At 40.0% G+C, this 72,089-nt stretch overlaps 1 protein-coding gene and 3 long non-coding RNA genes across 5 annotated transcripts; 1 reads left to right on the top strand and 3 right to left on the bottom strand.

The window, feature by feature from the left end:
• Window positions 1-14,971: 14,971 nt before the first annotated feature.
• LOC143737812 (uncharacterized) lies at window positions 14,972-16,718 on the bottom strand. Its single transcript, XR_013203737.1, has 3 exons — window positions 15,848-16,718; window positions 15,672-15,774; window positions 14,972-15,560 (listed from the first exon to the last, which is right to left on the bottom strand). It is a non-coding gene; the product is annotated as an uncharacterized LOC143737812 (long non-coding RNA).
• A 3,257-nt stretch (window positions 16,719-19,975) lies between these two features.
• Window positions 19,976-35,700, top strand: LOC143737806 (uncharacterized). Its single transcript, XM_077229678.1, has 3 exons — window positions 19,976-20,086; window positions 20,252-20,411; window positions 35,496-35,700. Exons 1-3 carry the CDS (start codon window positions 20,027-20,029, stop codon window positions 35,642-35,644), a joined length of 369 nt encoding a protein of 122 aa, XP_077085793.1. The 5' UTR covers window positions 19,976-20,026; the 3' UTR covers window positions 35,645-35,700.
• Window positions 23,510-46,407, bottom strand: LOC143737810 (uncharacterized). Of its 2 annotated transcripts, XR_013203735.1 has the most exons (4): window positions 46,226-46,407; window positions 25,694-25,814; window positions 24,333-24,475; window positions 23,510-23,980 (listed from the first exon to the last, which is right to left on the bottom strand). It is a non-coding gene; the product is annotated as an uncharacterized LOC143737810 (long non-coding RNA). The 2 variants fall into 2 exon arrangements; XR_013203734.1 differs by lacking the exon at window positions 46,226-46,407 and having other exon boundaries at window positions 25,694-25,882.
• LOC143737809 (uncharacterized) lies at window positions 41,179-42,812 on the bottom strand. Its single transcript, XR_013203733.1, has 3 exons — window positions 42,722-42,812; window positions 42,048-42,212; window positions 41,179-41,254 (listed from the first exon to the last, which is right to left on the bottom strand). It is a non-coding gene; the product is annotated as an uncharacterized LOC143737809 (long non-coding RNA).
• Window positions 46,408-72,089: the final 25,682 nt, after the last annotated feature.

The raw sequence follows: 72,089 nt of genomic DNA on the forward strand, positions 1-72,089 counted from the left end.
GGGGTGCAACTTTTACCCCATTGTGTGGTATGTTCTTACAGAGCCTGTCAGCCTCTTCAAATGTGGTAAATTACACGTTTCTGCGACATCCTCGTTCCGAGCTACGACTCGTCAAAGTTTGAAGCAATGTTAAGTCTATGGGATTTTTCGGCCGGTTTTTCGCCCCTGGGGCGGACATCGTACCCCCGATCCCTTATAAAAGTCATAGCACACCATTCCCGAACAGGCCGCACGTTTTGACGCCTCATTCGTGGGTCTGTGACAAAAACTGCGGGAGGAGTAGCGCGTCAAAAAGTGGCCAGAAGAATAAGGATAAGAACTAGAACGTACATTTCCAGAAGAAAATGTAAAGTGGTGCTTGCAGTGGCAAAACTCGCCACTCGGTTGCTAGGGTGTGGTACATTATTGCATACGAGCCAACAACCATGTCTGTACGATATTATGGAGCTGAGATATGGCTTATTCATGTGTTTGTATGGTTACTAAGGTACTCTATATGGTTGCTATGGTCTGCTTATACAGTTTATGAGATGATATTTAAAGACTAGTTGACAGTCTGAGTCAAAAAAGCCAAACTCCATGTTTCTACTATTTTCTGGAGCTGAAATATGGCTTGTAAATGTTGTTTTATGGTTGCTAGGGTGCCCCAAGTGGTTGCTAGGGCACGGCTATGAAGTTATTATGTCACTACTTATTGGCCTCTTGATATGCCGACTCAAAAGAGCCCAATCCCAAGTCTCTATGACCTCCTGGTCAAAAGATATGATCTCACAAATTTTGTGCCAATGTTAAGTCTATGGGACTTTTTTCGGCCGATTTATCGCCCGCCGGATGATCATCGTACACCCGATCGCTTAGAAAAGACATAGCACACCTCTCCTCAATGAACCGGTCGATTTGACACCTCATTCATGGGTCTACGACAAAAGCTGCGGGAGGAGTAGCGTGCCAAAGTTTTGTCTAGGTGAATAGTAATCACAATACTAGAATGTACATTTCCAGAAGAAAATGTGAAGTGGTGCTTGCAGTGGCAAAACTCATCACTCGGTTGCTAGAGTGTGGTACATTATTGCATACGAACCAACAAACATGTCTGTACGATGTTTTGGTGCTGAGATATGGCTTATTCATGTGTTTAGGTGGTTGCTAGGTGGTTGCTATGGTATTTTGGGTGGTTGCTATGACGTTGCTAGGTGGTTGCTAGGGTATTCTGGGTGGTTGCTATGGTGTTCCTAGGGTATTTTGGGTGGTTGCTATGATGTTGCTAGGCGGTTGCTAGGGCATTGCTAGGCGGTTGCTAGGGTGTTCTGGGAGGTGAAGGGGGTGGATTGGAATCCACTGGTGCTTCAATGTATATGTAATGATTGATTATAATTAAGGTATTAATCAATATTTTTCCTTCTAAATATCAAATGAGTTGAATGACTTCTCTGGAGATTTCACTTTATTTATATAAGTTACCAGTGTGATTACTGAAATGTTCTTTTCATGTATTCTTTAATGTCTGTATTTGATATCTGAATGCAGTGCTTGCTTATTTAACCCAGCTTCCAGAAATGAAATAGGGACTTGTTTTGTGTTTGAGAAAGGTCTTCAATGTGTTAAAACATATAGGGGTCATTGAAGCCAATAGTTTAAGGGGCCATTTCTTTGTTAAAGCCTTTCTTTCCAGTTAGACTAAAGTTTAGCTATCCTTGAGAGAAAGAACGCATTATCTTGATGTTTTGAGAGGACTCTCCTGTTTATAGTGAGAGCCTGGCCAAATCCAACCTTGGAAAAGCTGTGTGTCGGTGTGTGTGTTAGTCTTCTTGGTAACAGGTTAAGGAACCACTGGCATTATTGGACATTGACTGAGTTGTTGTTCTGGACATGCTGGTGCCCAGCAACCCAAATCTGCGACCTGGAAGGTCATGACGTGCCTAACTTCAGCTGCATAATCGATGGAGATATGCTTCAGTCTATCTGTATATGTGTGGAAAATTACTGTGTTTATCTATTTCATAGCCAATGAGAGTCATTCAGCCTGTAAGCAATGACGTAGCTTAGACCTTGGAAATCGTATAACTGCTGTGATCTTTGTAACTGTAAGCGGGGCGGCCTACGAACTCCTGTGCGGGTATTGAAGCTGACTTCTGCTGATGAAACTGCAAACTATCTTCAGTAAATATTTTCTTTAATTTTTTATAATACTGACTCTGGGTCTTCATTCTTCATATCTGGTTCTGGGTCTTTAACTGTATACCCCTTACAGCGGTTACTAGGGTATTCTGGGTGGTTGCTAGGGCATTGCAAGGCGGTTGCTAGGGTGTTCTAACTGGTTGCTAGGAGGTTGCTAGGGTGTTCTGGGTGGTTGCTAGGGTGTCCTGGGGGGTTGCTAGGCAGTTGCGATGGTGTTCTGGGTGGTTGCTATGGTGTTGCTAGGTGGTTGCTATGGTGTTCTGGGTGGTTGCTATGGTGTTGCTAGGTGGTTGCTAGGGTACTCTGGATGGTTACTGGGGAGCTGCTAGGTGGTTGTTAGGGTATTCTGGGTGGTTGATAGGTAGTTGCTAGGGTGTTCTGGATGGTTGTTATGGTGTTACTAGGTGGTTGGTAGTTGTCACAGATGTTTACTATTGGAGTTCTTAGCATTTTCTTGGCATGATTTAGCACTTACCTAATCGCCATTAGCATGTAGCTATTCACAGCTAGCATGTGTAGCATATTGGAAGTTCTGTTTGCTAGCATTAGTCAAAAGAGACAACCCCCATCTCTATACGATGTTCTGATGCAGAGATATAGGTCTTGCCAAATGGTTGCTAGGGTACTCTGTTTGGTTGCTAGGGAGTGGGTCGGCAGCTGCCAGTCATGAGAGTCCAAAGGCTGCTTGTCAGTATGAATGATATAAACCAACTCCAATGCCTCTGTGACATTTAGAATGGAAGATATCCCTTCATGGATTTTGGTTGCTAAGGTGCTCAACAATGGTTGCCAGCGAGGGGCTAGGAAGTGTTGAAATGATTCATGATTGGCTGTTTGCTGCCCAGAGTCAAACTTGTGTTAACCCCATCTCTATATGATGTTCTGATACAGAGATATAGGTCTTGCAAAATGGTTGCTAGGGTACTCTGTTTGGTTCCTAGGGAGTGGCTTGGCAGCTGCCAGTCATGAAACTCAAAAGGCTGATTGTCAGTGTGAATGATATAAACCAACTCCCATGCCTCTGTGACATTCAGAATGGAAGATATCCCTCTATGGATTTTGGTTGCTAAGGTGCTCAACAGTGGTTGCTAGGGAGGGGCTACGTAGTGTTGAGGTGATTCATTATTGGCTGTTTGCTGCCCCGAGTCAAACGAGACCACCCTTTTGTTTCTATGACACTTCTATCCGGAGATATTCTTTTGATCTCTTTCAATCAAAGTCTATGCAACTTGTTGCTAAGGTGCTCTAAATGGTTGCTAGGGCGTGGCTTAATAGCTTCACAATGATCCCGAGAGACTGATTGGTCATCTGAGTAAAATGAGCCCGTCCCCTTGTCTCTATGACACTGTGATCCAGAGCTATGTTCAATACAAAATCCCTATGCAATGTGTAGCACGGCCCATTTCATGGGCCGTCCTACACCATAGTAAGTCGATGGGGCAACTTTGGGCAGCTCCTGCCCCCCAGGGGTGCAACTTTTACCCCATTGTGAGGTATGCTCTTACAGAGCCTGTCAGCCTCTTTAAATGTGGCAAATCACATGTTTCTGTGAAATCTGATTTCTGAGCTATGACTCGGCAAAGTTTGTTGCAATGTTAAGTCTATGGGATTTTTTGGGGCACTTTTTTGCCCCTGGGGTAATTACCGTACCCCCGATCTCTTAGAAAAGATGTAGCACATCTCTCCTCAATAGGCCGCACGATTTGATGCCTCACTCAGTGGTCTGTGATGTCAGCATGTATTTATTATAATATAGTAACAGATAGTTACTATAGAGTTATTATAGAGTTCTTAAAATCTTTATTAACAAGTGCCTTTGGTATGGCACGCGGCCTCGTGCCTATGGCCTACGGTTGCTAGGGTGCTGTAATTGGTTGCTAGGGTGTGGCTATGAAGATTTTAGGCCATTACTTATTGGCTGCTTGATAATATAAATCCTCTGAGGGAGAGAGAGGGGGAGAGAAACGCAGGGGTGTCAGGCCCTTTGTGTCTGTGTGTGAAAAAGTCGGTTAGGATTTAAATGTCTGAACATTCTGCAATGTTAAGTCAATGGGATTTTTTTGGCTGCTTTTTCGTCCGCTCTGTGAACATCGTACACCCGATCGCTTAGAAAAGTCATAGCACACCTCTCCTCAATGAGCCGGTCGATTTAACGCCTCACTCAGGGGTCTCTGATACATTAACACATTCATTTCAGGGGCCGTTCACACCATAGTATGTCAATGGGGCAACTTTGGGCAGCTCCTGCCCCCCAGGGGTGCAACTTTTACCCCATTGTGAGGTATGTTCTTACAGAGCCTGCCAGCCTCTTCAATTGTAGTGACCCACACATTTCTGCGAAATTTTGCTCAGAGATACGAGTGGTCAAAGTTTGTCTCAATGTTAAGTCTATGGGATTTTTCGGCCGCTTTTTTGCCCGTGGGGCAAACACCGTACACCCGATCGCTTATAAAAGTCATAGCACACCTCTCCTCAATAGGCCGCACGATTTGACGCCTCATTCGTGGGTCTGTGACAAAAGCTGCGGGACTAGTTACGCGCCAAACTTTTGTGTGGAATAATAATAAGAATAACTAGAATGTACATTTCCAGAAGAAAATGTGAAGTGGTGCTTGCAGTGGCAAAACTCGCCGCTCGGTTGCTAGGTTGTGGTACATGATTGCATGCGAGCCAACAACCATGTCTGTACGATGTTCTAGTGCTGAGATATGGCTTATTCATGTGTTTGTATGGTTACTAGGGTACCCAATATGGTTGCTATGGTGTGCTTATACAGTTTATGAGATGATATTTAAAGAGTAGTTGACAGTCTGAGTCAAAAAAGGCAAACTCCATTTTTCTTCTATTTTCTGGAGCTGAGATATGGCTTGAATATGTTGTTTTATGGTTGCTAGGCTGCTCTAAGTGGTTGCTAGGGCGGGAATATGAAGTTATTATGTCACTACTTATTGTCTGCTTGATAGGCCGAGTCAAAAGAACCCAACCCCAAGTCTGTATGACCTTCTGGTCAAAAGATATGATCTCACAAATTTTGTGCCAATGTTAAGTCTATGGGACTTTTTTCGGCAAATTTTTCGCCCGCCAAACGAACATTGTACAACCGATCGCTTAGAAAAGTCATAGCACACCTCTCCTCAATGAACCGGTCGATTTGACATCTCATTCAAGGGTCTACGAGAAAACGTGCGGGAGGAGTAGCGTGCCGAAGTTTTGTCTAGGTGAATAGTAATCACAACACTAGAATGTACATTTCCAGAAGAAAATGTGAAGTGGTGCTTGCAGTGGCAAAACTCGCCACTCGGTTGCTAGGGCGTTGCTAGGCGGTTGCCAGGGTATTCTGGGTGGTTGCTATGGTGTTGCTAGGCGGTTGCTAGGGTGTTCTGGGTGGTTGCTAGGGTGTTGCTAGGCAGTTGCTAGGGTGTTGCTAGGGTAGTTGCTATGGTGTTGCTAGGAGGTTGCTAGGGTATTCTGGGTGGTTGCTAGGGTGTTGCTAGGTGGTTGCTATGGTGTTCTGGGTGGTTGCAATGGTGTTGCTAGGCGGTTGCTAGGGTATTATGGGTGGTTGCTAGGCGGTTGCTAGAGTGTTCTGGGTGGTTGCTAGGGTGTTGCTAGGCGGTTGCTAGGGTATTCTGGGTGGTTGCTATGGTGTTGCTAGGCGGTTGCTAGGGTGATGCTAGGTGGTTGCTAGGGTGTTCTTGGTGGTTGCTAGGCGGTTGCTAGGGTATTCTGGGTGGTTGTTAGGGCGTTGCTGGGGGTTTATTGGTGGTTGCTATGGTGTTGCTAGGATATTCTGAGTGGTTGCTAAGGTATTCTGGGTGGTTGCTAGGGTGTTGCTAGGGTGTTATGGGTGGTTGCTATGGTGTTGCTAGGCGGTTGCTAGGGTGTTCTGGTTGGTTGTTAGGCGGTTGCTAGGGTATTCAGGGTGGTTGCTATGGTGTTGCTATGCGGTTGCTAGGGTATTCTGGGTGGTTGCTAAGGTGTTTTGGGTGGTTGCTAGGGTGTTCTGGGTGGTTGCTAGGGGGTTGCTAGGGTGTTCTAGTTGGTTTCTAGGGTGTTGCTAGGCGGTTGCTAGGGTGTTCTGGGTGGTTGCTAGGGTGTTGCTAGGCGGTTGCTAGGGTGTTCTGGGTGGTTGCTATGGTGTTGCTATGCGGTTGCTAGGGTATTCTGGGTGGTTGCTAAGGTGTTTTGGGTGGTTGCTAGGCGGTTGCTAGGGTGTTCTGGGTGGTTGCTAGGGTGTTGCTAGGCGGTTGCTAGGGTGTTCTGAGTGGTTGCTAGGGTGTTGCTAGGTGGTTGCTAGGGTATTCTGGGTGGTTGCTAGGGTGTTGCTAGGCGGTTGCTAGGGTGTTCTGGGTGGTTGCTAGGGTGTTGCTAGGCGGTTGCCTAGCAACACCCTAGGTGTTGCTAGGCTCATTTCATGACATTTCATGGGCCGTCCTACACCATAGTAAGTCAATGGGGAAACTTTGGGCAGCTCCTGCCCCCCAGGGGTGCAACTTTTACCCCATTGTGTGGTATGTTCTTACAGAGTCTGTCAGCCTCTTCAAATGTGGTAAATTACACGTTTCTGCGACATCCTCGTTCCGAGCTACGACTCATCAAAGTTTGACGCAATGTTAAGTCTATGGGATTTTTCGGCCGGTTTTTCGCCCCTGGGGCGAACATCGTACCCCCGATCCCTTATAAAAGTCATAGCACACCATTCCCGAACAGGCCGCACGTTTTGACGCCTCATTCGTGGGTCTGTGACAAAAACTGCGGGAGGAGTAGCGCGTCAAAAAGTGGCCAGAAGAATAAGAATAAGAAGAATAAGAATAACTAGAATGTACATTTCCAGAAGAAAATGTGAAGTGGTGCTTGCAGTGGCAAAACTCGCCACTCGGTTGCTAGGGTGTGGTACATGATTGCATACTAGGCAACAAACATGTCTGTACTATGTTCTGGTGCTGAGATATGGCTTATTCATGTTGTTCAGGTGGTTGCTAGGGCATTGCTAAGGTGTTTTGAGTGGTTGCTAGGGTGTTTTGGGTGGTTGCTAGGGTATTCTGGGTGGTTGCTAGGGTGTTCTGGTTGGTTGCTAGGGTATTTTGGGTGGTTGCTAGGGCATTGCTAGGGTGTTCTGGGTGGTTGCTGTGGTGTTGCTAGGCGGTTGCTAGGGTATTCTGGGTGGTTGCTAGGGCGTTGCTAGGCTGTTGCTAGGGTATTCTGGGTGGTTGCTAGGGCGTTGCTAGGCGGTTGCTAGGGTGTTCTGGGTGGTTGCCTGGGTGTTGCTAGGCGGTTGCTAGGGTATTCTGGATGGTTGCCAGGGTGTTGCTAGGCGGTTGCTAGGGTGTTTTGGGTGGTTGCTAGGGTGTTGCTAGGTGGTTGCTAGGGTGTTCTGAGTGGTTGCTAGGGTGTTGCTAGGCGGTTGCTAGGGTATCCTGGGTGGTTGCTAGGCGGTTGCTAGGGTGTTCTGGGTGGTTGCTAGGGCGTTGCTAAGCAGTTGCTAGGGTGTTCTGGGTGGTTGCTAGGGTGTTGCTAGGGTAATTTGGGTGGTTGCTATGGTGTTACTAGGTGGTTGGTAGTTGTCAAAGATGGTTACTGTTGAGTTTGTAGCATTTTATTGGCATGATTTAGCACTTAGCTAATCAATATTAGCATGTAGCTATTCACTGCTAGCATGTTTAGCATGTAGCAAGTCCTGTTTGCTAGCATGAGTAAAAAGAGCCAACCCCCATCTCTATACGATGTTTTGATGCAGAGATATAGGTCTTGCAAAACGGTTGCTAGGGTACTATGTTTGGTTGCTAGGGAGTGGCTTGGCAGCTGCCAATCATGAAGCTCCAAAGTCAATGTGAATGTATAAACCAACCCCCATCTCTATACGATGTTTTGATGCAGAGATATAGGTCTTGCAAAATGGTTGCTAGGGTACTCTGTTTGGTTGCTAGGGAGTGGCTTGGCAGCTGCCAATCATGAAACTCCAAAGGCTGCTTGTCAGTATGAATGATATAAACCAACTCCCATGCCTCTGTGACATTCAGAATGGAAGATATCCCTCTTTGGATTTTGGTTGCTAAGGTGCTCGACAATGGTTGCTAGGGCGTGGCTAGGAAGTGTTGAGGTGATTCATGATTGGCTGTTTGCTGCCCCGAGTCAAACGAGACCACCCTCATGTTTCTATGACAATTCAGTCCAGAGATATCCCTTCGATCTCTTTCAATGGAAGTCTATGGGAGTTGTTGCTAAGGTGCTCTAAATGGTTGCTAGGGCGTGGCTTGATAGCTTCACAATGATCCTGAGAGACTGATTGGTTGTCTGAGTAAAATGAGCCCGCCCCTTTGTCTCTACGACACTGTGATCCAGAGTTATGTTCAATATAAAAGCGGTTTCTATGGTGTAGGACGGCCCATTTCATGGGCCGTCCTACACCATAGTAAGTCAATGGGGAAACTTTGGGCAGCTCCTGCCCCCCAGGGGTGCAACTTTTACCCCATTGTGTGGTATGTTCTTACAGAGTCTGTCAGCCTCTTCAAATGTGGTAAATTACACGTTTCTGCGACATCCTCGTTCCGAGCTACGACTCGTCAAAGTTTGACGCAATGTTAAGTCTATGGGATTTTTCGGCCGGTTTTTCGCCCCTGGGGCGAACATCGTACCCCCGATCCCTTATAAAAGTCATAGCACACCATTCCCGAACAGGCCGCACGTTTTGACGCCTCATTCGTGGGTCTGTGACAAAAACTGCGGGAGGAGTAGCGCGTCAAAAAGTGGCCAGAAGAATAAGAATAAGAAGAATAAGAATAATAAGTATGTGAGATAACAATAGTGTTGCTTTGCCATAGGCAAGCACCACTAATAAGTATGTGAGATAACAATAGTGTTGCTTTGCCATAGGCAAGCACCACTAATAAGTATGTGAGATAACAATAGTGTTGCTTTGCCATAGGCAAGCACCACTAATAAGAATAAGAATAAGAATAATAAGTATGCACAATAACACTAGTGTTGCTTTGCCATAGGCAAGCACCACTAATAAGAATAATAAGTATGCACGCAAGCACCACTAATAAGTATGGACAATAACAATAGTGTTGCTTTGCAAAGCACCACTAATAAGAATAAGAATAAGAATAATAAGTATGCACAATAACACTAGTGTTGCTTTGCCATAGGCAAGCACCACTAATAACAATAGTGTTGCCTTGCTTTCAGCAAGCACCACTAAAAAGAATAATAAGTATGGACAATAACAATAGTGTTGCCTTGCTTTCAGCAAGCACCACTAATAATAATATCAGCCCCCATATAAAACCCGATGAATTATCACTTGACGGGCCACCTTTTACCAACTTTAATGTTCACGTAAACGGGTTTTGCTACCGTCTACACTTCAGCTCCGTCAATAACCGTTAATGTCGTTATACCTGTGTGACGTCATTTGGGCATTTGCGCGAATGGAGAATATCTAGTCAAATTGAGAAAAACTCTTTGGTTTTAGAATCACGCCCGTCAAGGTGTTAGTAAAAATGAATACTTTTACAATTATTGTTAACAATATTTTCACTCTGAAGGAAAGCCCTCACTGGTTTGAGCTAAAGCGCGTGACTTCAAGTTCAAGTTCAAGTGCGTGAGCTCCGTCTAGAGACAGAGCGCATTTAGGCCACGCCCACACCAGGGAATTTTTTTTTTAACAGTGTCCATTGGCTTTGCATTTTTCCATGTCATTTCGGACTTATAACGAAAACATTTTCAGATGTTATTGTATACATATTTACACAACACAACCATTAATAACATTAAAGTAATTATTCTTTGTTCTTTTTTATAGTGTTAACTGACATCTGACTGTGGTAAGTGATCAATCTAATAAGTTAGTCATCCTAAATCTCTGATTTGGCATGATGCTCAAAAATTATCTAATGAAAAACATGTGTAATTTGAACAGTAATGTCTGAATACTGTTTTTTGTGTCTTTTTCTGTCTTGGAGCAAGCAGCTAAAATACACCGCAACGGCTCTTTTGAGAAGCACTGACCATCTTTGGCTTTTTTGTGAGTATATTAGACACTTTCTTAGTATTTGCATTTAGATCAAACATCATGCAGCAGGTTAGAGTCATAAGTAATGCCTTATACAAATTAAACAAATATATATTTTAGAAAACAATTTAGCATCATCTCTAGTTAAAAATGTTCACAATGATCATTAATGAATAAACAATCCATGTCAATTCATACGGTATGCAGTGTCTGACTACTAATGTTTTGGTCTTTTTCTCCACTTTGTTTTTGTGTCATCAGCAGCACCCCAACGGCTATTTTGAGAGCATCTTTGGCTTTTTTGTGAGTATATTTTTTTGACTGAGTGTCAGACACTTTTTTAAAATTTTTAATTATTAGTTTTGCCAACAGCATCTAAATAAAGAAAACATTTTTTTTTTCTTTTTACAGACTATTTCTTGCTTTTGTTTTTTGGCTCATATTGGCGAAAAAGTAAGTGTTATACAATTTTACTATCTATACTAAGTAATACAAAACAGACTTAGTGGCATATTACAAAATACTAACTTCAGAATCATATCTTGTTGGTTTAGTAATCATGGCAATTTCACAGGAGCTCATTTAGGACCAGTCCAGCACTATTGTAGAAGTGAATTAACTTATCTTAATCTTGGGAAAGCTGAAGCATACAGAAGAAAACCCCAAAAAGTGGCTTTACTTTATGACCCACTGGTGTCCAAAAACCAACATTACAATTGCAATACAATAGTCAACATAAGATGAAAAGTTTCTGTAATATGCCCACTAGGTTTAAAATTTCCAAACTAAGGGCTGGCCTTTTTTATTCACATGTAGGATATAAATTTTAAAAAATCATTCAATCAATATTTAGGTTTAAAGTCATTTAACAATAAGGCAAATACAATTGTCCCTTCATTTTATATGGATAGCGATATATGTGTAAACATCTGGAAACTTGACCAATGTCTTCAATATTTTATAATCATCACACAGCTTTATTTGTAAACTTGTTTTATTGAACTGTATTGTCAGTACACAAAAGCAAATTTTTAATTTGTCATTCAAAATAATGGAGACCGGTAAAAAAAAAGTTTTACAAGAGATTTCTTACTTTTGCTAATGGACAAAATGAGTACTATAGCCTTCATTTCTCAGTTAAACCGGTTAATAGTTTATAATATATTATCATAATATTGCTGTTAGCTCTGAAATGAATTAAACTAAGCAAGTTTCTTCCAATTTACTGTCTATATTTGTAAAAAGTTGAGACGTTTGAGAGCATTTTTTGCGTCCTAATCATTTGGATATATATCAGGTACAGTAGGCTTCATGCATATTTTTCTCAAGCAAAGACATACAAAGGAAAAATGTCAGCAAATTTAAGTTTGACATTAATTGCACTAAACTACACAATATTAACAATTATTTTGATCTGTTGACAACTAACCTTGGTGTCCTACACCCTTTTGAACTCAAACTAAAGACATAATTAGACTTAAAATAGAATGCCTACAGTTCACGAAACCTTTGGACTAGATGCATGATTGTAGTCTGCTTGTATGCATGATTGTAGTCTCGTCTGGAAGAAGACAGATAAGAGTTTGTTATCATCAAGATATTACACTCTCCGGCCAGAAATGGATAGTCGTGACGTCATAACCTACTACTGACTACTAATGTTTTTGTTTTTTTTGTCTTTTTCTCTACTTTTGTTTTTGTGTCATCAGCGGCCCAACGGCTCTTTGGATTTTTTGTGAGTATATTTTTTTGACTTGGGTGTCAGACATTTTCTTAAACTTTTTAATTCTTAGTTTAGCCTTTGCCAAAAGGATCTAAATAGAAGTTATGCATCTACAATTGCACCTACAATTATGGCATCTTTCGGTTGCTGTCTACATTTTATCTTTTTACTATCTCTGCAATTTCATATCATTGAAAATAATGAATTCATGCAGCAAGTAATATACATTACATTAAAGGAATAGTTATTTTATAATTGAAATTGATTGGTGATATTACTATTTAGTTTGTCTTAAGGATGTATATAACTTTTTTATTATATTAATAATATTAATATTAATATTTTTCTTTTTACAGACTGTTTTTTGCTTGTTTTATTTTTTGGTTCATATTGGTGAAAGAGTAAGTATTATACAATTTCATTATCTATACCAAGTAATACAAAACAGACTTAATGGCATATTACAGAAAAATCTTAAATTCAGAATCTTGTTGGTTTAGTAATCATGGCATTTTCATGGCATTTTCACAGGAGCTCATTAAGGACCAAAACTATTGCACAATAACATTTCAAAAGTGCATTAACTTATCTCAATCTTAGGAAAACAGAAGCATCCAACCTTGACAGAAAAAAAAAAAGTGGCTTTACTTTATGTAAAAAAACATAAACTTTACTTTCCACTGGTGCCCAAAAACCAACATCACAATTGCAATACAATAGTCAACATAAGATGGAAAGTTTCTCTAATATGCCTACTAGGTTGCAAATTTCCAAACTAAGGCTGGCCTTTTATATCCACATGCAGGATATTTTTTTTTCATTCAATCAATGTTTAGGTTTAAAGTCATTTAACAATATGTTTAACATAAATTAGCAACAAATAATATATATATATATATATATATATATATATATATATATATATATATATATATATATATATATATATATATTTTTTTTTTTTTTTTTTTTTTTTTTTTTTGATGTACTGATTTTTAAGCTTCAAATATTTGCAATAGGCTTGCCACAATATAATACCGGTTATGAGGAACAAAATCGGCAGAGATGGGAGCAAGTCACACATGTTAAAGTCAAAACAAAGTCCATCAAGTCTCAAGTCCCAGTGAACAAAAAAGTCAGTTCCTGATAAGGATCAAGTCAAGTCACAGTACCAAGTTTGCGGGCACTTCCGAGCTTGTCTGTTGTATTCTTCATACAGCACTAAATAAGTGTCTTTATACAAATAAAATGTATATTGTGGCAACTACACTTGTCCCTTCATGTTATGTCTAAACGTCTGGAAACTTGACCAATGTCTTCAATATTGGGATATAACAAAGTAAAAATATTTAATTATAATCGTCACACAGCTTTATTCCTAAAACTTGTTTTATTAAACTGTATTGTAAGTACATTAAAAATTAACTCAGGCTTTTGTTTGTCATTAAAAATAATGGAGACCGATAAAAAAATGTTTTACAGGTGATTTCTTTTACTTTTGCTCCATCTAATGGAAAAAATGAGTACTATAGACTTCATATCTTTAAAACGGCTAATAGTTTGTAACTATAATTATTATAATATTGCTGAAATGAATAAAACCAAGCAAGTTTCTTCAAATTTACTTGTTCTCCATTTGTAAAAAGTTGAGACGATTGACATTTTTAATCTAATCATTTGGATAAATCAGGTTCACAGTACATGCATGTTTTTTTTCTCAAAACAAGACATACAAAGGAAAAAGGGTTTGATATTAATTGCACTAAACTACACAATATTAACAATTATTTTGATCTGTTGACAACTAACCTGTCGTGTCCTACACCCTTTTGAACTCAAACTTAAGACATTTCCTAAATTAGAATGCCTACAGTTCACGAAACCTTTGGATTGTAGTCTCGTCTAGAAAAGACAGATACGAGTTTGTTATCATCAAGATAATACATTTAGCCTACACAAAAAATGTGGTAAAAAAATAGGTGCCTTCCAATTGCACAAAAAAAGAAAATATTATTATATTTTTTATATTATATTAGTAATGTCTTTCAATATAGCATTGCAGTATAACTTAGAATAATCTAACTTTTTATGTAACTAACTTTAACAAATTAGGGTCAGTCCTCAAGAGAAAAAAAATATTACAATTATAAGCACAAAACATTATCATATTTGCAAATTTCACTAAATTAAATGTCAGTAATTTTTAAATACCAATGAGTTGTTGTCATGGTGAAATCTCGAAACATTTGATATCTTTGAAAATCCCCGAATGTGCTCTTTAAAGGGATAGTTCACTTTCACTGACAATTCTGTCAGCAGTTACTCACCCTCAAGTTGTTTCAAACCTGTATGAATTTCTTTCTTCTGCTGAACACTAAAGAAGATGTCAGTAACCAAACAGTTAACTGGTCCAATTGACTTCCATAGTATATATTTTTTCTTACTATGGAAGTCAATGGGACCAGTTAATTGATTGGTTACTGGAATTCTTCAAAATATCTTCTTTAGTGTTCAGCAGAAGAAAGAAATTGATACAGGTTTGAAACAACTTGAGGGTGAGTATATGATGACAGAATTTTCATTTTAAAGTGAACTATCCCTTTAAAGGACATCCAGAATGTGACATGTTGTCAAAGAAATTCACTAAAATAGTATGTCCACTACACAGGACACAATTCTATTCCTGGGTCCCATGAGGATATGTACATTTACATAAAATGTTGTTTACATAAACGTTTTATGTAAATGATTTTGCTTCAATTCTTATAGAAACATGGCACAATTAGGAGGTGTGAGTTCTGTTACCAAATGGAGGCGTGTCCAGAAAATCCTTCACAAGCTCCATTCTCCACAAATAAATGACACTGACACTCCAGTGGCAAGTCCCGAGGAATCTTTTATGCCAAATGAACCAACATGTGATGAAGACATGATCTGTGAGAACACAGACAACAACATTGACCTTGACAATGACAGTATCATTGATGAAGATGACCAATTCACTGACTGTAATAGCAACTTCAGTGAGAACGAAGATTTTTTCAGTGACACACCTGACACTGGCAACTTTGATGACTTGCCAGATGAACTGTGTCAATGGGTTGTAGAGTCTGGAGTGACACAAAATGCAGCTGACAGCCTACTTAAAATTTTACATAAACACATACCCTCTCTCCCAAAATGTGTAAGAACTCTAATTAAAACATCACATTCACATAAGGTGAAAACAATCGATGGTGGGGAATATGTCCATTTTGGAATATCGGAACATTTGCTCCAAAAGAGAGATGGATTGCTGTCGCAAACTGACACAATCAAATTGCAGGTGAATGTAGATGGACTGCCATTATTTAAAAGCTCTCAGAAGCAACTTTGGCCAATTTTAGGAAAATTTCCTTTTGAAAAGGATCCATTTGTTATAGGTGTCTTTTGTGGAAACTGCAAACCACACAATCCAAACCAATATCTTCAAGACTTTGCTGAGGAGGTTTCCACACTAGAACAAGGTTTCACTGTTGATGAGAGGATGTTTCATCTGTCCCTGGACTGCTTCATTTGCGATGCTCCAGCACGATCATTCTTAAAGCAAACAAAGGGACATGGAGGCTATAGTGGTTGCGATCGCTGCACGCAGGAGGGATCCTATGTGGGACCAAAAATGACGTTTCCCGAAACACATGCCACCCGGAGAACAGATGATTCATTTGCTGAACTTTGTGATGAAAATCATCACAGAGGTCACTCCATACTCACCACATTACGTTTGGGAATGGTCACACAATTTGTGCTGGACTATATGCATGTTGTTTGTCTAGGTGTGACCAGGAAGATGCTTAACTTTTGGACCAAAGGCAACCTAAAATACAGACAAAGCTCCCATAAGATAAAAGCCATCTCAGAAAAACTTGTAGGGATGTCAAAGCACATACCTTCTGAGTTTGCGCGAAAGCCAAGGTCACTCTCGGAATTGGATCGTTGGAAAGCTACAGAGTTTAGGCAGTTTCTCCTGTACACTGGTCCAGTAGTACTGAAAGATGTTCTCCCAACCCCCCTTTACAACAACTTCCTTTCACTGTCCATCAGCATCTATTTAATGCTTTCTCCAACCCTGTGTGCCCATTACTGCAATTATGCAGATAACCTGATTAGGTACTTCCTTGAACAGTTCGGGACCTTGTATGGGGTTGAGGAGATGGTCTACAATGTCCACTCTCTGTGTCATCTGGCAGATGATGTGAGGAGGTTTGGTCCCTTAGACTGTGTGTCTGCATTTTGCTTTGAAAACTTCCTGGGCCAGCTTAAAAGAAAGGTAAAAAAACCACAACACATTCTCCAGCAAATGACACGTGTTGTTGAGAGACAGTCCACACAGAACAAGTCCTCGTACCAACCAGATAAACCCAAACTCGGTGGAAATCACTCAAATAGCCCAACAGTGCAAGACTGCAATACAAAAGGGTCACACTTAAAAATGCTACAATAAAATGTAGGACAGGAGACAAATGCGTGATGATTGGTGGACAACTTGGCTTGGTTGAGAACATTTTGCATGACACCACCACAGAAGAAACTTTCATTCTGCTGAGAAGGTTTCTGGATCTGGCGCCACTGTACACAGAGCCAATTATCTCTACAGATATTGGCATCTACACAGCATGTGAGCTTGCTGCAGAGGTTAAACTGTACAAGCTTTCTGATATTGAGGCCAAATATGTTTTGCTTCCATTTGGTTTGAAATGGGCAGCAACCCCATTGCTACATTTATATTGAAGCTTCAATTCAATCAGTTCTCAAGTGATTCTGTCAACAAAAAACAAAAAACAAAACAAACAAAAAAACAAAAAAAAAGATTCAACTGAAATAGAAAGATTATAATGTACATGGTTCTACAAAATAATGTACATAAATCTCAATTACTTGCTATATGTACTGCATCAACACAAGATGCCAAACTACACTGGTTTAAAAAACCAAGTAGGTATTTATCAGAAGTAATTATATTAGTACATATTTTTCATTTTGACAATATTAACCATTCTAAATAATTCTTTCTAATCTTTTCTTTAATGCATAAGATGAACTCACCATTTTCCTATGTCGTGGATTTCTTGGAACGGGGAGAGGTGGAAGTAGTAAGCAGTAGGTGGATGGCTGGTGAGGATGCTTGCTATTGGCCACCTTATAAATTTCCCAATTATGTAAAAAGAGCTCAGCTGCAACATGAAAAACCAGGAGCAGACTGGGAAGCATACAAAGTCCGCTCACTATACAAAACAAGTAAGTCATTTAGAAAATCTTGCTATACATTTGAGGTTCATTCACTATTCACTATTCAATAATGGAAACGTATTTGTCATATTCTATGCAGTAGTCAATTCACAGCAGTGACAGAAATTAACATTTTCTATTAAGGGGTAATATTTGCAACCTTAAATTGATTTCCAGGGGCATTTTCACCTATATATGGACATGTGTAGATTGCATCACCTTTTATGTCAAATTCTAACATTCAAATTAAATTCTATTAGAATAATTACACAATACCACTGTTACCAGTCAAATTAAATCATTAAATCAAAATTCATCTTTGCAGTGCAGAGGTGACACAGAAGCGGCATCAGAACTGGCATTAATATATTTACACTGAATTTACAATTGCAAATAAAGCTATGAGATTGTTAAATATTAACTGATTTCTAATTTTAAAGTTCTTATTAAAGGGTACTTTAAAAGTGAAACTAAAACTGCCAGTAGGTGGCTGCAAATCACTGTCTTAATAAGTGAGTTGAGGGAGTCATTCATCAACCGATTTGTTAAAAAAGCTGATTCATTCGGGAAAGAAACAAGTGATTGTTCATTGAATCATTAAAATGATTCGTTCAAAACGCGGATTCCATTCAAAAACCATCGCTGTCTGTTGCATTGAGACTCTGCTATGGCTTCATTTTGAAATACTTGTCGGCGAAATAAAGGGAAAACAAACAATATTGACAATATTTATATAACTCACAATGTTAATTTATTGTTAATTTAACTGTTATATAAAATATCACATTTGCAATTGTGCACGGGAAAATTTAACTCTTGCTGAGGTGAATGCGCCAGAGATGCGATGTCAGATCGCAGTGCCTCGCACATCGTTAAAACAATGATTACAATATCAGAATAGAAAATACACATCGCACACCACTAAAAGAATAAAGAAGGAACTTACAATTGAACTGACATTTACCGACTTGATTCTCCTTCTCTCCTCCTGTGTCTCCTGGACACGTGTAATGCTGCCGCGAATGTGACGCTAAATGTCACGTGGACAAGCAAATCCACAAAAAAGAAAAACATTAAAGTACGCTAATTAGATAGTTCTAATTTGGAAAACATTTAGATATGTCTGAGTTAAATTGCTATCGAAAAATTAAGACATTTTATAAGTAAAAATAAAATAAAAATAAAAAAAGTAGTCTTTTAGAATATCTAAATATATATCTAAATAAAAAAAACGAATAAGATAGAGAAATCATGTCAAAAACAACAATAGGAATCAAAAAGCCTTTCTATGTATTTATATAGGAAGCTATGGGAGCCTACAGGCACTTACAGGACATTACACACAATTATATATTTTTAAAGCCACTAGATGGCGCTCTTCTCACTTGAATTTTTTTGTTTGAAGGCCTAGACTCTATTTTTATGCGAAATGTTGCATTTACTGAAAAAAATAAATAAATAAATAAAAAAAATATATATATTAATTCTAATGGAAAAAATAGCTCATACAAATTAATATAATTAATGCAAAGTATCGTAAAAAAACCTCTAACAATTCTAAATAATAATCAGAAAATATTATAGAACAAAAATATATTTGATTGGTTATCCTGGGAAAAAATAAAGTTAAATGTTAAGGCTTCGTTCGTTTTTGACCGGGAGGAAGCTAAGTATAACCCATTTACGAAGAAGCCCAGAGGGTTATCGAATAAATTCCTCGATGTGCAATAAAAAAAAGTATGTCACATAACTGGAGTAAAGCCGATTGTAGGCTACAGTACATGTTTTGAATGTTCCGAAATGCCTGACCAAAGTCTGTCATCAAAGTTACAGTGCGAGCGTTTCACTTGCATTTGCATAGTAGGCCGAGGCCTAATCATCAATGACAGAATTTTTTTTTTTTTGGGTGAAGCATCCCTTTACTGTTTCAGGGCAGAAAAAATACCTGAATGTACATTTCGCATTCAAATGAATTAAATAATTTTGCTTATAAATGTCTTAAGAATTTTTAATTTGTAGAAATGTGATGACAAATGTTCAGCTTATGATAGCTCACAGAGTACTGGTTTATTGTTCTGTAGCAGATTATGAGAAAGCCAGACAGAAGGCCAAAAAGGCTGAGACATCCTCCTGTCTCAGTTCAGAAAATGACACCATTGGAAAAGTTAATCGCAAAAGGAAGTACGTTTCTTCGTTTTCGCATTGATTATAAATCGTACACAGGAGAAAGAAGTGGGAATGTAGAGTGTGAAATTTCAGATTACAAAAAATCTAGGACTAAAGGTTCACTATGTGACTTTTATCTACACCAGACCAAACTCACGGTACCCTGATCAGGGCCACTCTTCTGAAGAAGAAGTACATAAAAGAAGAAAGGGCTCTGTACCAGTTCCACCACTCCGACCATCCCCACCATCCCCTCCATCCCCACCATTCCCATCATCTCTGCTGTCGACACAAATTTCACCAGCCCCGCCTATTCCCCCTGCACCACCTGGCCCACCAGTACCAGTTCTGTCAAGAAGGCAGACAATTACACGTAAGCACTGCATGATTTCAGGTTTTTACGTCTCATGAAAAGAGGATATTGTTGTATTAGTTGCAGAACAATTGTAAATTAACAGTAAATTAATGATTACAATGAGTTTTTACTTTTACTTTTTTCAAGATTTCATATTTTCTCTGTCTCTATCTCTCCAGCAACAGAACGTCAAATAATAAGTCAACTAGAACACATGAAAGGGGAGGTTGCTGTTATCAAACAATTGCTTTTAAAGCTCACAAAAGAGAGCTCTGTAGATGCAGACCTGCCAGAGGGTGTCCATTTGCCTTTGCAAAATATGATAGACCTTCAAAATTTAGAACTCCAACTGAAGGATGAGGCGTGCTACAGTGCAATGGTACACTTTGTTGTATTAAATATTTGGTTCTTGATAAGTTGCTTTTGATAAAAGAGCCTGCTAAATGAATAAATGCATTTAAATAAATAAAGTTTTGTACTTTTTCACTACAGTTTCATTATAGCTGTCCTGTGAATACACTGATGTGTTACTGCTTTAATTTAGGCAAAGTATCTGGAAACAGTTGGGGGTACAAGCCCAACCTCCAACACCAGGCGTATCCTGGTCTGCATGCTGACCACTCCACTTGCCCAGCAACTGTGCTGGAAGGGCTCTGGCCAGAAGATGGCCTTTGGGGAGATGTTGGTCTGCAAAGCAGTTATAGGTACAGTATATAATGTTTATATGTGATAAGCCCTTATAACAGGAATTAAAAATATTTAAAAAATGGGAAGGAAAAATCAGTAGTCAGGTGTAAATGTACAGTAAATGAACAATGACTGATCTATCTCCATGTTTCCTGTTCCCAGTAATCCTCGTTTGTTTGTCAGCCCAATGCATTTTAGCATAATCCTGGAGATTTTTCAGTTCTAGGGCCTTTGTTACAACTACAAAATGTACTGTATGTTGTTTAAACATAAATATTAAAATATTAACAAATTAATTTACTCATTCACTGTGTAATCTAAATGCTGATCCATTAGTCTAATTTTCTATACCAATAAACCGTAACACTTTATAATAACGTTCAGTTGTAAGTCATTAGTTGCAAGTGGTTAGTTAATGATACTAATCATTTAAAAAAACATTCATAAATGATTAGCAAGTGATGTACATTTTATATATGTTTTGTAAATTTCGTTACAAGTTATTTACAAGTGATTAGTAAATGATTAACTAATTATTTACAAAACATGACTTTGCGTTTCTTAAATGTTTAATAAATTATGTTACATTTTTTTGTATGTTTTGCTCACACCCAGCAAACATGCTTCTTTGGGGCCCGAATGGGGCCCTTGCGGGCAGCCCACTATGGGCCCAGATACCGGCGTGAAATGCGGGGCACTTGTGGGCCCCACACTTTGGGACCCAGGTGGGGCGCCAGTGGGACAGCCCAAAAGTGTGGGCTTACTGTGGGTGCACTAGGACAAGTGTGGGCATACTGCGGACAATACAAAGATGTGTTGTAATATACCTGTGGCCTTAACAAACAAGATTAGTTTGGTTCTACTTTGCATTTGCCACAATACATGCAAAATAATTGCACTTGTTGAAAGTCGAAGTAGTACATTACAAGTCATATGTTTTAAATAATTTAATTTATTCACAGTCATGTAAAAAATATATACAATACATTACCATTCAAAACGTTGGGGTCAGTACGATTTTTTAAATAGCCCTACTTTTGAACAAAGTAATCTAGTCGTCAGCATGTAAATCGTGAAAAAAATTCAGGAATGTTTGAACAGAACTGTCAAAAGAGCGGCATTTATTTGAAAAAGATTTTGAGTAAAAACAAAAAAGTCAAATCAAAAAATTCATTTAAAACCACATCAATCAATCCCCTCAGATAGCGGAGTAACTTGCTCCTTCCACCATCCCAGTCTCTTGCATTAGGATCAGCATCAACCCCTTTGGATGCTGCTTTAGCAGTGTCATCATCTAAAGTGAGAAAAAAAAAACAACAACAACGATTGAAATGTTAACATAAAAAAATTTATTAAAAAAAAACGGGGGTTGTTCCAAGTGCAATTTATTCACTTGTGTTTTCCCAAGGGTTAGGCCATTTCCACTTCAGAAAACAAATAATCTTCTGTACTTTGACTGGAGGATAATTTGAGTTCCGGGAAAATAGTTACAGGTTTTTTTTATTAATATTAAAAACAAATGTGACCCGTCACAGAAACCAGGGACACAAGTCGGCAGCACAACTTTCGAGCAAAATGAGAAAGAAGAGTTTTTTTTCAAAATTGGTGATTTTCAATTTTTTGGAGAATCTGTTAATTGAAATCACGAAGAAGCCTCTCCATGTTTGAGATAGCAGTATTGGTATATTTAAAAGCTTACATTTTGAGGTTGAAATCGGCTTGTTTTCGGAGATTCTAGCATGCAGTAGGGGCGTGGCGTGTCATTGTCTGTGTGTATTTCCATACTGAATAACCCGGCGCTTTTGCCCCCGCCCTCCAAGTCAACCACATGGCTACTTATTATGCTGTGCTCTGGCCGGCTCTCTCTGATATCAAAATTCAATGAAGATGGATGCCGCAAAGATTGTCGCAGACGAGATGAACCGTCTGGCAGTTACACCGAAAATGTTTTCGCCGCACTTCGTGGGCTCGGGAAACTGAACCGGAGGTATGGGCGCAGCGCGCGCGCCCTCAGTGCTTCAATACGGCGGCTCGGCTCGCTGACAGCGGTGGCTGGCTGTTTCATATGTGACGGAGAATCGAAATAGAGGATGCAGTTTAAGACCTTTGCTGCGATGAAGGCCTGCCGTGCGTGTTTCTGAAATGTAAGTTAAGCTTCATTTGCTCTTTAGTCGTTATTTAAGATGCTGAACCTGCTGATGATATAATGTGCTTGCGGACATTTCATTTGTGTGTGTATACGCACATAAGAAAGTGGTGTAAAGAGATTTGCAACAGTAATTTGAGGAGGTGAAATGTGATTATTTGGAAAATTGCAGAAATGACTGCTTAAAGAAAAATGCCAGCAGGCATTTGCCTCCTACATAAACTTTAAGATTGTTGACATTTTGGGCACACGAGCGTTGCGCACTATTTGCGCTATATGTAGGCCTATGGCTTATTGGTCTTTGTTTGTTGTTGCTGGTTTTGCGTTATATGTATATGGCATATTGGTCTTTGTGTGTTGTTGCTGGTTTTGCGTTATACTGTATGTATATGGCATATTGGCCTTTGTGTGTTGTTGCTGGTTTTGCGTTATATGCAGGCTATATGGCATATTGGTCTTTGTGTGTTGTTGCTGGTTTTGCGTTATATGTATATGGCATATTGGTCTTTATGTGTTGTTGCTGGTTTCGCGTTATATGCAGGCTATATGGCATTATTGGTCTTTGTGTGTTGTTGCTGGTACGTTGCAAATAGAGGGGCAGCACAATTGTTTTTCGCCTAGTGCGGCAGAAGTGCACTCATTCGAAGTGTAAAAAAAGCTGTAAAGCACATGGAGGAGCTTTACAGGGGGTATGGCTTATCTAAATGAGATGTAAATGAGCCCTATTGTCACCCCCAGCAGCAGAGACAGGTGAGAACTGCACAATCTTTAGAGCTCGTTTTCTCCTCTTTGAGCTTTTTTAAGTGCCTACTTTAAAATGGCCACAACTTCTCCAAATATTATCAGATTTCCACATGTTACACATCGTTGGAAAGCTTGGATATTACACTCTCAGAATCTATGAATAACTCAAAATGCCCCAGAACCGACTTGTGTCCCTAGTTTCCGTGACTGGTCACAAATGTAGGTGGTGTTGTTGAGAGAGAAACATACAGAGAGTGAACCAATTGAGGGCATGATGAAATGAGAGCATGAGAACAATTTACAAAAATTATCAACACAATATATAATTCTGTCAACTTGTACTCACACTCATGTCATTCCAAACCTGCATTATTTCTTCTGTGGAAGATTCTTCTGATATTTCGAAAAATGACTCAATAAAAAGTCAATGGGATTTTCATTGTATGGACAAAACAGATTAAACATTATTCAAAATTCTTCTTTTGCATTCCACAGAAAAAAGTAAATAATACATGTTTGGAACAACATGAAGAACAATCCCTTTAATGTCTTTATCAATAAATCATTGATGGCTTTAACTTGCAGCATGAATATGTCATTTTTATAAAAGAAAATACAGAGAATGTGTCTGACAGTCAAAAATGTACTTACACAGAAAAAGAGTGACCTGTGCGGCTCTCTGTTGGGTTTATTTAGCTGTTTGACACACAACACAATTAAGGAAAAAAGAGAGAAGACAACTGAATATTAGTAATATTACATATTACATAAATCTATACAAATAAAAATTATATATTTATTATTGACTAATTAATATGTCAGGAGTTCTCAACTCTGGTCCTCGAAGTGCACTGTCTTGCAGTTTATGTCCAGACCTGATCAATTTCACTTGCTCTTTTAACCAAAAGAGCTCGATTAGGCTAGCTTGTTCAGGTGTGTTGGACTTGGACCAGGGTTTGGTGCTAAAGTCTGCAGGACAGTGGTCCTCAAGTGCCAGAGCTGAGATCCTCTGCAGTATGTCCTGAACATGACTGGATGGATCACTTACAGCACTGGTGTCCAGTCCTGGTCATGGAGGAGTTTAGCTGTCTGTACTTTCTGCTGATCCTGAAGACCTCGATTAACTGGTTCAAATCTGCTTAACTGGGGTTGGAGCTCAATTCTGCAATCAGGATTAGATGGCAATGAATACTGAAAAGAGAGTACAAACAACATTTTAATGTTATAAAACCAGTTTAAACTTTTATTCATGAATATGTACAATAACATCTAAGAATTTATGCTACATATGACACCACTGTACTGAAAAATACAGTGTTTGTTCAGTGGGTGAGGCACATCTAATTTAAAAAATTTGATACCCAAAATATTAACAGATAACATAAGCAAAATGTTTATGAAAATACAGTTATATATATGGTGTAAAGAAAGTTTTTGTAAATGTCTATGACAAATCTACAATGCAAAAACGGAGAATGTGTCAGACAGTGATTTCAACAGAATACTTACACAGAGCAGTATCAATTATCTGATTACACACAAGGAAAAAGGAGAAAAATAAACAAATATTAATATTTCAGTGAAATATTTACAGTATCTGTATGGATAAACGTTGATGAAATGTATACATTTAAAAGAAATTATTACATTCATATTTAATGTTATTAAATGAATGAATATTATTTCATGGCCTAAATGTTTTATTTCCATTATATTTTTTTCATAATTAAGTTAATTAAACATTACAGATGGTTGATTTCATTTCAGTTATCAATTAAAGTTAGAATTGTAAAATCTGTTATTTTTAGCTCACGTTAACATTATAGTTATGACGTTATGTAAAGGGCCTAACGTTGTATGATTTGCTGCCTGTCAGCGCGCAGTGTTTACAGGTGTCTATCAATTATGAACGGTAATAGTCATATTTAACGAGATGTAGTTAGAGTGTGTAGCTTATGTATTGTATTTACACTACATAAATACTCGTTTAACGTTACATCGCTATTTAAAACTTTAAAATAAAGACATCACTGATTCAGCCGGGCCATTGTGTTTACATTAGCTCGGCCCTAGTTCATCGCGTAAACGGTAACGTTAAAACAATAATGAACCAAATTATAATAGCACCAAAAGGTATGTAAAACACTTACATTACACTTACACAAACTTGAAATCATTTAGTTTTAAAGTATATATTACCTCGGAGATTACCAAAAAACGGACTGTCTGAGCAGCTAGAAGACCGTTAAAACCGTTTCATTTAAACAGCAGCAGAGTAACGTTAGCTATAATCAGATAACAATAACATGAGTGTAATTTAATGCCAATTACTTAATTCATTACCATTTTGACCCGTTTCACTAATTTTAATAGAAAACTCAAATTACTATGGAAATTTAAAAAGCTTACCTGTTTGGTGCAAAGCTGGGCGGCCAGTCGGATCCAGAAAGACAGCTTTCCTTAGCGATGGAAAGTTCCAGCAGTCTCATTGGTTAGAATTAATCACGTGATGACGCCATCTACTGTGTTACTTATAATTTTTCTTTTTTCTTTTGCAGTTTCAGAAATTTAATATTATAATATATATGTGTGTCTGTGTATATATATATATATATATATATATATATATATATATATAAAATCAGTGATGTATTTGTATAAAAATATATAATTTTATAATAATAAATACATCACTGATGAATACCAAAACAAATCAGTCAACTATTTGCATTGTTTTATTGTGACAAATAAGTTAATTTTATTTAATAAATATGGTAACACTTTCTATGCAGATCATGCTTATAATTACAAAAAACTGCTCAAAACCCACCTGTTTCAGCTCGCCTACAATCTATAATAGCACTCTCATCATTGTTTGTTTGTTTCATTTGTAAAGCGTCTTTGAGTTCCTTGGAAAGCGCTATATAAGACTGATGTATTTTTATTATTATGAATTATAGCTCCCTTTATACTTTTTAAGGAGCAATATTACTATTCTATAAGTATATTTATAAAGACTCATTGAGAGCTGCATTATAAGATATAGTTAAATTTATATTAATTTTTATAATTCCTTATAAGTCACTCATTTGCTCTTTCAATGCGCATGCTCATAATCCATTATACACTGATTCATAAGTATTAATTAGTCAGTTTTATGGTTCTATGAATGTATTTATAAAGATGGAACCTGCATCTATAATGTTATTATGTTATTTATGAATGTATTAATATTTAAGTGCTGTGATTTATTGAGGTCTAATAGTCTAATGGTGTTTAAACTATACTGTAATGTACTGGTCTGTCTGACTTTATCAGTCTGTCTGGGAACAACTACTACAAGCAAACAGGTAAAGATACTACTTGTATTGCTATGTTGACTGTTGTTGAAGATTTTATTATTTAGAAAACAAGTAATTTTGCTATATATTTGGACACAATTATTTCTTCTGTCTGTGACTTTGGATTTCCTCTGTGTATGTGAAAGACCTTGAATGGAATGTTGTTTGCTGCAGAAAATTCTATTCTGAGAAGTCACATGGTAAAAGACCTTTACCCAAAACTATCTATAGGGTGTGTTACCTTCTTTGGAAGAAGAAGTATGTATATAACTCTGAACCAAAATGTACTCGGGCGCGCAATGGAAGGCCAGAGGGCCAGAGAGCGTTAGAGCGCCGTTCTATGGAACGGGACGGCGTTCGAAAATAAAGTCTAATTATTTCTGGCATCAAAGATCTCTGCGAAGTTATTTTTCAGAAAGATTGAAAACCACAACATTTGGCACCCCAGATGGGACTTGGGTTTTGAAGCTGAAGGAACCACGAAAGGCGACTCTGGTGACCGACACAGACAACAGTGGCCACTGTACTTTGAGGTGAGCAATTTTTGCTTTTGAAAAAGTGTGTGTTGTCACCAGTGAGCCAGAGTGGTAAGACCCTTTAAAATGCTTCTCCAAGTTTAAAGAACTAAAAAATTGAAAAGAGGATCTTTGATTCTAGAAATAAGTGTCTATTGTTGTTGATGATGTCAAGTACTGTGTTATAGCGCGGCGGAGCTCCCGTTAGTGTTTGCCAGTGTTTATATAGTCTGATGCAGATTGTGTGAATATTGGTAGGATGCTGATGTGCCGCTAAAGGTTTTGTCGTATGTACGTAAGAATTTATGTTTACTGTTAAAGGATAACAGTTATTGTTTTTTCTTGTCAAGAGGGCCTTGAGGATGACAAGTGTACTGGTTAAGGTTAATCAGTTGTTTTTTTATATTTACTGTTAAGGATAATGGTAAATGTTAATGATTAAGGTTAATCATTTTCTGCTCATTAAGGATAATGAGTATACTTGTAAGGTTATCAGTATTATCTGTGTTTCTTATTAAGGTTAATAAGATAGCATGCGCACAGATAAGTTTAGCTTCTGGTTACCGCATTGTTATAGGTATAACGATGGCCTGCTCAGGGAAGCTAAAGTGAATCGCAGAGGACTGTGATAATTTTCTGCTCGTTAAGGCATAACGATACTCATAAGGTTATGAGGTATTTTATCTGTGTTTCTTATTAAGGATAATAGGATAGCATGCGCACAGATAAGTTTAGCTTATGGTTACCGCATTGTTATAGGAATGACAATGGACTGCTCGGGTAAGCTAAATTGAATCGCAGAGGTCTGTGATAGTTTAAAGTTATTCAGTGAAGTATTGTTTGTAAAAACAGTGAGAAACACTGTGAGTAGAATATAGCTCTGTGTGTGTATGTAGGATCCTGTCCTGTGTGTCTGCTTGACTATGACTGTGGTTAAAAATAGGTGACAAGGAATGTGTGAATGTGCTTCAGAGACAAGTAATGTATAAATGAGTATTAAAAGTAAAGGAAATAGTAAAAGAAAACAATTGTTTCAAGATATTAGTCTTGCAGATTATTGTAGTATAAATAAGTTAAAGTATAAAATATATATTAATAAATGGACTGATATATATTAATGGATAAATAAATAAAAATGCACGTGCTTAATATATTCTATCTTATATCTGAAGACGTCTAAAATTTGTATCTCATTATCCCTGAAGACAAAGTGAGAGAAAAATGATTCCATTGTAGATAATTAAGTTTGTGCTAAGAAAAAATAACTTGTGCAGTGTGCTAAAAGTGAACAAGATTGAGTGACCAAGTTTCAACAGTCATAAATAATTTACAGCAATCTTAGAATTGTAGTAAATGGGAATTGTTGGGAATGGGTGAGGAAAAGTTTATTCACCATGTTAGATTATTTTGAGCACAGCATGCAAATACAGAAGAACGATTGAAGGCTGATTTTATGATAGGGAAAATTATTTAATTGTATTATACTCAGAAAATCAAAAGTTAGATTATTGCTCATATTGCAATGAAGAAATAGCTTGCTTTTTCCTGAAACGAAAAACTTGCTTTACTAAAAACAGAATGGGAGAACTGCTGTTGTCAACCAGTGATTATTATATAGTAAAAAAGAACTAGGAAAAAGATGGTTAAAAGTGGAATTTAGATAAAGAGCTAATAGCTCAGGAACAAATATTCATAAAGACTAATTTGATCTATGCAGCTCTCTGAGTGTTCAAGTTTCAGATGGCTTCAGTGTCGAATGGAAGAGGTGAAAGGTCAAAGACACGACTGCAGAGAGAAGAAGATGAGAGGGTGAGGGGCTTTCAGCTCCCCTTCTGAAGATGACAACTCTCTGGAAAACTGGCATGGAGAAAGACTGATTTAATGCTGGAAAAGGTGAAACTTTCACTATTTCACTGGAGACTTTTTCCTGAGGACAAGAGGAAAATCCTGAGATGCAAAGCTGTGGCAAAATCTATCAAAGCCCAAACTGAGAAGGGGCAGAGAAACAACAGAGCCTATATTCCTGTTTACACCAAGCCTTGAGTGACAGCTAGGCTGACGACACATGCAGAGCGACAGCCAAGAAGCTTTAACAGACTGATAATCTAAAAACAGAAGAACTGACCGAAACCCTTCCCTTACGGGCAACACAGGTGTGGCAACTTCAATGATCACTCTAGAGACTGCTTCAAATTTAGTTAATTATTAGATTAACTTTATTCATTCTGATTATTCACTGGTCTCATAAGCAATTCTTTATATTCTCTGCTAAACTAACCCTCTTTGCTTTTCCAGTAGGTTCAAGTCCAGCCATATAAAAAAGAAAGAGAATACACTGAAAGAGAGAAGTGGGTGCTCAACTCACCAAATAGTTCAAACTGAGGCTGGATTTGGTATAGTGAGGGCTATTATATTAAACAATTATAGGGCTAAAAGCATGAAAAATTATTCTGTAGCAAGGAAAAAGATAGACGCAAAATGTCAAAGAATTATTATTATTGTTTGCAAAACAATGATACTGGTCACTCCATTTTGTTTTGCTAAGTTTTTAGAGATATAGATTGGAGAAAAAATTACTCCAAAAGTCCAAGCTTATGAAATCGCAAAAAATGCTGTCAGAACTGGGATAATGAGATGGAAATGTTGTTGGCCATGGATCCAAGATTATGCAGAGATCTCCAATTTATTTCATAAAGCAGCTCATGAGCAAAAAACAAAAAACAATAGGAAAAATCAGAAAAACAAATGACAAAATGTATTTGAAAAATTACAATGGCAGGCTTATTATTCTAAAATACTTAGTCTATTAGAATTTGTAAAAAGAAAAAAAAGGATTATAACAATGGTGTTAAACTAAACCTTATGATCATTGACACTTATTAGTAGTGTTTGACATAGCTGTGTTGACCTGATCAACCCTTGGCTAAAATTATAGGATGCCACATTTAGAGCACAACCTGCAAGAATGTATGCTGGCCAGTGTGTGTGTGAGAGACACTGAGTGTGAATGAGTGAGAGATGATGTTTGAAGAAACACTAAGGCAAATCAATTATTTTGCCAATACAGGTGTATTTAAAATTTAACATGTGGGCCCACAGGGCAAATTCTGCCCAGTAAAATAATGACCATGGATGCATTTGGTTAAATTTCCTGGTAGGAACTGAAGTAACAATATGAAAAAACAAAGAATGAAAAGAGAAAAATAAAAAGAGAAAAAACATTGCCACATTTGCGCAGCGCATAACATATCTGCCTTTCTTTTCAGCATATCATGATGGAGCTGATCTTTGTTAAAAGTATGAAATATTGTCTTGTAACTTTTGTCAAAGTGGGTTGAGTATTGTCCAAGATACCTAATAAATAGTGGGTTGATAGTCGAACTCAAGACAAAGACATAACTGAGTTGAATTGCCTAATTATAAGAGTACATTGGAAATTTATTGTGAGAAAAATGCAAAAAGTTGCAAATAATGATGAAAAGTCAAATTTATGAAAAACAAATAGGAATATATGGATTAAAGTCCTGCTGTTAATGAAAGCAGAAAGGACACCACTCAGCCCACATGACCTTTCTACAGGTAACATCATGAAGGACAATGGGACAGATGAGCAGATGATTGAAATCACATGTTGTTTTCACTAACAAAAATAATTAAGCTTTAATTTACAGATAGCAGCAGCTCGATTCCAGGAAGGATTCTGGAACAAGTCTAACAAAAAGAACCAGTAACTATGCTTTGTAATTTCAGAAGAAGTGATCAACAGTGTGACATTGAGTCCATGCCTCTCAACTTAAAATAAACCAACTAACTTCAGCAACCCCCCCCCAACTGAACTGAGGGATCAAGGACATGCTGACAATGAGAGAAAGAGTCCATTGCAATGAACGACTCACTGGAGACACCCTGGTGAAAGATGTAATGATTGATGACAAGGTTAACAGAATGATCAAATCATGAATGGAAGAAAAGACAAACTTGACCAGAAACACAGTAATGAGAGGAACTGTGCAAAGAAAAGAGAATCAACAGAGATGAGTACAAGCTCAAACAATAGTCAACATCAACCAACTTTCCTATGATTGAATGTTCAGCCCTTGAATAGATTCAGTAGCAACTTAATAATAACCCCACCATAACAAAAATGATTGAAAGTAAAAATATATTAAAGCAACATAGAAAACAATGATAATGAAAAAAAAGAAAAGAAACTAATATAATGTTAACAATTAATTTAAGAAATTGATATAGCATAATGGGAATTAAGACAATTCATGAAGGAAAAAATTAGAACTAAAAATAACTTTAAAATAAATTTTAAGGGGTACTCAGATGTAACTTGTCAATACAAGGGTATACTTAATTAATTTAAGGCTACAGTTGAAATTAAAGCAAGTATTAACAAATATTAATTTTAATTGATAAGAATACATTTTGATTCAATATGCAATTGATTAGCTAAAATTATATCAAGTAGTGCTTAGTAGTAGAAAGTTTATAGACATACAAGAAGTTATTGAAATTCAGTAACAAACAAGCCCTTATGAACAATCTAAATGGCACCAGAGGGGGGTCAAAAAATAGATATTTGGCATTCACATGAAGGACAAATTGTTGAACCAATGAATACTTTTGAATATTCTCAGTCCAGATGCGCAATGGTTTTAAACCAGTGCTCAAAGGGGGGAGTAAGATAAGGAAATTAAAAATTAAAATGAAGATAAAATTAAAGGCATTTTAAATTAAAAGGCATTTTTGCAAAGTTTTGTGAAATTTGTGGCAAAAACAAAGTTAAGAAAAGAACAGCGACAAAAATAGGCCATATATCAGTATACCATGTGGACATGATATAGATGGGTAAAAGCAATGAAATCAACAGAGGAGGGACAGGAACAGAAATTAAATCTCTAACAGAAGTAATCCTTACATTGGAAGTCTATCAGAAATAAGGTCAGATTATATGTCAACTAAACAGAAGTATTAAAGATTAAAAATAAGTTGCATACGAACACAAGGAAGTTTTAATAATAAATAAGATATAATGCTAATGGTTTAAAAGGTTGATAGAAAAACTTTTAGATTGTTAGATATACTGAAAAAGAAATGTACATATAAGGAATATGTAAGATAGTGCAAAAAGTTATTTGCTAGAGTTATTTTTCTAATTGTCTAATGAGTTTATTGAATGACTATTATGAGATAAATGTAACATTGCTCTGAAGCTTTCTTAGTTAGAGTGATTACATGAGACATAATTAGTTTATTCATGATAGTTTATTTAGAAATTAGTAGAAACGAAGAAAATGTATTCAGTTTAGTCTTGAACTGAGGAGCTACAATGAGAATGAGAAGCAACATGCGAGATTAAAAAGGTCAAAATGGAATTTATTGTTTAAATTTGGTAATATAATAGACAGTAAGTGAAATGTATTGCAATTTATTAGATAGGTGTAAAGTGTTCTGTTAACTAAAATTGACTGACTAAAAGATGGATTCTTCGAATTTAAGAAATGATATTCTCTCATAAGAAGTGATAAAAGTTATGTTTACCCAGCCATATTTTGAATTAATAGTCATATGGATCGAGTAGAACAAAAATGCATAATAAATCAATTAGACTACTATAATAAGCAGATATTTATTATAATGCTTTGTCTGCATTAGGAGAAAAAACAATTATGTGAAAAAAGTAGAATGACTTATGTTTGGTGATCAGTGTTGCACTTTTACTAAATAATATTGTGCAGGGAGGAAAATTTAGCGATTGAGTCAAGAAAAACTTAAGAACAAAAGTTAAGGAAAACTTAATGAAAAGTTTGGAAAATTATGATTTTCTCAATTAGAGATGTTTTTGGAAATGCAGTATTAAAAGTGGGTTATTATTCTGTTGTGTACTTTGTATATTAAGATCATTAGTTGGAAAACCACGGTTAAACGAATGGAAATGCGGAAAAAAGATAATGAAAACTAATTTGAGAGGGCAACCAAATTGATATTTACAAACCCTGGATGTTGATTCCAGTAAATGAGGAATTGAGGATGAAGAAGATGATTGATGAGCCAGACCCTAGAGGATATCTACACCGCAAGAAAACTTTCAATAGTATAAGAGACTTTTATGTTTGATATACTCTACATAACTGTGACAATAACATGCAATGCAAGAACAAAGGTATACACACACTTATAACAATGTTTCAGTTTGTCTGACTAGGAGACCTCGATTCTTTTACTTTTTCCATTAAACAAAAAAGAAAGAACAACTAAAAGAAATAAAATGTATGGAAGAAGATGTTTGGCTCGAGTGCTCCTCCGGAGTGTGGTGGCTTAATCCAGTAATTGGAAAGGAGAATGAGTGACTCAAATTGAGTCACCAGGTAGCATAACTGAGGGAGCTGGATTTTGAAATTACACTCTGGAAAAAGCTAGTGAAAGTGAGGCTTAGATAAGCCTCAGAGGAGGGAATGTTGAAGATTTTATTATTTAGAAAACAAGTAATTTTGCTATATATTTGGACACAATTATTTCATCTGTCTGTGACTTTGGATTTCCTCTGTGTATGTGAAAGACCTTGAATGGAATGTTGTTTGCTGCAGAAAATTCTATTCTGAGAAGTCACATGGTAAAAGACCTTTACCCAAAACTATCTATAGGGTGTGTTACCTTCTTTGGAAGAAGAAGTATGTATATAACTCTGAACCAAAATGTACTCGGGCGCGCACTGGAAGGCCAGAGGGCCAGAGAGCGTTAGAGCGCCGTTCTATGGAACGGGACGGCGTTCGAAAATAAAGTCTAATTATTTCTGGCATCAAAGATCTCTGCGAAGTTATTTTTCAGAAAGATTGAAAACCACAACATTGTCTGTGTGCAAGTATGGGATGACTGTTGAATGAAATAGCATTTATGACATTTAACGGAATCGTTAAAATAGGTTGATTAACCCTGAGCTTCTAATCTTAAAACAATGATGTAACTGTACTGTTATGGAGTTTGCCCACAGTAAAACCTCATGGTGGCCCCACAGTGAAAAACTAAAAATAAGTAAATTTGGGGCCCAAATGGGCAAAACTGCTATGGGCCCCGCATGGGCTGACCCACTGGGGGCCTGTGTGGGTTTTATTTGGGCAAACCCACAGTGGGTTGCCCACAGTAAATCCTAATGGGGGCCCAAATGGGCAAAACTGCTATGGGCCCCGCATGGGCTAACCCACTGGGGGCCCGTGTGGGTTTTATTTGGGCAAACCCACAGTGGGTTGCCCACAGTAAATCCTAATGGGGGCCCAAATGGGCAAAACTGCTATGGGCCCCGCATGGGCTAACCCACTGGGGGCCCGTGTGGGTTTTATTTGGGCAAACCCACAGTGGGTTGCCCACAGTAAATCCTAATGGGGGCCCAAATGGGCAAAACTGCTATGGGCCCCGCATGGGCTAACCCACTGGGGGCCCGTGTGGGTTTTATTTGGGTAAGCCCACTGTGGGCTTGCCCACAGAAAGCCCACATGGGGCCCCAAAGGGTTTGCCCTTGCCCACACTGTCCCACAGAAAACCCACATTTACCCACAGTGGGTCCGCACTGGGCATAAGGTTAAAGACTCCATGTGTTTCAGAGAAGACAGCTGTCTATAGTCAGCACTTACACTGCAGTACACACTACAGTGTTCAACACCTGTTATAGATAATGTCTAAACGCATGAATAAATCATTTACAACACTACAGCATTACGTAATCTACGAATGATGTGTAACACATTTACAAGTGATGAATAGTTTACACTTTAGATTAGGGAATGCAGAAAGTGTTGTAAATGATTTATTCGTGCATTTAGACATCATTGTGTTGAACACTGTTACTTACCTGTTGCAAATTATCTGTACGTGTATACAAGGCATTTACAACACTTTCTGCACCCTCTAATTGCTACGTACATACAAAAAATAAAAAATAAAATTTTTATTAAACATTTATGAAACGCATAATTGTTTAATAAATAATTAGGTAATCATTTACTAATCACTTGTACATGACTTGTAACAGAATTTACAAAACATACATAAATGTTAGTATATCACTTGCTAATCATTTATGAATGTTTTGTAAACGATTAGTTCATCATTAACCAACAACTTATAAATTACTTACAACTGAACGTTATTATAAACCGCAGCTCTCTCATTGACCTATTCAGTCATTCTCTCAGTTGAGCATTTATAAACAGCAACTGGAACAATCAGAAGACGTTTCCTCAATCAAAGTGCAGGTTGAAACATTTCTTAGGTTGAAATGGCTTAACAGTACTTGAACAACCCTTATTTTGTTTTTAACATTTGTATTTAAATTGATCCTTTCTCACTTAGATGGTGTGACAAAAAGCAGCCAAGCCACTGCATGTGAGGTGGAAGCCACCATAAAAACGTGGCTCCGTAATGCCAGGGACAGAGATGGGGGAAGGCAAGGAAGGGCCAGAACTGCAGCTACTGGTGCCCCTGAGGGGATTGGTTTTTAATTTACTTTGACTTGTTTTAAGTGTTCTGTGTTTCTGTTTTTGTGGTTATTGCTGTTTTAAACTGTATTATTATTAATTATAATTATTATTGTCAGTAAATAAATAATTATTTTTTAAAAACATGACCCTCGATTTATTGCTGCTAACAAGTGCAATTGTTCTGCATATAGTAATGTGGGTGTACCTACACTCTGTGTGCTCAAACTTTGCACCTGCACCCACAGTGTGCCCACATCCAGCCCACATGAGGGCCCGCTCTAACTTGTGTGGGCCAGCCCAAAGTCAGCCCACACTTTGAGCTGTCCCACTAGGGCCCCACCTGGACCCCATAGTGTGGGGCCCACACCTGCCTCGCATTTCACGCCGGTATCTGGGCCCACAGTGGGCTGCCCACAATGGCCCCACATGGGCCCCTATAAGGGTTTGCTGTGGGCCCACAACTGGCCCCAATGGGGGCCCACTCTATTTACTGTGGGCCTGCCCACAGTCAGCCCACACTTTGTGCTGTCCCACTGGGGCCCCACATGGGTCCCAAAGTGTGGGGCCCACACGTGCCCCGCATTTATCGCCGGTATCTGGGCCCACAGTGGGCTGCCCACAATGGCCCCTATAAGGGTTTTCTGTGGGCCCACAACTGGCCCCAAAGGGGGCCCACTCTATTTACTGTGGGCCTGCCCACAGTCAGCCCTCACTTTGGGCTGTCCCACTGGGGCCCCACCTGGGTCCCAAAGTGTGGGGCCCACACGTGCCCCGCATTTCACGCCGGTATCTGGGCCCACAGTGGGCTGCCCGCAAGGGCCCCATTCGGGCCCCAAAGGAACATGTTTGCTGGGACTCCTCTTTGGCCAATCAGCACCTACGTTTGTATGATTGATGTTTTAGGGCAGGTTATCCCAATTCAAATGGCCGTGATCACGAGTGGTTGCTTACTGACGCTCAATCCAGCCAGCCGCGGTTGAACTGCGAGTATAACGCGTTGCACTCTCGCTGCAAGGAAATGCATTGATTTCTTTTTATGAATGTAATATCATGCATTTTTTCATTTGTATGATTGTTGTTTTAGAGAATTGTATCCCAATTAAAGCAGTCAAATGGCCGTGATCACGACTGGTTGCTTACTGACGTTACTGTTGCCTGCCTCTCATTCTAAGGAAATTAATCTAATTTATATGGATACCGCTAGTTGTGACGATTTTAATCGTTGTGTAAAAAGTTGTGTAATAATGTAGATGCAGAGTGAATTAATCACAATGACATGAATCTTTGTCATTGCTTTGAGCATTTTCTGCGACAAAAGGACAATACAGCAATACGTTTTAATAATTCAATAAGGAAAGCCAACTTAAACTGTAAAATCACAGAGTTATACTCGCAGTTCAACCGTGGTTGGCTGGATTGAGCGTCCAGCAAGCGTCAGTAAGCAACCAGTCATGATAGCAGAGCATTAATTTAGTTCGCTATTAAATAAGAGATCTAGCGCTAAAATGTGTTGTTTTTTAACTCAAGCTGAGCGCTTGTTGCTGCTGCTATCTGTCACAGTCCTCGTCTGCACCTGTCTGTCCTTGTCTGCACTACACTTCCCAGAATCCTCCTTGTCTCCACACCTGAACTCACTCCCTCACTTACCAGCCTGTTCCTCGTTATCATCATCTGTGTCACCTGTCTTCACATCATTATGGTTCATTTGTCTCTGTATTTAGTTTCTTCTGTTCAGTCTGTCTTTGGCGGTTCTCGTCTATGTTAACTGGTGTTTGCATCCGCTCTGTCTGCCTGTACCTGTTTGTTGTTTTGATTTATAGTAAAGTTTATTGTTTATTTGAATTCCTCGTCTCCTCGTGCTTCCTGCCATACACCACCCGTGACAGAAGAACCGACCAAGTAAAGAGTCAGCATGGGAATTCTTCTCACCCCGGTTAACCCAGCTCACTCTCCCCTTTAATTTTTTTGGGGGGGGCCATAGGCCCTCGCCGTGGCCACCCGTGACAGAAGAACCGACCCAAGACAAAAGATGGACGAAGCTGGATCAATTTTGTGTTCTATTACCCAGAATGGCCGTGGGATAGAATCTTACGTAGAGGAGTTCATTAAATACAGCCATCAAACCTCGCTCTCTGATCAGCAGTTGGGGGATCTATTTTGGAGTGGACTCGATTCACACTTCTACTCGTGGATCCCGCCCAGAAATCCCGGTGAGACCATTGAGTGGTACCTGGATCTTGTGCTGTGGTTGAGTGGCTCAACCCTCACCGTAGGCGAGGTTGATGACATCGCCACTCAACCACCGTCTCCAGCCATCTCCATCACGCCCACCATCAAACCAGCCACCGGATCGGTATATGGACGTCCAGGACTGGTTTCCTGCATCGCCGATCCCCCACTTATATCAGCACGTGCTGCCAGGAAGGCCATAGTCCCAGAGACCGTCCAGCCAGAGACCGTCCAGCCAGAGACCGTCCAGCCAGAGACCGCCCAGCCAGAGACCGTCCAGCCAGAGACCGTCCAGCCAGAGACCGTCCAGCCAGCTCTGGATGACGCAGTGCTACTTGTGGGATCCATGGCTGTTGTGTGTGTGTGGGCAGCACACACATTCATTTCAGCCCATGAACCCAGCCCTGAGCTTCCTTCGCCGCTGGTCCCGTCCAGCCCTGAGCTTCCTTCGCCGCTGGTCCCGTCCAGCCCTGAGCTTCCTTCGCCGCTGGTCCCGTCCAGCCCTGAGCTTCCTTCGCCGCTGGTCCCGTCCAGCCCTGAGCTTCCTTCGCCGCTGGTCCCGTCCAGCCCTGAGCTTCCTTCGCCGCTGGTCCCGTCCAGCCCTGAGCTTCCTTCGCCGCTGGTCCCGTCCAGCCCTGAGCTTCCTTCGCCGCTGGTCCCGTCCAGCCCTGAGCTTCCTTCGCCGCTGGTCCCGTCCAGCCCTGAGCTTCCTTCGCCGCTGGTCCCGTCCAGCCCTGAGCTTCCTTCGCCGCTGGTCCCGTCCAGCCCTGAGCTTCCTTCGCCGCTGGTCCAGTCCAGCCCTGAGCTTCCTTTGCCGCTGGTCCAGTCCAGCCCTGAGCTTCCTTCGCCGCTGGTCCAGTCCAGCCCTGAGCTTCCTTTGCCGCTGGTCCAGTCCAGCCCTGAGCTTCCTTTGCCGCTGGTCCAGTCCAGCCCTGAGCTTCCTTTGCCGCTGGTCCAGTCCAGCCCTGAGCTTCCTTCGCCGCTGGTCCCGTCCAGCCCGGAGACCCCTTTGCCGCTGGTCCCGTCCAGCCCGGAGACCCCTTTGCCGCTGGTCCCGTCCAGCCCGGAGACCCCTTCGCCACTGGTCCCGTCCAGCCCAGAGACCCCTTCACCGCTGGTCCCGTCCAGCCCGGAGACCCCTTCACCGCTGGTTCCGTCCAGCCCAGAGACTGGTAACGACTCTGTCACTCTCCCCATTAATATTTTTGGGGGGGGCCATAGGCCCTCGCCGTGGCCGCCCGAAGGGTCCTCACCGCCGTGGCCGCCCGAAGGGTCCTCACCGCCATGGCCGCCCGAAGGGTCCTCACCGCCATGGCCGCCCGAAGGGTGCTCACCGCCATGGCCGCCCGAAGGGTCCGCACCGCCATGGCCGCCCGAAGGGTCCCCACCGCCCTGGATGCCCGAGGGTCCGACAGCTCCACCCTGGACGCCCGAGGTTTCGTCTGCTCAGCCACGCCCACGTCCTGCTCCGCCCTGGCCACGCCCAAGTCCTGCTCCGCCATGGCCACGCCCAAGTCCTGCTCCGCCATGGCCACGCCCACGTCCTGCTCCGCCATGGCCACGCCCACGTCCTGCTCCGCCATGGCCAAGCCCACGTCCTGCTCCGCCATGGCCGCCTGGTCCATCCTGGAGTCCATCCTCCTGCACCCGGTCCGCCTTCCCGTTACAGACTCCAGGATGCCCACCCTCCCACCCCTGTTTTAAGGCGTGAGGTCACGCCTACCGGGAGGGGGGAGTAATGTCACAGTCCTCGTCTGCACCTGTCTGTCCTTGTCTGCACTACACTTCCCAGAATCCTCCTTGTCTTCACACCTGAACTCACTCCCTCACTTACCAGCCTGTTCCTCGTTATCATCATCTGTGTCACCTGTCTTCACATCATTATGGTTCATTTGTCTCTGTATTTAGTTTCTTCTGTTCAGTCTGTCTTTGGCGGTTCTCGTCTATGTTAACTGGTGTTTGCATCCGCTCTGTCTGCCTGTACCTGTTTGTTGTTTTGATTTATAGTAAAGTTTATTGTTTATTTGAGTTCCTCGTCTCCTCGTGCTTCCTGCCATACACCACCCGTGACACTATCAGTGTCATGGATACAGTGTTCTCTTGTGGCTCGCAGTCTTCACTCGGACGCGCGCTTCAATCTATCGTCGTTGCAGAGACTCTCTATTCATTCTGGCGAAATCACAAAATAAAATGCACACAAACATGTCCCTGCTTGATATAGATTGTAACCACTGATGAACATATTCAGTTTTGATGAGTGAAAAAAAAAACTATGCGAGTGCAGATTAAAACCCGTAACCTCTGACACGCTTGGGAAAAGATCCACCACTAGACCATTTAATAACTATCTAAATTTGCGGATCGATGCATTTATTTACGTGTTGAGGAGAGAGGCTGCACCATAGACTCTATATATGTCTATGGGCTGCACAGTTTGACAAGTTTGTACCAGCATTTCCGAAAATGCACTTCCGAATACGTCTCTGTCCCCAGCACATTTCAAACCAAACTGACGTCCGTGGATTGAGCGTCCAGCAAGCGTCAGTAAGCAACCAGTCGTGATCACGGCCATTTGACTGCTTTAATTGGGATACAATTCTCTAAAATGACAATACAAAAGAATAAATGCATAAGATTACATTCATAAAAAGAAATCAATGCATCTCCTTGCAGCAAGAGTGCAACGCGTTATACTCGCAGTTCAACCGCGGCTGTCTGGATTGAGCGTCAGTAAGCAACCACTCGTGATCACGGCCATTTGAATTGGGATAACCGGCCCCAAAACATCAATCATACAAACGTAGGTGCTGATTGGCCCAAGAGGAGTCCTGTGCGCCAATGAACGCTATCTATCGATCTGCGCTCGATTGCTCTTCCTTCATCCTCCAACTACCCGGATGTGTCTCAGTAACTTGAAATTGAATTTGAGAACTGAATCTGAATTGTGAGAAGTGAATGTGAAGATATATAGAGAGTTTAATTTTTGGTCAGGATAAAATTTTATTGGACTTCGGTTCCAAATGAATAAATTCAATTTCAAATGATACAATTCAGATTCAGTTTTTCAATGCAATGATTCAAATTAAACGATACAATTTCAAATGATGTTGTTCAAATTCAGTTTTTCAATTCAATTATTCAAGTTTAGCAATTCAAATTCAAATATAAATGATTAAAATTCAGTTTCTGGTGGCACATATTTCAGCCCATAGACTTCTATCAAAACATAAAAAATTGTACCAACAACATTAGTGTATGTTTGAAGTTTTAGTTTAGTTCCTTTACTGTCCACAAGTGGAAATTTGTCTTTGGCTTAGTTTTACTTACTAGTCATATGGCTGATGGTGCCTTAGAGATGATGATAAGCTCAACTCTGCTACGGAGGGCATCAGCATGGAAGATCTAGGAACAAAACAAACCATTTGTCACAGAGCCAACAATATTATACAATGACAGGTTTATTAAAAGGAAAGATTAATCGTAGGTCTCATTTATCTGAGAGTAGGCATCTAATTTTTTTGTAAAAAAAGCGTTATTTATGAATAATTTTGGAAATATTCAAATAAAATATGAACATCTTCATGTACACATATGTACATGTGTGCTTGCAAACATTGAGCCCTTGGATCTGTGCATGTGACGATTCATGCTTACCCACGCTACCCAAACAAACACACACATTAAAACAAACAAACTATTTTGAGTATTACAAATTCTTTTTCACAGAGAGAAACTTGATCCTACCCTGAACTGCATCTAATATCCATTCATCCATCTGACACTCACTCACTCACTCGCACGCTCGCACGCACGCACGCACGCACACACACACACACACGCAAACTGGCTTTAGTCTGCAAAAGTCTGGCTTTAGCCCTGTTTCAAAAGAATTGTTCATGTTCTTTGTGTCATCACAGTTTTCAGACTAAATATGACATTGTGTTTTGGGACTTTGATGTTCTCACACAGAAAAAGATGAAAATTTACACAAATATAGATGTTATAGCACAGATACATGTAAATGATTCACAGTGTCTTGCTTGTCATTTATTTTGTAGCAGCACAATGGCGAAGAAGCTCTCTGTGATGTTCTCATGATGTTCTTCATCAGATCATTGATCGAGATTCTAGTGAGGATGATTCTCAGAAGAAAAACTACCTTGCCTCGTGGGGATGAAGACCAGGCCAAACTTACATCTTTCGACCAGAATGTAACCGTAGCATCAGCTGGCCCTCATCGTCAGAAGATGCTGCTCATCAGTGGTTTCAAGGTCTGCTCAGTGGTGGCTTCTCTAAAACATCTTCTAATGCAAGATTCATCCTGCATCGCCTCCTCCTCACTGGTGTCTCGATCAATGATCTGATGAAGAACATCATGCACAGAGCTTATTCCCCATTGTGCTGCTACAAAATGAATGCCAAGCAAGACACTGTGAAGCATTTATATGTGTCTGTGCTATAACATTTATATTTGTAAATTTTAGTCCCAAAACACAATGTCATAATATTTTGTCTGAAAACTGTGATGAAACAAAGAACATGAGAGAAAGATTATTTTGAAACAGGCTTATTTATACCCTTTGTGAACAAAGTCACTAAGTTTCAGTCCAGTGCAATGACATTAACTAGTATTTTAGTGAAAAATTAAATCTTCTCTAGGTCAAAATTACCCAAACACAAAATGAGGGTTAATATTGCTCATACAGTGTCAGTTACGTTTGGATGTCAAAACCTTAAAATAAATTAAACAAGTACAAATTGTAAATATGAGAAATTTAAAAAATGAGAACAGATGCATGATGATATAGGTGAAAAATATTGTGAAAAAATGGATTTTATGAGGTTATTTAATGAGCTCCCTCACTTCACCTGTGTTTCCCACTTCTCCAGCAGCAGCTTTCTTCAGAAATGTTGAAGTCGTGGAACTTTCCCTTTGTAGAGGGATTCTTTTTTCTTGCTGCTGAAAAATCACAGAACAATTTTTATCAATATTTATTAACCATTGAGCTAGTTTCAGCCGTGTAAATGACGTCATCGATTAACAATACTTTTATGTTAAATACATACGTTTAAGTTAAATAAATTAGCTCACTCCCAAGCAACATCTTTACAAAACTATCAAAACCTCTCATCTATACATAAGATGTGATTAAAAGCTCAAACATTCATAAACAAAAGCTCAAGCTATAAAGGTAGCCTACCTCTTCTGAAAACGGTTGAGATGCTAACGGACTTTCTCGAAGACACTAAACCATTTCTATAAAGTAAATATTCAACAGAAGCGTGTCAATTACAAGTAAGAGAAGTGTCAAGAACAGTTGTGTGCATTGTTTTTGTGATTTTAGAGACTAAACTCACCTGAAAGCAGTGAAATCAACAGCGGGAGACGGAGTTTTGCTGCTTGTCTATTGCACTGGTGACGCGTCCTGCGCCGTTTCCATGGCAACTCATCTCCGCTCCAGTGTTTGAAGGCGACTCGAATGTTCACGCGCACGCCCATTAAAACGCGTCAAAGTCACGCAGCATTTACAAACATAAACATCTAGAATTTTTACTTGAATAAAAATCTCATTATTAAATCATGAATTTAAAACTGATTTTGAAGTTATATGACCCGTTCATAGGTGCAAATTACCAAAATTGTGGCACTTTTATAATTTCAGATTTTTTATTATTGTTTTTACGAACACTCAAGCCCCATATTTCATTTGAACACGTGCTAAAAATGCTTATAGGCAGTATTTTTTATACCACCAACACTTTGCTTTAGATATAGCATAGAAACTATGTCAGTTTCACTATTTTTTTATTCAGTGCTTTCAGGTTCCTTTTAACTGTAAAAAAAATAATTAAAATAAATTTATATTTATAAATTAAATATGTCCTGTAAGCGCTCAGCAACACTGGACCGACTATCGGCTTGCCACTGGTGTGCCGACGGAGGACCAACCGCGGAAAACTGCCGGTGGTGTACCACCCAAAAAACGCTGGCAGGCCGACGGCATTTTCAAATTGGTCGTTTTGCCAATGGTGTGCCGCCGGAGGTCCGACCGTATCAAGCCGCTGACTTTGTGCCGCCCAAAAAACGCTGGTGGACCGCCAGGTCATTGTTAGCTGGGTAGAGCAATCACAGCCAAGATCTCACAGAGAGTTACACCACAGCAGGTTTCACAATGAACCGACACAGGGCAGCAAACACAAGGGGATTAAGGCCCTGTTTACACGAGAACGATTCTGGGTGAAAACGTAAAAATATTTTATTGGATGTGCCTTTCGTTTACACGGTGACGGCGTTTTGGAGGCTTAAAAACGCAAAAAAGTGAAACCACCCTCCAGAGTGGAAATCTTAAAAACGATCCACCGTCGCGTTCCCATCTAAAATGTAAAAACGCAAATCTGCTCACTGTGGCTCTCGTCGCGTACGTGTTTACGTCACAGCCATGCGCCATTACAGGAAAATAACCCCAATATGTCAAATTATTTCCATACGTCGGACCTTCAAGTTGCCATAGCAGCTCTGATAAACGTACGAGAGTCTTTTCAGCAGTTGTACAAAATATTCTCAGATATTGGTGTTGTTGTGTCGCAGAGCTTCACATTGCCACCTAGCCGCCTGGAGTGCATACTACCACGAATTTCACACACTTTTGCGTCATCATATGCACGCGGATTTCCCCCGATAACGCAGAATTAAAAGTGATAACGCAACGCCACTTTTGCGTTTTCTCTTAAGATCGTTTCCGTGTAAACATAGCCTAAATAGGGGAACACTAATGACGAGGACAGGTGAAGGTGACTAGACAATAAAGACGAGACGAGTATAACAAGGGGGTCACGTAACAAGACAACACAAGCACATGGCCCACAAAAGGCCATGTGCTTGCACACAAAACATGGGTCTGTCATGATCCTGCCACAAGACCAGGGAAAATCAAAGACATGATGGCGGAATCATGATACCCAAACTCAGCGCGTGCAGCGACCGAGCCGCTCCAAACTATGAAACATTATTGTTACATTATACATCTACGTTTGAGCTAGGGTTGGGCGGTATTATCGGTAATATCGTATACCGCGGGGTCTTAAAATAGCAACGGTATCAGTTTCAATACCGTCATTACCGGCACTTATATATAGATGTCTTACATTTATCTGACGCTTTTATCCAAAGCGACTTACAATTGCTATATTTCAGAGGTCGCACGCCTCTGGAGCAACTAGGGGTTAAGTGTCTTGCTCAGGGAAACATTGGTGTCTCACAGTGGATTCAAACCCGGGTTTCTCACACCAAAGGCATGTGTCTTATCCACTACGCCATCACCACCCCGGTATATTATATATATAATATAAAATTTATAAATATAATTTATTCAATGCCTAAAAATGCTTATGTAGTTGTCATCAAGTGACAGTGTGGAGGAGAAAGACAGAGAGAGAAGGGAGAGGCGGTAAATACTGACGAGGCAATTTGTAAATGTTGCAATAAAAAAGGTGTCCGCAAGAGATGGAAACACCTCTAACCTAATGTCGCATCTCCGAAACAACCACCCACTCACTGCTGCGAGGATGCATTTTGCCCCGAGTTCATTAAATAAGTGCATTAGTTTATATTTGTTAAAATATTATAATGTTGGGGTTTTTTTACGTTGATAATGAAAACTGAACAGCACGAGTAAGATGGGATGCATCGGGAGTCAGACATTGACCACTTAATTAAGTTTCATTTTGTAATAGGCCTTTCCTTAAAAAAATTATTAAAATTAAGATACAATCTATACAAAACGAAATTCACTTTATCAACCAATTGCCTGGATTTAATAAATAAGAATCAAATATAGCAGACAACATAATCATGACATGATCGTGCGCTGGCGCGCCGCGGTCACTTTCATTGAAATCTCATCATAAATTAACCGAAACTCAGTGTATGCCTCACAGACATGACAGATAGGCCTATATCTAAATAAAGCTTGAAATTTCATTAAACGAAACAATTCAAAACAAAAAGAAATAATCCACTCGCTGATTATTTAATCCATGATGTACATTTCTCTCTATGCGCGTTCATACGGAAATGGCGATCATCAAATTCATTAAACGAAACTATTCAAAACGAAAAGAAATAGGCTAGCCTACTCTCTGATTATGTAATCCATGATGTGCATTTCTCTCTATCGTTCACTATGGAGATGGCGATTCGTCAATTTCTTTAAACGAAACAATTCAAAAGGAAAAGAAATATAGGCAGCATACTCTCTGATTAATCCATGATGTGCATTTCTCTCTATAGGCGCGTTCACTACGGAGATATCAATCGTCAATTTCTTTAAACGAAACAATTCAAAACGAAAAGAAAAAGGCTAGCCTATCCACCTTATTCCTGACGAGCTTACTGCGTTTTGAATTATGGGTGGCACTTCCGGTTTGGGGAACTCCCATTCAAAAAGACTGAAACGAATCATTTCAAATCATAAGGTTGCCCTACAAATAAAGCTGATCCGTCAGTTTGACTCAATGAGCTATCAGTTTTCTTTCATGTTTTATCTAAGAATAACATCAGAATAACGTAACACTTGCTATTTTAACGTGACATGTTATAACAAGAATATCTATAGTAGGAGCTCTGCATTCTTTTCCTCATGATTATTTTCTTTTTTACTTTTGAATTTCGCTGTAATAGTATGATAAAGGTCAACATATACTGCACATTTGTGGTCTGTTCTCCCGATTTAATTTACGATGTAGCCTATACCAATTCACTGGAATACTCCCCAAATCCTGCACGTCTCTTTCCAGGTTTGGTTTCACAGGTAAATTTACAATTTATTATCTGTCAAAATGACTGAAATCACTTTAAAATAGTATCACGCAATGCTGAAGTAAAACATTTTTTTATTATTAAGGCAACGTATGTTACATAATACAGATTACCGCCGATGTTGCTGTGGAAAGATACTTTTTCATTGATTATTCATGGTCTGTTGAAAGTACCTTGTTTACGCTTTTACACTTTTAAATGTTCCAACCTTTTAATGTTCAATGGTTGAAGGGTAAGTAGAATAATATAATGTCATTGTACACGGTTTAAAAATATATTATTGCGTCCAGAGCTAGTCTTTCACTGATTGTTTACAGCTTAACGGAAGTTACACCCATAATTCGCGCAAAGCGTCATGGGGCGCAGGAATACTGTGGATACCTTCTGATTATGTAATCCATGATTTGCATTTCTCTCAATATATGCGCGTTCACTAGGAGATGGCGATCGTCAACTTAATCTTTGCAGCACTGACAGAAAAGTTGTATTAATAAAAATCAATGGACAGCGTGTCACCGGATTTACAAATGCACTTCTTGCTTGTTGCTTGTTAATTTAATTTAAATTAATTAATAAAATGAATGCTTTAATTGTCATAATTAAAATAATTAAATATTATTAAGTGTCACATTTTTGCTCATTTATAAATAGTATTTATATCTACCAACCCCTCAGCACCTGGGTTAAAAAATTATTTGGCGCCACCATATTATAACGGCCCGCGTATTAAAAATAGTCGAGTCTAAATAAGATCCGGCTCATAATTACATTTAATGCCGTCAGCCGGGATCAGACAAAACGTGCACGGGTTGGCCTTGATTTTTTTTTTTTTTTTGCCATTGCGTATTCAGTTTATGAATGGTGTAGGCACAAGCCAACAGTTTGGTGACGCTGTCTGAGCCTTATGACATAATTTTTACTTAGTCACGGTAATACCGTATACCCCGGTAAAATAGGCAGGAGGTTTGACGGTAACAAAATTTGGAGACCGCCCAAGCCTAATTTGAGCAGATATCCACAAACACAGTATTTAACAGTAAACACAGGTCTAAACATTAAAATATTCACCATATTAGAATAAACACTCATAATAGCATACTTGTATCTCATTTCATAACATTTTAGGCTGGCACCAGTTTAGTAGCTACAATGTAAAGTTTATGCAACAATAAAACACTTACTATTATGTCTCTTACCTTAAAAATTGTTCTCATATTCAAAACATGTCCTTCTGAGGTAAATCCAAGGTAAAACCACAGCACAAACAGTCTCCCAAACTGATGAAAAGCAGAGGAATACTGCAGTCGCTGATTCTTTGTTTCGAGCTGATGAGGGCGTTAAAAGCTCTGCGTTCCTTCACGTGGATCATTTGAATGAGAACAGCTCGTGCGCGTGGGGGTGTGGTCACATTAAAGTTAATGAGCTCGGGCTGGAGAAACTGTACATGTCGTTACTTTCATACGGATTTCTTAAACTGAGAATATTTGTTTTTGATATGATTTACTTCATTTAAAAAATGAGACTTCAAGCTTTGTAAAGACATTACTCACGTGTGGGTGGCAGGTATTGGCTGAGTTACAGATCATTTTCTGTCGCGTTTCAGAATGAACTTCAAATTGAGAGAGAAGACAGAACGCGCATCGTTTTTTTTCTTTATTTTACGAAAAACACAACTTTTTGTTTTTATTATTAGTGTACACAAATAAAAGAAGACATTTAATCAAATAAAGAAAAATAAACATGATGCTAGTTTTGCCTTCTCTCTGTCAGTGAAGTCCATTCTGAAACACGTCTGAAAATTAACTGTAATTCCGCGAATACTTGTCCTACAGGCCCGAGTGTTTTCCATAAAAAAGCTTGAACTCTCTTCTTTTAAATGAATTAATTTATATAAAAAAACAAATATTCTCAGTTTATGTAATCTGTATGAAAAGAGAGAGATGTCAGTCTTTTTCTTTCCAGCTCATTATACCTGATTACGTGTTAATGTGCCACGCCCACGGAGAGCGCGCGGTATTCAAACGCAAATGATCTAAGGCAAGCCATTCTAACCTGCCAACGGCCACCAGCTGGATTATAAAACACATTGTGTTTAGTCAGTATCTTACTACAGCTGTGTACACAGCGCATCCCTACGCTGTAAGGAATAATACTATCTAATAACCCTGGAAAATGTACCAGAAGTGCTGGCAGTTTCATGTCGAGGAGCAACGGATCTAGCTGATGTAGTAAGTCATTTATTCTTAAGTGCTTTGTTCTAATCGCGATATTGAATATGTCTTAAGTGCTTTGTTCTAATCGTGATATTGAATATGTCTGTAAACCGCAAGAATACTGTTTAAATATGAATTGTGTGTCTGTGTGTAGGCTAAATGATGAATGAACGACACAGGCGCGCGCGTTGTTTACTTCAGTTATACAGCGCGTGTCTGTGCCGTTCATTCACTCTCGCAACTACATTAGTAAACATGTACATGAACACATCCAAACTAGATCATCTTAGTATCCTACTAATATGAGTAAAAATAGACTGAAATATGTTGAAATAAAATGTCTGTATAAGCAACAAACTGCAAATTAACATGCTAATATAATATCATAAACACGATATGTTACAGACTAAATATGAATGTTTAGACAAGATTTCGTGATTGGTTTTAGATAGATTATAAAGTTTTGACTGTAAAAAAAGTCTACGGTCACATTAAATAAGCTTTTGTTCGCCAATTTCTGCTCATTTGTTAAATATACTTGAGTATGGGATGTTTTGTCAAAAATAAAGTAGGTATATTGAATTATCAACTAAGATGTTTTTATAGTGTTTGTTCCAATATTCAAAACAATGAATCCTTACATTTTACACTTGAAATATTGTAAAAATTGTAATTGTTGCTGTAATTGTAACCTATTTGTAATTGGTTACAATTTCTAATTGTAATATATATATATATATATATATATATATATATATATATATATATATACAGTATATATATATATATATATATATATATATATATATATATATACAGTATATAGATATATATATATATATATATATTGTAACCGCAAGCAGATGGCCAGTTCTGCCATTTCTATTAAATTACTGGTTTCTAATCTACAAACATAGCTCCACTGTTCTCTGATCGGGACACCAGCAAATGGGTGGCTGCCATTTGATTAAATTACTAGTGAATACACAAAGCAGTGTCCGGTTTTACTGACATGTGACCAAAAGGCGCCGACCTAACTAGAGGTAGTCAAAAACGCATTTGAGGTAGTCGAAAACACTCATGTGGTCGAATGCGTTCGAACAGCCAAAAAAGACTGCCAACAGATGGGATTTAAACTTTGTTGCCTGAAGACCGAAGTGTGGTTTGAAGACATAAACATAAAATTCCTGATTTCTAACAAACACTCACAGTGCCTTGTGGTTATCAGAGCAGAAACGAAACCTGCTACTCTCTGTGTGATGTTCTGTCATCTTAGTTTACCAATGCATTAGTAAATTGTGCAAGCTTATTTTGTCCATTTGATCAAAAGGTCAGAAAAAGCCCATAGATTTACATTGACCCTGCCTTCGAAAAAATCAGGAAAGAAGTGGTTGAAAGTGGACAAAAGAGACGGATTAAAACACCAGGGGCCTCATTTATAACCATTGCGTACGCACAAAACAGGCCCTGAAAGAGGCGTACGCCACTTACGACTCACAAGTTGTGATTTATAAAAACAAACTTGACGGGAAAATTTGCGCACCTGCACGCAAACTCTGACCCATGCGTACGAACATTTTGGAGATGGAGCAGTTTGGCGACACCTATCACATGAAGCAAATATCCATCCCTTCTTAAATTTCCGCGCTAGCCAGCGCATTTGGCTGTTTAGTGAAACTGACGCATAACATAACGCATCTAAAACAGTAAATCTTCATTATAAGTCCTAATCATAAATACAGTTCATGTTCACAATAACAGTTTAAATAAATAAAACAATGATTTAAACTTTATTTTACTTCTGTTGTAAATATGCCATTCTGATTAATGTAGTTAAACACTTAAATTACATGAAATCATTACTGAGAAGTTACAACATTTTTTATATTCAATAAATAGAAATATTTGTTGTGGATGCAATGCTTTCGAACACTTTTCCTCTCGCATCCTGTGTTTTAATGTTTTAACTAAAGAGATAATTGCTTATCATGATAATAGCAGATTGTCTGAGAAAATGGTTTCGTAGAAAAATGCACAACAAGGTCTATCTGTTTCCATTAAAAACATAAATTAATTAAAAATACTCTGCTGTCAGTGGTAAAGATTAAGAAAAACTTTCTCTGAAATGTATTCTATACTATTTGATTTATTTATTCAAAAACAAGGCAAGGATAGGCTACTAGTTTTTATTAATGTAACTAATGTGACAGCACAGCCGCATTTCATTTTTTAAATGAGGCCCCAGTTGTAAATGGGAATGTGACTCCCTCATCTACTTGTGATCCAATTAGCCAAAACGCATCTGAATACCAGGTGTAAACAGGGCCAAAGTGACAGAAGCCTAATATTCCTGCTGCTGTCTGTGTTTTTAATGTTTTTAAAGCCAAAACACCACTCACTGCTCTTCACTGAATAACTTTTGTAACTTTAATAAGGATTAACCTTTATTTAAAGGCCTGTTTGAGGACATATTATGTTTTTTTACGTGTTTAACTTTCATTAGCGTGTTGTGTAGTAATGACCTTGAAAAAGTTACAAAGCTTAAATTCACAACAAAGAGACTTATTCTCTATGTCAGTAAGCACTGTTTCTGAACTCCTTGAAACACATCGATTGGTGTCTTGAGTTGTTGTTGTGTTTTCTATTTGTTTTTATCCGAAAACAAAAGTCACATTTTTTTTCAAGCATGAAAACCATTTACAAAATAGGCAAATTGTGCTTTTCTATATCGTTGTCTAAAACATCAGTAACACATCTGCGATTGTGTAGTTCTGAAAATTTGTGCAGGCCAATAACAAATGGAAAATCATGTCCACGTAACCCTGACATTGTCTTCTGAGAACTGTAGGTTCTCTCTGGACCATGAACGGACGACCGGTCCTTGTTTACAGGCTGTTGTAGGCATTAATGTGGCCTGACTTTCCTGAGATTTCCAGGGTCTCTCTTAATTTTGGGAATGTAACCAACACGCAGCATGAGGGCAACTCTGTTTCATTCCAAAGAAAGGTCACCTTTAACTGGTGTGGAACTGGAGGCCCATGGCGCTGCTGTGCCTCCATTACAAATGAGTCCGGAACAGACGTCCGCTCGGTGTGGACTCCTGAGAGGATTATAAACATCATGAAGACTCACTGTGTCCTTGACCTTTGCCTAACTAACAGTTTAAGTACAGTCTGTAATGTAACTTACAGGTGGTAACCACAGTTTGTTCATGAAATAATTTATGAAATGAGCTATTTATTTAGTTATTATTTACTCATTTATTTATTTAAACATTTACATATTTAAAAAATAATAATTTTCTTGTTTATTTTGTGGAAACAAAAGGACAATTTATTTTTTTCTTTATAATATTTTACAGTTGCCACATCTGGCTTAAGGTGATTTGAAATATATAGCTTGTGAGTCATATGAAATACTTTCATGGTATGTTTATGGTGTTTCTTCATCATTTTTTATCACTCTTAACTAATGTTATATGGAAAAGCAAAAGTAAGTAATTTACATTTTCTATTTTTGTTTTGTTGTTGTTTTGTTTATATCTATACACACATGTAGTAATTATTATTTGTTTTTGTCATTTTTTTTCCCCTTTCCTTTTCCCCTTTTTACCAAAATTCAATTTAGGTTTAGTAAATGAAAATAATAATTTGCTTGAAGAGAAAGTGCAGAACAAATCCACAAATTTAAACATTTCCTAAATTAAATAAACATATACATTTTATACATTTGAAATAAAAATTCAGAAAACTGGATTTTTGTGAAAATAGTATTATATAAATACACTACTGTACTACAGTGCTGTGAATGATTTGCACTTTAGTTATTTACTATCCTGTCTTTTATATGGTTGGAAAACGTCTTGGTTACGTATGTAACCCTCGTTCCCTGAGTAGGGAACGGAGACGTTACATCGGATGACGACGAATCGGGGGGGGGGGGTTTCGCTTAGAAAGTCTATCAGCTTCGAGTATTACAAAACGAGCCAATGGCAAAGAAATGCCATGGGTCTGCGGAATTTGCATAGCGTAACTCCGCCCCACCTCTTGGGTATAAAAGGAGGAAGCTGGCAACATGCATATATGTTTCTTCGCTAAGGAGCCAAGACTGAGCTCAGGCGATCCCCGCGGTACAGCGGAAAGTGGCAGGCAGACGTAACGTCTCCGTTCCCTACTCAGGGAACGAGGGCATACATACGTAACAAGGTTATTTTCGTAAACGAAAACTGAAACTAAGACTAAAACTATTGGTCAAAAAACATTTTCGTAAACTGAAATAAAATTAAAAATTCATAATAGATGAAAAACTAAAACTAAACGAAACTAACAACAGTTACTGAAAAACTAACTGAAATAAAATAATAATTAGTTAAAATAAATAATAGTTTTCGTTATTAAGCTCTTTACTTTGGCAGAAAATCTGACCTGTGGCCTTCATACGCGTGAAGTATCTGAGGCGATTAACCGCTGTCCTGCTGTAACGCGCTCAATGAAGGACCGTAACGTAGAACACATGGCTAGTGCTAAGCGCTGTTCATAAAGGATGCATCTGTTGCAGTGGAATGGGAAATAACACAAGGTAATAAGAGGAAAGTTGGACTTCTTTTAACTTGAGCGCAGCATTTTTAGAATGCCGTTTCATTTGCGAGACGCGGGTGCGACAGCAAAACAAGTTCGTCAGGCACAAAAAACCTTTAATGTTCTAGGCTACTATGTTTGAGATGTCATGTTTGTATGGAGGTTGACAGACTGAAAGGTGCTGTTATTATCTTTGTTTTTATAAAACATTTACTGCTAATAATATCCACGTGGAGACATTTCCCCGCAATGTATGCCGGAATACCAGGACACACACACACACACACACACACACACACACACACACACACACACACACACACACACACACACACACACACACACACACACACACACACACACACACACTCTGGTGCACTATCTTTGTGGGGACTCTTCATAGACTTAATGGTTTTTATACTGCACAAACTATTCTGTCTTCTTACACTAACCTGACCCCTAAACCTACCCATCACACAACTTTCTGCATTTTTACATTTACAAAAAAGCTAATTTTGTATGATTTATAGCCTTGTGTAGCCTACCTCAATGTGGGTCTCCACAGTGACACGAGTCCCCATGAGTCTGTGTGTATTCAGGTTTAAGTCCCCACCAGGATGGAAAAACATATAGGCTACACACTCACACACTGCATAGATACTTCATTATTTAATCACACTGGCTTCACAGCAGGTTGTGTTGGCTGAAGTCAGATGAATTGAGATGGGGTTTTTTTTATGTACCAGTGGTCACTCTGCCACATTTACAGCTGAAAAAGAGTAAACTAGGCAGGTTTAACAAGATTTCATCTTTAATATGAATTAGTTTGTCTGAATTTTTCATATTTTTTTCTTGTATACTTTTAAGTTCCATTTGTGTAATGTTGCAGCAAGGATGAAGCGGAGAGTGAATCCAATTGCAAGCACTTTAATAACAGAATATCCAGGGTAAACTCAGAATAAGGCACAAGGCACACGGAACAAGGAACTGGGAAAAACTCACATCAAACAACGACCGACAAAAACCAACTGAAACACAGAGATCTAAATAGACAGGCAATCAAGCTAAACAAGATAACAAGGGGGCGTGGCTAATCAGAAACACATGGGAACAATGATCAGACAATTAACAAGACACATGGCAAACAGGGAATCACATGACAGACAAGAACAAGGAACAAGACACAAAACCCACACTGTGACAATTTGTTTGGTGCTTTGTTCAATCTCAAACTATTATTTTATTTTTATTATTAAGATGTCTTCTCAAGAGTTAACTGTAATCTGGGCAAACATTCAACTTTGCTGAAATTAAGCGTCCCGCTTTGGTCTACACTGGAAGTGTTCTGTTTGCTCTGCTAAACTATAATTACTAAAACTAAAACTGAAACTAAATAAAATAAAAACTAAATAGAAATGTGTTTGCAAAAAGCAAATTTGCGATATTAAAATAAAAACTAATTTAAAAAAGCAAAACTATAATAACCTTGATACGTAACCGAGATGACGACGAATGGGGTTACCAGTCTAATCACGCCACCTTCTCGGCTGTCTTCCAGTGCCCTGTGTAAATCTGAGATCCTTGTCGTGAGATTGGCACGGACGAAGGACTCCTATCTAGCACAGGAATACCAAGGTACACTGGGGAGCATATCCCATAGTTTAGAGGAAATATGCTAGATATTGCCAGCCCAACGGGGGGACTTAGAGCATACACATATGACCCGAAGGATGGATATGGAGAACACTGGGGTGCCCAGCCGCAGGTGGAATATTTCAACCCCAGGGGTGGCAAGGTGGCTTGCCAAGGGAAAGACACATGCTCAGAGAAGCTAACAGTGGAAATACACATGTGGGGGTCGCTCAGAGGAGGGACCATGCACACGGGAGGCACCTAGCCGACGCGAAGGCAATAGACACTGGCGCCGACGTCAGGAGTGCTGGAGGAACTCAGGGCTTTCGGGGAAGCTAACCTGAGGAGAACATCGCACATTTCCAGTCCGTGGAGTGGAATGGCGAGCAAGCGAAGACACCTGAGCGGATCCAGTACTAGCTGGTTGAAGCGAGTACATGAGAGGACACTGGCTCCGCTCGGAGATTGTAGAATCTGGCGAATGTGTTAGGTGTCGCCCAGCCTGCAGCTCTACAGATGTCTGTTAGTGAGGCGCCATGCGCTAGAGCCCAAGAGCACGCCACACTCCGGGTGGAGTGGGCAGTCCCACCAAGGGGGCACGGTCGACCTTGCTGCTGGTATGCCAAGGCAATGGCGTCCACTATCCAGTGAGACAACCTTTGCTTGGAGAGAGCCTTTCCCTTCAGCTTCCCACCATAACAGACAAAGAGCTGGTCTGAGGTCCTGAAACACTGCGTCCTGTCTAGATAGGCGTCGGAGAGCGCGTACTGGACAGAGCAGTGCCAAGGCTGGGTCTAACTCCTCCATGGGCAGTGCTTGCAGGTTCACCACCTGGTCCCGGAAGGGAGTGGTAGGAACCTTGGGCACATATCCGAGCCGGGGTCTCAGGATCACGTGAGAGTAAGCCGGCCCGAATTCCAGGCACGCTTCGTCAACGGAGAATGCGTGCAGGTCCCCTACCCTCTTGATGGAGGCCAATGCAACCAGGAGCGCTGTCTTCATAGACAGGAACTTAAGCTCCACTGATTGCAAAGGCTCAAAGGGAGCACTCTGCAGGGCAGTTAGAACCACTGAGAGGTCCCAAGAGGGAACGAGAGGAGGGCGAGGAGGATTCAGTCTCCTCGCTCCTCTCAGGAACCTGACGATCAGGTCGTGCTTCCCAACAGACTTACCTTCGACAGGGTCATGGTGTGCGGCAATAGCGGCAACATAGACTTTCAGGGTGGAGGGAGACACCCTTCGCTCCAACCCATCTTGAAGGAAGGAAAGCACGACACTAATTGAACATCTCCGGGGGTCCAGCACCAGTTGACGAAGAGGTTCCACTTCAATGCATAGATGTGTCTAGTGGACGACGCTCTAGCGGAAGTGATGGTAGCCGCCACCGCTGGTGGTAGGGTACTCAACCCTGCCTCGTCCCGTCCAGGAGCCACACGTGGAGGTTCCAAAGATCGGCACGAGGGATAGACCCTCCCTGAGAAAGGAGGTCCTTCCTCAAGGGAATCAGCTAAGGAGGTGCTGTCGCGAGGAGTACTAGTTCGGAGAACCAGGTCCTGGCGGGCCAGTACGGCGCGACCAGAATGACCTGCTCCTCGTCCTCCCTGACCTTGCGCAGGGTCTGCGCAAGAAGGCTCACTGGGGGAAACGCATATTTGCGGCCCCGCGGCCAGCTGTGCGCCAGTGCATATGTGCCGAGCATGCCCTCGGTCAGGGAATAATACAGGTCGCAATGGGTCGAGTCGTGAGAGGCAAACAGATCTATCTGTGCGTCCCCGAACTGGTCCCAAATCAGCTGAACCGACTGGGGATGGAGTCGCCAATCTCCCGGGAGGGGCTGAAGCCGTGAGAGCTCGTCAGCTGCACAGTTCAGGGCTCCGGGGTTATAAATGGCATGAAGCGACCTCAGATGCTTCTGACTCCATATGAGGAGGTGGCGGGCGAGTTGCGACTGTTGAAGATTTTATTATTTAGAAAACAAGTAATTTTGCTATTTATTTGGACACAATTATTTCTTCTGTCTGTGACTTTCGATTTCCTCTGTGTATGTGAAAGACCTTGAATGGAATGTTGTTTGCTGCAGGAAATTCTATTCTGAGAAGTCACATGGTAAAAGACCTTTACCCAAAACTATCTATAGGGTGTGTTACCTTCTTTGGAAGAAGATGTATGTATATAACTCTGAACCAAAATATACTCTGGAGCGCGCTGGAAGGCCAGAGGGCCAGTGGGCCGGAGGGCCAGAGCGTTAGAGCGCCGCTCTATGGAATGGGACGGCGTTCGAAAATAAAGTCTAATTATTTCTGGCATCAAAGATCTCTACGAAGTTATTTTTTGGAAAGATTGAAAACCACAACATTTGGCGCCCAACGTGGGGCTTGGGTTTTGAAGCAGAAGGAACCACGAAAGGCGACACTGGTGACCGACACAGACAACAGTGGCCACTGTACTTTGAGGTGAGCAAATTTTTGCTTTTGAAAAAGTATGTGTTGTTACCAGTGAGCCAGAGTGGTAAGACCCTTTAAAACGCTTCTCCAAGTTTAAAGAACTAAAAAATTGAAAAGAGGATCTTTGATTCTAGAAATAAGTGTCTATTGTTGTTGATGATGTCAAGTACTGTGTTATAGCGCGGCGGAGCTCCCGTTAGTGTTTGCCTGTGTTTATATAACCTGGTGCAGATTGTATGAATATTGGTACTGCTGATGTGCCGCTAAAGGTTTTGTCATACATATGTAAGGATTTGACATGTTTGCTTGTTAAGTTTAACAAGTGTACTGGTTAAGGTTAATCAGTTTTTTTTTTTTTAATATTTACTGTTAAGGATAATGGTAAATGTTAATGATTAAGGTTAATCATTTTCTGCTCAGTTTTATCTGTGTTTCTTATTAAGGTTAATAAGATAGCATGCGCACAGATAAGTTTAGCTTCTGGTTACCGCATTGTTATAGGTATAACGATGGCCTGCTCAGGGAAGCTAAAGTGAATCACAGAGGACTGTGATAATTTTCTGCTCGTTAAGGATAACGATACTCATAAGGTTATGAGGTATTTTATCTGTGATTCTTATTAAGGATAATAAGATAGCATGCGCACAGATAAGTTTAGCTTATGGTTACCGCATTGTTATAGGAATGACAATGGACTGCTCGGGTAAGCTAAATTGAATCGCAGAGGTCTGTGATAGTTTAAAGTTATTCAGTGAAGTATTGTTTGTAAAAACAGTGAGAAACACTGTGAGTAGAATATAGCTCTGTGTGTTTGTATGTAGGATCCTGTGCTGTGTGTGTGCTTGACTGTGCCTGTGGTTAAAAATAGGGGACAAGGAATGTGTGAATGAGCTTGAGGGACAAGTACTGTATAAATGATGGGTAGTAAAAATAAAGGAAATAGTAAAAGAAAAGAAATGTTTCAAGATATTAATCTTACAGATTATTGTAGTATAAATAAGTTAAAGTATAAAATATATATTGATAAATGGACTGATATATATTAATGGATAAATAAATAAGAATGCACATGCTTAATATATTATATCTTATATCTGAAGACGTCTAAAATTTGTATCTCATTATCCCTGAAGACAAAGTGAGAAAAAAATTATTCCATTGTAGATAATTAAGTTTGTGCTAAGGAAAAAATACCTTGTGCAGTGTGCTAAAAGTGAACAAGATTGAGTGACAAACAGTCATAAATAATTTACAGCAATCTTAGAATTGTAGTAATGGGAATTGTTGGAAATGGCTGAGCAAAATTGTATTCACCATGTGAGTTATTTTGAGCACAGCATGCAAATATAGGAGAAAAAATGAAGTCTGATTTTATGATAGGGAAAATTATTGAATTGTATTATACTCAGAAAATCAAAAGTTAGATTATTGCTGATATTGCAAAGAAGAGATAGCTTGCTTTTTCCTGCAACGAAGAACTTTACTAAAAACAGAATGGGAGAACTGCTGTTGTCAACCAGTGATTATTATATAGTATAAAAGAACTAGGAAAAAGATGGTTAAAAAGTGGAATTTAGAAAGAAAAAAAAAAAGCTAATAGCTCAGGAACAAATATTTATAAAGATTAATTTGATCTATGCAGCTCTCTGAGTGTTCAAGTTTCAGATGGCTTCAGTGTCGAATGGAAGAGGTGAAAGGTCAAAGACGACTGCAGAGAGAAGAAGAAGAGTGGGTGAGGGGCTTTCAGCTCCCCTTCAGAAGATGACCACTCTCTGGAAAACTCAGGATGGAGAAAGACTGATTTAATGCTGGAAAAGGTGAAACTTTCACTATTTCACTGGAGACTATTTCCTGAGGACAAGAGGAAAATCTTGAGATGCAAAGCTGTGGCAAAATCTATCAAAGCCCAAACTGAGAAAGGGCAGAGAAACAGCAGAGCCAATATACAGTCTACTACACCAAGCCTTTGAGTGACAGCTAGGCTGACAACACATGCAGAGCGACCGCCCAGAAGCTTCAACAGACTGATAATCTAAAAACAGTAAAACCGACCGGCATCCTTCCCTTACTGGCAACACAGGTGTGGCAACTTCAATGATCGCTCTATAGAGACTGCTTCAAATTTAGTTAATTATTAGATTAACTTTATTCATTCTGATTATGCACTGGTCTCATAAGCAATTCTTTATATTCTCTGATAAACTAACACTCTCTGCTTTTTCAGTATAGGTTCAAGTCCAGCCCTATAAAAAAAGAAAGAATACACTGAAAGAGACAAGTGGGTGCTCAACTCACTAAATAGTTCAATCTGAGGCTGGATTTGTTATAGTGAGGGCTATTACATTAAAAAACTATAGGGCTAAAAGCATGAGAAAAATTATTCCGCAGCAAAGAAAAAGATAGACACAAAATGTCAAAGATTATTATTAGTGTTTGCTAAACAATGATACTGGTCACTCCATTTTGTTTTGGTAAGTTTTTAGAGATATAGATTGGAGGAAAAATGACTCCAAAAGTCCAAGATTATGAAATCGCAATTGCTGTCAAAACTGGGATAATGAGATGGAAATGTTGTTGGCCATGGATCCAAGATTATGCAGAGATCTCCAATTTATTTCATAAAGCAGCTCATGAGCAAAAAACAAAAAAGAATAGGAAAAATTAGACAAACAAATGACAAAATGCATTTGAAAAATTACAATGGCAGGCTTATTATTCTAAAATACTTAGTCTATTAGAATTTGTAAAAAGAAAAAAAATGATTATAACAATGGTGTTAAACTATACCTTATGATCATTGACACTTCTCAATAGTGTTTGACATAGTTGTGTTGACCTGATCAACCCTTGGCTACAATTATAGGATGCCACATTTAGAGCACAACCTGCAAGAATGTATGCTGGCCAGTGTGTGTGAGAGAGACACTGAGTGTGAATGAGTGTGAGATGGTGTCTGAAGAGACACTAAGGCAAATCAATTATTTTGCCAATACAGCTGTATTTAAAATTTAACATGTGGGCCCACAGGGCAAATTCTGCCCAATAAAATAATGACCATGGATGCATTTGGTTAAATTTCCTGGTCAGGAACTGAAGTAACAATATGAAAAAACAAAGAATGAAAAGAGAAAAATAAAAAGAGAAAAAACAGTGCCACATTTGCGCAGCGCATAACATATTTGACTTTCTTTGCAGCATAACACGTCTGCCTTTCTTTTCAGTATATCGTGATGGAGCTGATCTATGTCAAAAGTATGAAATATTGTCTTGTAACTTTTGTATTGTAACAAAGTGGGTTGAGTATTGTCCAAGATGCCTAATAAATAGTGGGTTGATAGTGGAACTCAAGACAAAGAGATAACTGAGTTGAATTGACTAATTATAAGGGTACATTGGAAATTTATTGTGAGAAAAATGCAAAAAGTTGCAAATAATGATGAAAAGTCAAATTTATGAAAAACAAATGAGAATATATGGATTAAAGCACTGTTTTTTAATGAAAGCAGAAAGGACACCACTCAGCCCACATGACCTTTCTACAGGTAACATCGAGAAGGACAATGGGACAGATGAGCAGATGATTGAAATTACATGTTGTTTTCACTAACAAAAATAATTAAGCTTTAATTTACAGATAGCAGCAGCTCGATTCCTGGAAGGATTCAAGTCTAACAAAAAGAACCAGTAACTGTACTTTGTAATTTCAGAAAAAGTGATCAACAGAGTGACATTTGAGTTCATGTCTCTCAACTTAAAATACACCAACTAACTTCAGCAACCCCCACAACGGAAGTGAGGGATCAAGGACATGCTGACAATGAGAGAAAAGAGTCCATTGCAATGAACGACTCAAGAGTCACCCTGGTGAAAGATGTAAAGATGACAAGACTAACAGAATGATCAAATCATGAATGGAAAAAGAAAACTTTAAGAGAGAATCAACAGAGATGAAAACTTTCTCAAACAATAGTCAACATCAACCAACTTTCCTATGATTGAATGTTCAGCCCTTGAATAGATTCAGTAGCAACTTAATAATAACCCCACCATAACAAAAATGATTGAAGAGAAAAATATATTACGCAACATAGAAAACAATGATAATGAAAAAAAGAAAAGAAACTAAAATAATGTTAACAATTAATTTAAGAAATTGATATAGCATAGTGGGAATTAAGACAATTCATGAAGGAAAAAATTAGAACTAAAAATAACTTTTAAATAAATCTTAATGGGTACTCAGATGAAATTTGTCAATACAAGGGTATACTTAATTAATTTAAGACTACAGTTGAAATTAAAGCAAGTATTAACAAATATTCAATTTTAATTTTAATTGATAAGAATACAATTTGATTCAAAATGCAATTGATTAGTTAAAATTATATCAATTGAAAGTTTATAGACTTAGAGGAAGTGAAATTTGATAACAAACAGGCCCTTGTAAACAATCTAAATGGCACCAGAGGGGGGTCAAAAATAGATATTTGGCATCACATGAAGGACAGATTGTCGAACCAATGAATACTTTTGAATATTCTCAATCCAGATGCGCAATGGTATTAAACCTGTGCGCAAAGGGGGGAGTAAGGTAAACAAATTAAATTAAAAGGCATTTTTGCAAAGTTTTGTGAAATTTGTGGCAAAAACAAAGTTATGAAAAGAACAGCGACAAAAATAGGCCATATATCAGTATACCAGAAGAACTATTAAAACACTTGGTAATGGATTATGTGGACATGATATAGATGGGTAAAAGCAATGAAATCAACAGAGGAGGGCCAGGAACAGAAATTAAATTTCTAACAGAGAAGTAATCCTTAGATTGAAAATCTATCAGAAATAAATTCAGATTATATGTCAACTAAACAGAAGTATTGAAGATTAAAAATAAGTTGCATACGAACACAAGGAAGTCTTAATAATGATTAAGTTATAATGCTAATGGTTTAAATGGTTGATAGACAAACTTTTAGACTGTAGATATAAAGAAAAAGAAATGTACGGAATACGTAAGAGTGCAAAAAGTTGTTCTCTAGAGTTATTTTTCTAATTGTCTAATGAGTTTATTGAATGACTTTTATGAGATAAATGTAACATTGCTCTGAAGCTTTCTTAGTTAGAGTGATTACATGAGACATAATTAGTTTATTCATGATAGTTTATTTAGAAATTAGTAGAAACGAAGAAAAAGTATTCAGTTTAGTCTTGAACTGAGGAGCTACAATGAGAATAGGAAGCAACACGCGAGATTAAAAAGGTCAAAATGGAATTTATTGTTTAAATTTGGTAATAAAATAGACAGTAAGTGAAATGTATTGCAATTTATTAAATAGGTGTAAAGTGTTCTGTTCACCAAAATTGACTGACTAAAAGATGGATTCTTCGAATTTAAGAAATTATATTCTCTCATAAGAAGTGATAAAAATGAGAGAGTTATGTTTACCAAGCCTTATTTTGAATTAATAGTCATATGGATCAAGTAGAACAAAAATGCATAATAAATCAATTAGACTACTATAATAAGCAGATATTTATTATAATGCTTTGTCTGCATTAGGAGAAAAACAATTATATGAAAAAAGTAGAATGACTTATGTTTGGTGATCAGTGTTGCACTTTTACTAAATAATATTGGGCAGGGAGGAAAATTTAGCGATTACTATTGAGTCAAGAAAAACTTAAGAGCAGAAGTTAAGGAAAACTTAATAAAAGTTTGGAAAATTAAGGTTTGCTCAATTAGGGATGTTTTTTGGAGATACAATATTAAAAGTGGGTTATTATTCTGTTGTGTACTTTGCATATTAAGATAATTAGTTGGAAAACCACGGTTAAACGAATGGAAATGCGGAAAAAAGATAATGAAAACTAATTTGAGAGGGCAACCAAATTGATATTTACAAACCCTGGATGTTGATTCCAGTAAATGAGGAATTGAGGACGAAGAGGATGATTGATGAGCCAGACCCTAGAGGATATCTACACCGCACGAAAACTTTCAATAGTATAAGAGACTTTTATGTTTGATATACTCTACATAACTGTGACAATAACATGCAATGCAAGAACAAATGTATACACACACTTATAACAATGTTTAAGTTTGTCTGATTAGGGAGAACTCGAGTCTTTTACTACTAAAAAAAAAAGAACAACTAAAATAAATAAAAATGTATGGAAGAAGATGTTTGGCTCAAGTGCTCCTCCGGAGTGTGGTGGCTTAATCCAGTAATTGGAAAGGAAATGGGTGACTCAAATTGAGTCACCAGGTAGCATAACTGAGGGAGCTGGATTTTGAAACTACACTCTGGAAAAGGATAGTAAATGTGAGGCTTAATAAGCCTCAGAGGAGGGAATGTTGAAGATTTTATTATTTAGAAAACAATTAATTTTGATATATATTTGGACACAATTATTTCTTCTGTCTGTGACTTTGGATTTCCTCTGTGTATGTGAAAGACCTTGAATGGAATGTTGTTTGCTGCAGAAAATTCTATTCTGAGAAGTCATATGGTAAAAGACCTTTACCCAAAACTATCTATAGGGTGTGTTACCTTCTTTGGAAGAAGATGTATGTATATAACTCTGAACCAAAATATACTCGGGAGCGCGCTGGAAGGCCAGAGGGCCAGTGGGCCAGAGGGCCAGAGCGTTAGAGCGCCGTTCTATGGAACGGGACGGCGTTCGAAAATAAAGTCTAATTATTTCTGGCATCAAAGATCTCTGCAAAGTTATTTTTTGGAAAGATTGAAAACCACAACACGACATATGGCGGGAGCGTAGACCACCTTGATGGTTGATGTACGCTACAGTGACGGTATTGTCTGAACGGACTAGTACTTGTTGGTTCTTGAGCACGGCCCAGAAGCGGCGCAAAGCAAGGCAATTGACATGCACACCTGTTCGCACACCTGGTCTCGAGAGTGAGCTAGGATCAGCCAGTCGTCGATATAGTTCAGGATGCGAACCCCGTGTTCCCGAAGGGGGACAAGGGCTGCCTCGACGACCTTTGTGAAGACGCGAGGAGACATGGCTAGCCCGAAAGGGAGAACCGCGTACTGGTATGCCTGCCCCTTGAAAGCAAACCGTAGGAACGGTCTGTGTCGAGAGAGAATGGAGACATGGAAGTAGGCGTCCTTCAGGTCGATTGCTGCAAACCAATCCTGGGGCCGCACACATTCGAAAATGCGTTTGGCAGTGAGCATCTTGAACGGCAGCCTGTGAAGGGAACGTTTCAGCACGCGCAGGTCCAGGATTGGCAGTAACCCACCGGTTTTCTTTGGGACAATGAAGTACGGGCTGTAGAAGCCGGTCCTCATCTCGGCCAGAGGGACGGTCTCGATCGCACCCTTCGCCAGCAGGGTAGCGATCTCTGCTCTCATGATAGGGGCGTTGCCACCGACCAAAGTGGAGCGGACTCCCCTGAAGCGGGGAGGAGACAAAGCGAACTGAATCGCGTAGCCGAGCCTGATCGTCCGCGCGACCCAGCGGGACAGGAGGGAAAGCTCAGTTCCCAAGAACTGTACCAGAGGGGTCATACGAACCACCGCCTTCCCACCGGTGGTGCAGCAGGGCTGAATGAGTGGCCCAGACGTGGGCGGCATAGCGGCCCGGTGTGGGGGCACAGTCATTAACCGCGCCCTGACAGGGAATACCAGGGAAGGATGAACGTTCCACGGGGGTCTGCTCTGCCAGGGGGCTGGCGACAGAGGCGGATGAGAGCGGCACGGTCCGGGGACTGTCAACTGGCTCTGGGACAGAGGGGGACGAGGGGTGCACGGCTCGGGGGCGGCGCACCGTGTCGTCCGAGAACTCTGTGTGCTCAGGGATGGAAATGTCACTTCTTTCTTTAACCACATTAGGGTGCTGCCCACCCATGGGTGAGCAGCGGGGAGTGGAGAACAAAAGATTCTCCCCCGGCCCTCCACCGGGGGAAGGAGTGGTCCTGCTACCATCTCCTGTGAAGTAACTTTCAACATCCCTGAGCAGCCCGTCTCAGGAGCGCCGCTTGGCCCGGCGTTTAGCGGGGGGCGGGGCTGGAGAGGGCTGGGGCGCCTTCTTACGGCTTTCTCCGTGACCGGGCCCGGGTGGAGGCTGCTGCTTGGGCCGGGCGGGAGGGGCGGGAGCCGCAGGAGGGCACCCTCGGCGGTGAACAGACTGAGGGTTCTGCCCGGTCGGCTGGGTGGAGGCAGCAGCGGGCCGTCGGGGCAGAATATGATTAATGGCCTCAGTCTGTTTCTGGGCGGTGGAGAACTGTTGGGCGAAATCCTCCACCGCACCGCCGAATAGGCCGGCCTGGGACATGGGGGTGTCGAGCAGGTAGGAACGCTCAGCATCCCGCATGTCAGCCAGGTTCAGCCATAGATGTCTCTCCTGGACCACAGCTGTGGACATCACCAGACCCAGGGAGTGTGCGGTCACCTTCGTCGCCCGGAGGGCGCGCAGCTCATCAAAGAGCCCTGGGTCCGTCCTACCCTCGTGCATGTCCCTTAGCATCTGGGCGTGATAAACCTGCAGAGTGGCCATGGCATGCAAAGAGGCAGCCGCCTGTCCCGCCGCGCTGTAGGACTTCGACACTAGGGTAGACGAGAACCTACAGGCTTTGGATGGGTGCTTAGGCTCGCCGCGAGAAGAAGCACTCTGAGCACACAGCTGCATCGCAACAGAGCGCTCAACCGGGGGGAGCCCAGTGTACCCACGGGCAACTGCCCCATCGAGGGGAGGAAAGGCGGATGAAACCAGCGAGCGGTCGCGGGAAGACATGGGAGTCTTCCAGGACTTCGAGATTTCATCATACACGTCCGGGAAGAAAGGTATTGGGGCAGGCTGAGGACGGGAAGCCGCAGCTGCACCCAAAAACCAATCGTCCAGCCGCGAGCGCTCAAGACAGGGTGGAGGGGTCCACTCTAAACCAATGCTCGCGGCCGCCCGGGAAAGCATGGCCGTCATCTCTGGATCAGACTGAGCCACAGCTGTATTCACACCCGAAGGTGGCAGCTGTGACGAGTCGCCACTTCCAGATGAATCAGACCCGCCTTGTGATGCTGCGATTGACATCACGTCTTCCTCTGGAGCGCCAAAGGAAATCCCCGGGACCGTCGTTTGAGGTCCCCTGAATCCCCTGAACGCTCGCGGGTTGCAACACTGGTGAAGGTGCTGTGGGGCACGGACACCCTCAGATCACCCCGGCCACCAGCCGAAGTAGAGCCTCTCGAGGAGGCGCTAGATCGGGGTGTGGATGAGGGGACTCTCACTCTTGCGAGATCATTGAGTCTCGATCTAAGTGTTGCGATGGTCATGTTCCCAGAGAGAGAACATGGCTCATCCACGAGCGCTGCTCTAGCGTGATTAATGCCCAAACACACCAGACAGCGCCCATCAGAGTCAGACACAAGCCGACTGCAACCAGAAGTGCACGGGCGAGGCATCTTTAAAAAAATGTGCCGCGTGCAAGCTCTTTTTGTGAGAGAAACTCAGTGCTGAAGCGCCCGCGGAGAACACACTCGCTGGCAAACCACGCTCAGATAGGCAGGAATTGTGCACTCGCCGGGAGATCGCCGTCACACCAACACTGGAGAGTTGCTCGTCTCGTAAGAAGCTGACAATCAGAGATAGCTTAGGGAGTGAAGAATTACACTTGGCTCCGAAGCGAAAACATATCTGCATGTTGCCGGCTTCCTCATTTTATATCCACGAGGTGGGGCGGAGTTACGCTATTCAAATTCCGCAGACCCATGGCATTTCTTTGGCATTGGCTCGTTTTGTAATACTCGAAGTTGATAGGCTTTCTAAGCGAACCACCCCCCCCCCCCCCAATCGTCGTCATCCGACGTAACTCGGAGTGACAACGAAAGGGAACTATAAGTTTATATCTGAATGTTTAGACCTTGTTGAGGAACCTCACCACAGCATCAGCATTATAATTTGTTTGATTTGATTGAATTTGTTTCAAATATCTCAGAATTTGTCAGCTAAGTTTCTCCTGTTGCACCTCAAGAAAGAAACAAAGCGCAAAAAGGAGCAGGAAAATTCCAATACAATCTCATGGCAATTTGTAACTATTTTACATTTTGGTGAATTGTTACCAAACTCGTTACCAAATTTTTACTTCTTATGAATTCTTACAATCTCATTAGTATGTTTTATATGATTTGCTTATACCCCTCTGATGGTTAATTTTTTGAAAAATGAATTACCTATTCCCTGTCTCCTTGATTTCAATACTCTATGTACAGCATACAAGCCCTCGGTTTCTTCTTTTCTGTTTTCCACGTTAATGTTTCTGGTTATTGAGTGAGCTATCGCTTTGTGTTTATTTAAGTATTTTTTTCATCGATCATTCTGCGTCAGGCATCTCTCATCTTTTAGATTAGCTCACGGTACCCGTGACAGAACGTGGAACTAAAGATAAAGATTTTTAAAGATAAAAACGGAAAAATAATTTACATTCCCACACTTTTTCTTTGATTTTATCGACCTGACATGCCTAACCGACTATCCCAAAAGTTTCCTTTTTCACAGTGTTTCTTATCAAGGAATAAAAAGAAAGGAACAACTGCCCATGGATGGTCTTTGAGGAAGCTTCACAGAGCATCTGAAGTGGGTGCTTGTGCAGTGTAACTCCCCTTTCCCTGTCTGTATTGCTGACAACACCAGCCCCACTCCAGACCCAGAGCTCAGCCATCAGTCAACCATGCCCACCGTGAAAGAGTCAGAGCCCAGCTGACTCGAAGCTAGAGCCCGCCTCGAAGAATGAGCCAGAGCGATCACCAGAGGCTATTTTCATCCCGGAGCACAAGCCCAGAAAGTCTGGCAACAGCATCCACCACAGAGGGCATATTAGTTTGAAGGAATTAACTGGAGCCCCGCCCAAACTCCAGAGGCTGAGGTACATAAATCAAGCTGGAGCTCAACGAGATTTATGTTTGATGAGCTGTATGAGGTGCTTGCTGCTCTTCAGTCACTCCTGGTCCCATCCAGTTCAAATTCGTCTCAATCATCACTGGATATGACCAGATCCAAGTCGTGCAAATCTTTGCTGGTTAAGCCCACTTCCAAGTATTCTCAGTCATTGCTGGATAAGGCCAGTTCTAAAAGTCATCACTGGATAAGACCAGTTCCAAGTTGTGCAAGTCTTTGCTGGTTAAGACCACTTCCAAGTCTTTTCAATCATCACTGGATAAGCCAGGTTCTAAAAGTCATTACTGGATAAACCCAAATCCAAGTCATCTAATTCATGGCTTATTAAGCCCAGTTCCAAGTTGTCTTCGTATCTACTGATTCAATCCAGCACCATTTCTTTGTTGTCCCACCAAGCCTCCTTCTCCCTCCTCCAATGTCAAAGCCATCCGGTTCCTTGGCCTCGGTTCCGCTGTCTCCTATCAGCCCCTTGGCTCCTCCTGTGGTTCCACTCAGCTGCACAGACTGAGGGATGACTGGGGCTTTCCAGTCATCAGCGCTGCCTTGGCCTGTGGATCCCTTAGCTTCTCCTCAAGCCTCCAAGCCCCAGACTAATGTATACATAAATGTAAAATGATATATAAAAAAAATTATGAGTAAATAAATGTAAAAAAAAATGAAAAAAAAAATAATAATAATAAAATAAATAAATATAAATACATAAAATAATACATGAAGGAATAAAAGCCATGCAAGTAACATCAGAATTATCTTTAATTAAAAAAATAACTATTTTATTTATTTATTTATTTATTTATTTATTTATTTATTTATTTATTTATTTATTTATTTATTTATTTATTTATGTCTTCAGGCTTGGACCTCCATACATCTCCTTTAGTGAGGCTGAGTCGACTAGTTGACTACTTTTCTAGATGACCAGTCGACTAGTAAAAACAAGAAGTTGCACAAGTCCTAACAGCTTGCAGAAATACACTTTGTTGTCATTCCAGCGGACAAATAGTCTGCTGATATTCCCTGCCAGCCAATGTGGGTTATTTGAAGCTCTCAGATATTGATTATAGTGGTTTACACAAATTGCACAGTCTGGGAAATGCATAGCAAATGTTGTTCTGTATGTTGGGTTGTATGTTTAAACTGAACATTTAGCTGAGTCTCTGTCTGTATGTGGCTCTAATAACAATTTTGGCAATAGGAGCGCTGGAGGCAGCCAGATCCCAAAGTGGCCATGTGATTGGTCAGGCCTGTGCCAGCTGTGCATGGATGGATGGTTGTCGAGGACATGGTGCCAGGGGTTTGGTTGCCAGGGCTGCTGATGGACATGAAGTACCAGCTGCCTGCCTGACCCTCCAAGCAGAACCACAGTCATTTTTTTTACAGAAACCTGTCTGTCTCTCTTTCAGTAGGCTGATGTAAAAGGGCCTAATAAACCAATAACCTCATTCAGCATCTCTGTTTCTAGAGATGACACACTTCCACTTATAGTTTCATGTTATTACGGAAAACGTACAAGGCTTTCTTTTTTTTTTACAAAAAGATCAAGCAAGACTGGAAACTCACACAAACGTCACTAAAAAGTCATAATTAAGGCGAGACACTACAGATGAATAGGGTAAAACTTTTCACTTACAGATATCACCATGAAACTTTACCAGTTAATTACTCACATAAATAGGAGAAAAAATGTATTGTAAGTTTTCTGTAATTTTATGTTTAAATATGCTAATCATGCTATATCTAATTAAATATGCACTAATTTGCATACATTTTGAAGTGACGAATCTGACCATTGAAAAAAACAAGGTTCAAAATTAATTTTGCATTTTGTTGATATATTCAATGAAAAGACATAATTTATTTATTGTGAATATCTCCTTTTGTTACCCTTTAAATCAGAAAATACTGCCAATAGCCTTAAAAATTGATTTTTTTTATATTTTTAGGCATAAAATGTCATATAAATCAGGCCAAGAATGATATATCAACAAATCCCTCTGGACAAAGCTTCACAATATAGTTAGGAATAGGGCTGTAAAGTTTGGTGTATGTAGGTGCAACAGAAGTGGATAATCGTCACTCGGAGTGTGAGAAAAAATGTCTCAGGTTACGTATGTAGCCCTGGTTCCCTGAGAGGGAACGAGACGCTGCTTTGAGATGCGGTTGGAAGCACGTGTATTATCAGTACAATGGAAGAGCGATACGTCATAGGCGGGTGACGTCATAGACCAGGAAGCTATAAAGCACACCAGGAAACAGGCCGTGACAGCTTCTGAAAAAAGCCTGAAGCAAGTCGATCATGGCATGCAGGAAGTATGGCAGGAGAACGCAGCGTCTCGTTCCCTCTCAGGGAACCAGGGTTACATACGTAACCTGAGACGTTCCCTTTCAAGGGAACTCGAGCTGCGTTAAGACGCTGTGGGAACCCCATACCCACCCTGCCATAATGAGAAATGCCTGTTCTGTGTGAAGTCCTTGCGCACACTAAGAAGCAAGCAGCCTAGCCCCGGGAGTGGAGGGGTCTAGGTCATAAAATCTGACAAATGTATGTGGTGAGGACCAGCCTGCCGCATTACAAATGTCCTGAAGGGAAACACCCGAAATTAAAGCCTAGAGGCAGCCATACTCCTTGTAGAATGGGCCTGAACAGCCATAGGTGAAGGCTGTCTGGCTGCTTCATACGCAAGTGAGATAGCCTCAACTACCAACTCGCTCATTATCTGTTTAGATGCAGGGCAACCTATCTTAAGTTACCCGAAGCAGACAAATAATTGTTCTGATATACGCCACTGAGCAACTCTGTGGACATAAGCATCCAAAGCCCGGACAGGGCATAACAGATTAAGTTTTTCCTGATCTGGGGTATTAAAGGTGGAGGACAGAAGGCCTGGAGCAGAAAATGACCCGCACATTTAGTAGGGACCTAGAAATACAACCCGATCTGGGGTGAAAAAATACTACCACCAAACCAGGTGCAAATCCAAGTACGTGCAGGCCTCAGCCTCATGTAACACGGAGAAGACGAAATTAAGGATCTCTCCTCAGAGATAACCCAGCAAAGAAACATTCATTACAGAAATCAAGTACTGTCCCAACAGGGCAGAAACAAGATTCAGAAGGCGTTCTCTGCACCAGGCAGAGAACAGTTTCCATATCAATGCATATTTAGTCTTCTCGTGGAGGGAGCTCTAGACTGGAGTGTGGTCTCCACGACCTCAGTCGAGAGACCTGAATCTATGAGCTGGGCCCCCTCAGAGGCCGAGCCCACAGTATCCATAACTCCAGAGCTCCCAGGAGCAAAGATATCTGCTCTGATATACGAGACCATCAGTGTGTTGTCCGGACCCTTCGCCGAGCGACCACACATGATTGCCCCCGACTTGTGAGGGAAGGATCCGTCGAAAGCATTATGCGTCGACAAGAAGCCCCCAACACTGGGCCTGGGCGAGGAACCAAGGTTCTTCCACATGACCAAGGCACGTAGGCATAGCCGCGTGACCTTGATCATGTGAAAATGGATTTCCCCTCTGAGAAAACCCCTTGGTCCTGAGCCACTACTGCAGGGGTCTCATGTACAGAAGGCCAAAAGTAACTACGTTGGATGCAACTGCCATGAGCCCCAACCAAAGACCTTTC

The sequence above is a fragment of the Siphateles boraxobius genome, unplaced genomic scaffold (assembly GCF_051911475.1).
Source record: "Siphateles boraxobius isolate OS27281-9 unplaced genomic scaffold, OSU_SipBor_1 130, whole genome shotgun sequence".
In the NCBI taxonomy this organism is placed as follows: domain Eukaryota; kingdom Metazoa; phylum Chordata; class Actinopteri; order Cypriniformes; family Leuciscidae; genus Siphateles; species Siphateles boraxobius.

What these genes read in the sequence shown, in the direction of transcription:
- LOC143737806 (XM_077229678.1), top strand. Translation starts at nt 20,027, where the DNA reads ATGATAGACCTTCAAAATTTAGAACTCCAACTGAAGGATGAGGCGTGC. An exon ending in AGGCGTGCTACAGTGCAATG is followed by an intron (nt 20,087 to 20,251) that starts GTACACTTTGTT and finishes GCTTTAATTTAG; the next exon opens with GCAAAGTATCTGGAAACAGT. An exon ending in GGTCTGCAAAGCAGTTATAG is followed by an intron (nt 20,412 to 35,495) that starts GTACAGTATATA and finishes TTTCTCACTTAG; the next exon opens with ATGGTGTGACAAAAAGCAGC.